This window comes from Lepidochelys kempii, chromosome 20, assembly GCF_965140265.1.
Source record: "Lepidochelys kempii isolate rLepKem1 chromosome 20, rLepKem1.hap2, whole genome shotgun sequence".
Lineage (NCBI taxonomy): Eukaryota > Metazoa > Chordata > Testudines > Cheloniidae > Lepidochelys > Lepidochelys kempii.
The window spans coordinates 4,183,081-4,252,977 of NC_133275.1; the positions used below are offsets into that span (position 1 = coordinate 4,183,081).

At 48.4% G+C, this 69,897-nt stretch overlaps 3 protein-coding genes across 12 annotated transcripts in view; 1 reads left to right on the forward strand and 2 right to left on the reverse strand.

The window, feature by feature from the left end:
- Positions 1-2,661: 2,661 nt before the first annotated feature.
- On the forward strand, positions 2,662-18,400 carry LETMD1 (LETM1 domain containing 1). Of its 2 annotated transcripts, XM_073319402.1 has the most exons (9): positions 2,664-2,869; positions 4,207-4,358; positions 6,365-6,480; positions 6,953-7,035; positions 8,453-8,639; positions 9,560-9,661; positions 10,038-10,190; positions 11,494-11,590; positions 13,673-18,400. In XM_073319402.1, exons 1-9 carry the CDS (start codon positions 2,730-2,732, stop codon positions 13,741-13,743), a joined length of 1,101 nt encoding a protein of 366 aa, XP_073175503.1. In that variant the 5' UTR covers positions 2,664-2,729; the 3' UTR covers positions 13,744-18,400. The 2 variants fall into 2 exon arrangements, with proteins under 2 accessions (XP_073175502.1, XP_073175503.1); XM_073319401.1 differs by lacking the exon at positions 9,560-9,661 and having other exon boundaries at positions 2,662-2,869.
- Positions 15,578-44,954, reverse strand: CSRNP2 (cysteine and serine rich nuclear protein 2). Of its 3 annotated transcripts, none has more exons than XR_012155773.1 (6): positions 44,769-44,954; positions 26,294-26,548; positions 24,588-24,847; positions 21,441-21,737; positions 17,385-20,086; positions 15,578-16,590 (listed from the first exon to the last, which is right to left on the reverse strand). XR_012155773.1 is itself a non-coding variant. In XM_073319400.1 (5 exons), exons 2-5 carry the CDS (start codon positions 26,442-26,444, stop codon positions 19,214-19,216), a joined length of 1,581 nt encoding a protein of 526 aa, XP_073175501.1. In that variant the 5' UTR covers positions 26,445-26,548; positions 44,769-44,954; the 3' UTR covers positions 15,578-19,213. The 3 variants fall into 3 exon arrangements, 1 of the variants encoding a protein (XP_073175501.1); XR_012155772.1 differs by having other exon boundaries at positions 17,029-20,086; XM_073319400.1 differs by having other exon boundaries at positions 15,578-20,086.
- A 2,402-nt stretch (positions 44,955-47,356) lies between these two features.
- Positions 47,357-69,897, reverse strand: part of TFCP2 (transcription factor CP2) — a 40,112-nt gene continuing 17,571 nt past the window's right edge. For 2 of the 7 annotated variants that reach the window (XM_073319392.1, XM_073319396.1), the window contains 14 exons: positions 66,220-66,371; positions 65,122-65,198; positions 64,309-64,414; positions 63,507-63,613; positions 62,703-62,855; positions 58,478-58,630; positions 57,714-57,802; positions 57,048-57,126; positions 56,072-56,165; positions 55,744-55,834; positions 53,224-53,327; positions 51,955-52,097; positions 50,223-50,274; positions 47,357-50,039 (listed from right to left, as the gene is read on the reverse strand). In XM_073319392.1, the coding sequence (XP_073175493.1) occupies positions 50,002-50,039; positions 50,223-50,274; positions 51,955-52,097; positions 53,224-53,327; positions 55,744-55,834; positions 56,072-56,165; positions 57,048-57,126; positions 57,714-57,802; positions 58,478-58,630; positions 62,703-62,855; positions 63,507-63,613; positions 64,309-64,414; positions 65,122-65,198; positions 66,220-66,371 (1,438 nt within the window). In that variant the 3' untranslated portion in view covers positions 47,357-50,001. Of the gene's footprint in view, positions 50,040-50,222; positions 50,275-51,954; positions 52,098-53,223; positions 53,328-55,743; positions 55,835-56,071; positions 56,166-57,047; positions 57,127-57,713; positions 57,803-58,477; positions 58,631-62,702; positions 62,856-63,506; positions 63,614-64,308; positions 64,415-65,121; positions 65,199-66,219; positions 66,372-68,249; positions 68,370-69,897 lie in introns of all 7 variants that reach the window. The other 5 variants (XM_073319397.1, XM_073319395.1, XM_073319399.1 and 2 more) reach the window with 4 other exon arrangements.

The following is a 69,897-nucleotide window of genomic DNA, read 5'->3' on the forward strand; positions in this document are numbered from 1 at the left end:
AAGAGCAGAAAAGAACGGACTTGCCGTTCTGAAATAAGACCTCTTTACAGCAAGCCACCTATAGGACCAGGAGTATTCAGTTGCAGTACTCACTGAGGGAGTGTTATGTTTTACGCAATCTGATCACTATGGGCGTCCTGTGGGAAACAGGTCCTGTGTTATTACACAGTGGGCTGAGGGGTATTGGATAAAGACCAAAAGGGGAGGCCAGCAGTGTGGGTGTAATGGTTCCTCCCCTTTTAGGGAAACTCTTACAAATAATCTTACCACAAAAGAAAGGTTTGGAAATATAACTTGCCGTCCAGTTAATATCTCCAACGTAGCAAGCCAATGGTGGGTTTGTAGTGGTCCCTATGGCGAGTGTAATTTGAACGGCACAATTAGAAATGCCCCCACTTGTACCCAATCAGGAGGATGGGATGCCCCCTTAGGGGCATATGAACTGTTTGGAAAAGCAGCCTTAAATATCCCAGGAATCCCCTTAAGAAACAGTCCTTACTGGGCCCTACAGGGTCACTATTTTGTATGTGGCTGAAAGGCTTACAAGGTGCTGCCAGCCAACTGGACAGGTAGCTGTTATATAGCTCATGGAGTTCCTCATCTGTCCATAACTGCCACATTGCCCAAAGGAAAGATTAGAAATGCCCAAGACACTTCTGTTGAGTCACAAGAAAAGACCCTGTGGCGACTGACTACGGCATTGGAGGGCAATATGAAAAATTCCCTCACAACCGAGAAGCTTGTAGGGTGCTCTGTACTGGGAATAGTGCCACTGTTTACCAGGCCAGCCATGGCATGCATAGGCCGCTATACTGTAAGGCTGCAAATGGTACTTGAGAAAGTGGCCTTAGAGTTAGAGGACTCGGTTAGTGATTTAGGATCAGCAGTAAAAACATTAAATAAAGAGGTACAGCAGCTCAGGACCTTTTCCCTCCAAAACAGGCTGGCTTTGGACTATCTCTTGGCATCCCAAGGAGGGGTTTGTGCCCTCGTCGGGCCCCGATGTTGTGTATATGTAAATGATAGCAGTTATGAGATCTATGAAAAGGTGGTACAGGCTGAGGCCCATGCCCGAGCCGGAGCACAGGTTGCCTATACTGCCCCAGAGAGCAATTGGTTGCAAACCTTGTTTTCAGGCTGGGGTTTGTCGTTTTGGCTTGGTGGTTTATTTAGCCTGTTATTGAAACTTCTCTTTCCTGTATTGCTTGTATTAATGGTATTATGCTGTGCAGTATCATATGTCAGGGCCCTTTTGCAAAAGTTAATAAGTCATTCTCTTCAGGGCTATCACAAAGTGCTTATGCAAAGTCCTACTGTAAAGAAATAAATAGCCCAAGTGAAAAAACTCAGAGCCAAGGCTGTTGAGTGTTCTCAAAGGAGGGAGTTGTTGAGGACACTGGGGCATGGCCACTAGGTAACTCGTGGGGATGGAAGACCACGAGTGTCGATGAAGCCCCCTCACACTAGGCCCAAGCGTCCTTGCCCCCCCGCCTGGAGGCACTTGCAGCAGCTCTGCGTACTAGCCCCCCCCCCCCACCTGGAGGCACTTGCAGCAGTTATGCTGAGGATCGGCAACAATATGTTGCAGAGTCAGACTGCCTAAAACTAAACAAGGCCAAACAGGGCAGATATGGAAGAACAATGCTGAATAAAGCAGCTTTATGTATAGTTTAACAAATGATACAGAGAATCAGGGAACTAGCTGGGAACTGGATTGGCTGGCTATATGGATACTTAGGGCAGCTTGCTATTGGATAAGTATGCTGAAGGATGTATAAAAGCCTGTGTAACTTCCTGCTCTGGGTGCAGGATTTGAGATTCTATTCTCCCTGGACCTTGTTTGCAGCTGCAAATAAACTTTTCTGCTTCTCCACCGCGTTGTGATTATTGGATGACGCACACCGGGTAACGAACCCCTGCTGTTGTTTTGCCTCTCGGCCCTGGGTGCCGGCAACAAGAGCATCCTGATCCATGCGCAGGCAGGAGGCTATCACTGCCCCTTTGGCAGCGACTGGTTCTTCCCAAATGCACCCCAGGGTCGTGTGAATGAAAGCGACTGGCACTTCACTCAGCAGGGGTAATATCTGCTGCAGCAGGTCCCACATATGCTGGAGGGAGCTCGGCTCGTGCTCCTCCTGTCTTGGGAGGGGACACGGGCCGGAATACCTCACCCATCCCCATGCCAAGGGCGGGGCTTGCCTTGCTCTCACCCTTCCTCCTGCTGTGTAGGATGAGAGGGCGCGGGGAGCAAGGCCTTGCCTGGCTATATCCCCCTACCCCTCTGCTCCACGTCTGGCTGACCCCTCCCCCTGCTGGGGGGCACATCCTGCCTCACTACTCCCACCCCCACCCCACAGCTGGGGAAGGGCCTGGATCACCTTTCCTGGCAGGGTGGCTCAGCCCCAGCTCCTGCTTCATGGCCGGGGAAGGGCCTGCCTCACCTTTCCTCCTAGTCCCTCCCTCTCGCGGGTAGTGGCTCATCCCCAGGCTCCGCTGCCGGCCCAGGCACAGACCTAGCCCCGCCCAATTCTCACTTCCGCCTATAGTCACATGCCCGACCTGCACGGGAGCACATCCGCCTATAGTCACGTGTGAATCGATGGGGAGAACCCGCCTGCTCGGGAGTTCCAGCCAATCAGCCCTCGGGCCTGTCCCTCGCCCCGCCACTCCAGCCGCGCGATAACCTTTGCCCTTTGGCCCTTAGTGATGACCTTAGCGCCGTTGCCAAGATGGCGCTGTCCAGGCTGGGCTGTTGCCGGGGAGGTCTGCACGGCGGGCTCCTGGGCGTCGGGCCCGTAACCGTCCCCGCCAGCTGCTTGCGCCGGGTCCTGCGCGCTCCCGAGCCGGCCCCCGCCTGGAGGGCGCTGAGGTGCGCGCGGCCCCCGGGTGTCGGGGGCAGGCGCGGGGGCCGCAACCCCCCCTTCAGGGACGGGAGCCGTGGCCGTTGGCCCCTCCCCCCGCCGCTTCCCCCGGTGACAGAAGATGTGTCCGTTGGCCCCTCCCCCCGCTACCCGTTGTGGCCGTTGACCCCCCCCCCCGCGCGGGTGCTCGCTGCATCCGTTGGCCTTTCCCCGCCTCCTGCTGGTCTCCATGGTGACCGCTCAGCCGTCCCCGCCGTGCGTCCTGGTGCCAGCCATGCCCATGGGCCCTTCCCCCTCTGTCCCCTGCCAGCCGGGCCCATGGGGACCTTCCCCCTCTGTGCCCCCTGCATGGCTCCTAGTGCCACCTGTGCCTACTGACCAGTCCTCCTCTGTGGCCCAGCCCCCCCCACGCCAGCTGCGCCCACTGACTCCTTCCTCCTCTGTGCGGACAGCCCCCCACTGTCAGCTCGGCTACACCTGTTGTAGAGGATCCTTGTTGCCAGCGCAGCTGTGCTCCTGCCTTTTCACACCAGCGGTGCCTGTTTACCCTGGGGTCCGGTTGTGGTGGTAGGGGAGGGTTGGGCCGCGGATATTGTCTGAATCTTTGGATGTCAGGTTTTTTTTTCCAGGTGATTCTGGAGGTGACTTGGCCTCGTGCTTGGCTGCATCTCCCTGCGGCTGCTGCTGGATGCTCATTAGCTAGCTCAGGGCTACTTTGTGGAGATGAGCACCTCAGCCAACACATTTAGGAGCTATTGAAGCTTCCTGAGACTCTTTTTTAACATGATCTCCTTAAGTTTCCATCTCAGACACAATGGATCCGACTCTTCTCTCACTCACATTAGTGTAAATCAGAAGTATCTGATTCTTTTTGTTGGCCCTGCAGTGGCCAAGACCGTATAAAAAAAGAGTTGGACTCCATTCTGGCTCTGGCATCAGTAACAGAATTGTTAACTAAGGTGTGATTATTGGGCTAAATTCTGCCCTCATTGCACAAATTTAACAAGACAGACTCTGAAGGCAGTGGTGGTACATAGGTTCATCTGAGAATGGAATTTGGCCTGCAGAACCTTTGTTACCAGCATACTTCAAAAATGAAATCCCTGTAGAGTTTTGTCCCATCTTCCTCATTGTGAGGGGTGGTTTTTTCCACCCCCCGCCCTCCCTCACAGCTACTCAGGCTTTGCATCCAATCAAATCACTTCAGCTCAAGCCCTACATCCCCACAAGGCTTTGCTGGTTGGCTGGAGTGCATGTACTTTCCTCTTTACAGCCTCACTGTGCAGGGTATGGAAAGATCACCTGCTTCCTATAAGATTTTTCTGTGAGTTACTTTTTGTTACAGGCACCCAGCATGCTGCCTCTCTACAAAGACAAACCCCAAAGCCCTCCTTGCTGCTGTCATATCACAATTCAAATATGCCAATGGGAAATATGAGAGCTTTTTGGAAAGGACATTCCCCCGCTTCTATCTATTGTATTCGACTTTTCTGAAAGGTAGGTTTTGAGTGGGAGAACTGGTTTCTTTGACTGATTATAGAAAAGGCAGGCTCAATAATTGTAGCCTATTTTTTGTTAGCTAAAGGGACACTGTAAGACTAAAAATTGCTTATTTTTTTCTGTGTTTTATGAATAGTCTCAGAATTTTGCACATGAAAGAATTTTTAGGGTGGGATTTTCAAAGCCAATTTTTCAAGTCCCTTAAGCAATTGACTGAAAGTCTCAGCCGTAACATAGCATTAACTTATCACTTACGATGGGTGTTGGCTTTTTTTTGCATTTCATTCAGTTTGGACAATGAAAATAGACTAGCTAGTTTCACTCTGTTGGGTCAGGCTGTTTGGGTAATTAACACTTTCCAGACAAATGTTTAAAAAAAACCCGAAAAACTTCTTAAAACCATGAAAACTTTTCTATTAAGCTCTGTAAAAATCTTTTCTCACAAAATCTAAATCTGAACTGCCAGACAACGTTGCTTTGAAAACTGCTCTATATCCAATAACATCCAATGTAGAGCCAGTGACTGGAAGTTGAAGCTAGACAAATTCAGACAGGTAATAAGGCACACTTTTTTAACAGTGAGGGTAATTAACCATTTGAACAATTTACAGAGGGTTGCAGTAGATACACCAGCTCAGGCAATTTTTAAATCAAGATTGGATATTTTTCTGAAAGATGTGCTCTAGTTTAAACAGGAGTTAATTCAAGGAAATTCTATGGCTTGTGTCATACAAGATGATCACAATAGTCACCTTCTGGGCTTCTCTATGATATGTTGTTTGTAAAGGCTGGACCAGCATACTGGGAATAGATATTAACTATGAGATTTAAAGACCTCTTGTATATCCAAGTCAGAGGTGATAAGGAGGCTCCCTCCCCTTGCAAAAGATCCAGTTTTAGTCACCCTATCACTAAAAGGATAAAGCAGAAATAGAAAGGTTCAGTGATGGGGAACAAAAGTGACAATTCCATATGGGGAAGAATAAAAAGGTTCAGACTACTTAGAGAGCAGACAGAAAAAAGCTGACATAATAGACAGATATTAGATAAGTTTTGTAAGCTTATTTATTCTCCATACAAGACGAAGGGGTCAGCCTCTTTACCTGAAAAGCAACGGATTTAAAATTAATACTTTTAATGGCCTTCACAAAACGCATAATTCACCCATGTAAGTCATTGCCATAATAGACTAAGGCCAAGAGCTTAGTAGGATTCCAAAAAAAACAATTCAACATTTATATGGATAATGAATGCCTACTGTTCTAGGATGAGTGTACAGGGTGGGCTTTTTAAAGGGACGAAGGGACATAGATCCTTAGGCACTTTTGAAAAATCTTGCCCGTAAGGGATATTAGCCCTCATGTTTTAGAGCAGAGGAAGAAACTTCTCGGATGCTTGAATCCTTAATGCAGAAGTGTCCATTCTGTGGGTTTTGTACCTTCCTCTGAAACATCTGTCCCCAGCTGACTCAGGAACAGGAGATCAGATTGGATAGACCACTGGTTTGATCTACTCTGGCACTTCCTGTTTTGATTTGAAGTCAGAATTTTATGTGTACCGAGGAAGCAGGTAATTGTGTCTAACTGCCCTCCCTCGTCATGCACATCCCTCCAAAAAATCCTGTAATACAGCTTGATGGGCTACTCCAGTCTGCAGCCTGTGCTACTAAAGGTTTTGGATCAGTCAGGTAAACTGCTCTCGCATTCTGCAGATGGCTGCAACAGTTGGAAGAGCTGTTGAAATTTTGATGGCTTGAGTTAGATTCTACATGTTCCAGCCTCTATTCTTGTTTCACTCTCAGCTTCTTCTGTTCTCTGAATAACTCTATGTGGAGAACAGCCTATATGAGACAATCTACAATGCATCAAGTTGTGTTGTACTGCACTCTGCTGCTCAGTAGCCAAACTAAATAAGGATGTAAGGGGTTGTGAAGGACATTGTCAAGGGATCTCTGGGGCAGAGCACAGCTCCAGGCCTGAAGATAACATCTGTATTCTGTACAGGATTTCGGACATTGTTTTCGGAAGCAAAAGAAATAAGAAGAATAAAGTTAAACATGTCCCTTCAAAAGATCGATTTTCATCAGCTTCCATACAGGGAGATGGAAAGATTAAGACAGGTGGGGGCCACCTTTCAGGTTCCTGTTTCTTACTCTGGTATCTGTAAGTTATGCTGAATTTCTCAAACGATCAAGCATTTTACTACACTGTCCCATGCAACTGGCAACCTTGTTTAGTGACTTACACCTCTTGTGATTCCATGACAGAGAGAGAGTGCCCTGCTTTTAGAGGGTGGGTCTGCTGCTGTCACTGGGTAGACTCTCTATCCTTTCTGTGAAGGGACGGTCAAGATACACACTTTAAAGAACCTGCCACCATAGCATGGTGGCTTTACAAAGTTGGGTATTTAACCCAAGGCAGCCTGGCAGTTTGCTCTGGCCTATAATGTTCCTGGCACTTACAGAGCATTTCTTATTGAGAGCAGGATTAGAATGCTGCTGGCTGATCTGAGACAGTCTATCAATCAGTTTTCAACTGCATTGCTGTAACTTGCTATCAAGTCATAACTGTGTTGTTTTAATTTTTGGTCAGTTTCGCAGGGACCTGATCAAGGCCATTCCTATTGGGCTTCTCTCCCTTCCACCTTTTGCCAACTACTTCGTCTTTTTGCTGATGTAAGTATGTCTTTTACCGAGCCTTTAAAACATTGTTGAACATCTTGTTGCCAAGTCCTTGCCCTGAATAGTCACCATGCAGAGGCTCAGATGGTAACTGAAGCGATTAGTCAGTGGAGCTGATCTTTCTCTTTGGGCTCCTTTCTTCTCTCGTCTCTCAGCTGACATTTGTACTATTCCTGGCTGTCTGATGAGAGGGTTTGCTACAGAACAGCTGTATTTGTTCCTCTGGAGACTATTTTTTGTAGCAGTTAAAGCTACACTCATATTCATGGAAAATGATGATTCTGGGCCTGATTCGTTTTTTCCGATGTAGTTTTCCAGTTGTCTAAATTGAGTAAGCGCAAGAGGGAAGAATCATTAACTTCTTGTTTGTCTGCAGACAACTCATCACCTAGACGTCATGAACTAGATGGAATCTGAATGTTTTCTATCCGAACTGATTTCTCCCTTCTGTTCAGATTAAAGTTCCCATTTCTGTACTAACCTCTGTAAAAATCCAGTGTCTTGGATCTCTTGGGACATTCTGCTCTCACTATATTAGTGCGTGTTCTGGGCCCCCTTATAGCAAAAAGGAAATCCAGATGAACAAACCAAACAGCATTGATTTTGTCTGAGGAGATTTCTGCTGCATTCTAGGTACCTCCCCATGCCATTAGATCCTTCTTTCTAACCCTAAGAACAGTGAAAACTTTATATTTATTGGCATTTATATGGTGCTTATCACTGTAGCATCTGAGTATGTCTTCAGTAAACAGTCCGGTGGACACTTGACTGTAAAAGTGGCCTCCTCACATGTGTCCATACTTCTTTCCCAGCTACCCCATCCAGATAAGTGATCCAGTTCCCTACCCTCCACCCCCAAGCACCTGGAATGCCCCTCCAAGCTCCTTGCACAGCCCTGACTAGACTATGTTGTGCTCTGTGGGTTAATTGATACAGCTAAATGACTGACAGATTATTTATCTAGTATCTTAATGGAAACTAAGGACTTATTATCAGTGAGGTTTCTGCATCATCGGCGCTCTGGAGATCTTTATACCTGCATACTGGTGGTCCTGGGTCACAGCCGAGGGCTAGATGGGACTAGTTGGAGCTCATCGATGCTGCCCCTTAACTGGCCAGAAGGGGAGGCTGTTCCCTGTGCAAGGGTCTGAGCGTCCCACTTCTGTGGAGCTCCCAGATCTGGACAGAAGGAACTGGGAATCAAGCCCTGGTTTGCCACATCACAGGCAGAGCAGTAACCATGGGGCCAGGTCCCAGAACACTCACAGCGTGTCTCCGGTTTGACAGGCAAGGCACTATTGCTAGGCCACGAGCCTGGCCTGTGACTGCGGAGTGTTGGATTTTGTGTAGCTGCAGTGTCCCTGCTTGTGAAGCTCAGTGTGTTACCTCTGGATGACCTTTTCTTTCCAAGGTACTTGTTCCCAAGGCAACTGTTGATACGCCACTTCTGGACCCCAAAGCAGCAGTCTGAGTTTCTGAACATTTATCATGGTATGCGGAGAGAGGTGTACCCAGAACTCATTGATGGCTTAGAGCAGGTGACTCGTTTTGTAGCGGATCAGCAGCTCCGAAGTCAGATGCAAGAGCTCTGCACCCAGGTAAGTAACACAGGGCCTCCTTGCCCCCATGGGGACAGCTCCTCGGGGACACCGTAGGGTCAGCAGCGTCTCATCATTAGGTTATAGCCTTACTGACTGCTGAGCTAACCTGGTTGGCACATGGGATCAAATTGTATGCTGAACTGCACTCTGTGTAACCCCACTGGGGTCAGAGGGGGATTTGGCCCGTAGTTTTGGAGGGATTGTTTACATCTGAAACGTTGAGTTTGTCTGCTAGAATAGGAATCCCATCCAGCGGGTCTAGGATTCTGTCTCTGATGGGGATTGAGCCTATGCTTGTGGGTCATCCTAAGTCTCAAATCCTTTTAAAGAAGGGCTGATCCCTCATTTCTTGCCCTCCAAGCTTCCTCAGCTTCATTGGCTGTCCATGGGCAGACAAATTCCCCTGAATTTTCATTGTTCTAACCTCATAAAAAGGAAACAGTCTCGATCTGTTCCACCCGAGGCAGTTACAGAGATGAATCCAAAGGTCTTTAAGAGGCAGAAAGGCTGTCCTTGTGCTAATAGGTAGGTAGGAACCAGTCTGGGAGGTGGAAGTAGTAAAACCCTCTTATGACAAGCAAAAAAGTGCCCAGGTTGCATCAGCTTGGCGAGAAAACCCTCGGTGATGGGAGAGGGGGTGTGGTTACCCAGAGTTGCTGGTCCAAAGGAATTCAATGGAGACCATCCAAGCAGAGAGGCATTTCTGCTTTGGTGTAGGCTGAGAGTAATATGGCACCACACAGCATGCTAATGCCACAACACCTGGCACTTAGAAATGCTGAGGGAACAAGGTTAGCGACTTACCTGTTGGGCACAGATGGATTTCCAGGGGTCCTGCTGAGTCCTCAGTAGCTGGGGTCAGACGAGTCATCTGTTTGTGGGAAGTATCATGAGCAAAAAAAATCTGGCTCTCCAAGGTGCAGAGCGGTTCCCATCCAGAGGTGGCAAAACTTTTGGCCGTGAGAAGCTTGTTTACGGGACATCCCCTGGGCCTGCAAAGGCTGCGCGTTTGGCAAGTGGTAAGTGCCTCTCCCTGCAGAGGCTGTCTGTGCTAGTGATTAAGGAGATAGCCGGGATTGTACGTACAGCTGAGTGCTGAGGATGGAGGCAGTTCATTGAACTCTGAATGGTCACGAAGCAGCCGGCGGCTGTTTCACGATGCCCTCTGCCCACTGCTTGCTGAAGGCCTTCTCAAGGGAGATGCTCTTACCCAAGGCTAACCTCACCTCCAAGTCTGAACCCATCAGGGACGATCATCGCCAATAGCTCAGCCTGGATTAGATCCCTGGGTTCTCTGGGCTCTGCCCACTATCCCATATACTCTCCTTGAATCTTAGCAGGTTTCCTTGAGACTTCACAGATTTTCCTTGCCCTGCTTTTCACTTCCTGCCACAGAAAGCCTTGAGCCGTATCCTGTTCCTGACTCCTCACTTGCCAATCTTCTTCCTGAGATACCGGCTGCGGAGCCATATGTTGGAGTTACAGCATCTGGACCGAGCCATGCTGAAGCTGGGAGTGAGCGAACTAACTGAAGAGGAAGTGAAAATGGTAAGACTGAGTCCTCCCCTTTCATGTTGTGCCGGCTAGCTTAGAAAAATACGAGACTCCCAGAATCCTGTTGGGGAGAACTAGATACACAGTTGGTTTTTTCTCTCACTCGTGAGCAAAAAGCCTTGTGTGACAGCGTCTCTGTGGTGGAATATGATTTGCTGTGTTATGAACCGGTCACGGTTTCTCCTGTTGTGTCTACATCAAAGAAATACTATTCAGGCTCAGATCCTGGCCGATAACTTGGGGCTTGATCCTGCACTCCTGACTCAGACAAAATGCCCGTTGAAGTCAAGGGAGGATTGCAGGCTTAGGCCCTGTTGTTTGTTCTGCTGCTTAGCTAGGGCTGGGGAAAAGAGGAAAGCGGGTCACTGAGTTTAAATTGCTCAGCTCCAGAGATGTACAATGAGCTAAGAAGAAATGCATGAATCAGTGACTTTCCCTGCTTGAAGTGTATGTATGGGGGAGGATAGCTAGGCCATGCCTGGGCCACACAAATAAGCCTTCCTCAGCAGAGGGAGTGGGCAGGGATTTGAGGTGAGAGGCAGGGTTATATATGTTTCCTGGGGGGAGGGGGAAACTTCTCCCATGCCATCTCATGTGTGAAGCAATTGCACTAGAGAAACTACATGGTGTTTTGGTCCATTTAAAGCTGTATTTATCCAAATGCCCCCCAAAAGTAACTGAGCCAGAGAATTAAGCCTGTTTCTTCCCATCAGAAATAAACGAGCTGCCTTGTGAATACACCTTCCAGCAGGGAGTCAGGATTCAAGAGATTTAGTGTACAGGGGACATAGGAGTAACACCTGTGTATTGCTCTGAAATTGACTAGTGCTCTGAATATACTTTAAAGGGGTCTAGAGTTGCAATCCTTCCTGCACAAGAGATTGCCTTAGTGTGAATGTTTGAGCTTCACTTCCAGCAGAATAGAGGGAGTATAAAGCAGCCACTGGGGGAACACTTCTAGTGGAGGTCCAGAGTAGGGCTGGATTACATGGCCCTGTGCTATTCCTGCACCTCACTTTCCAGTGTAGGGGCATGCTGGGGGTAAAAGGGAAGCAGATGGAGTACTCTGGTGATTCTAGGCTGTGGAGCAGCAATGGGGCTGCTCTAACTTACACAGGGGACCAAGGCAGCCCATGGTTTAAAGCTACTTTTGTCCCCTCTTTCCTGGGCTGCACTTCGTGGGAGTCTCAGTCCAGATTCCAGCCCCTTGTGTTCAGTGATCCCCACTGAAATGAAAGCTCATTAGTCTGCACGCACCTGCCCTGACACTTGCTTCTCTCTCTTCTGTGGTCGTTAGGCTTGTTATGTCCGGGGCCTGAACTCCACCCACCTCAGCCCATCGGAATGCCAAAAATGGCTGAAGCAGTGGGTGAAGCTCTCCTGTGAACTGAAAGGTAAGACTGGCAGAGCTCAGCCAGCTGGCCACCTCTTGGCTGCTTCTTCCTCTTGTGTGCGGTGCAGATCCCGTAGGGCTGACCTCAGGCAATGCACCCGAGGTTGTGAACATCAAAGCTGTAGTTACGTGTCACACAGGGTTATACATTTCAAAACAAATGGAGCTTCAGGGCTTTCTGAATGGCAGCCCTACAGATGCCCACAATAGGGAGGGGCGGGCATAATGGTCCAAACCTCAGGTCTGAAATGCCTAGGTTCCCTGCAGCCACAGGTTCACATTCCAGCCCTTCTGCATTTGGAGGTGGATAAGCTGATTTCTGAGCCATTTACTTTTAGGTGAGACCTTGAACCAAGTTCTGGCTGGTCTGTCTGAACCTTGAGCACGGAGTCCTTCCGTAAGGTTATGGTCTTGCTCTGGTGTCCTGGAAGTGGGACCTTACTGAAATCCTTGGGCTTGGGAGAGCCCAGGTTATGCGTGTGTTTTAACAGAGAAAAAAAGAGTTCACGCTGCAGGACCCTCAGAGGCAGATCATAGTATTGCCATCTCGTGTCCTCTTGGCACTGTTGATTGAGTGCAGGTACATGGGGAAAGAGGAACAGATATCCAAAGAAGAGTTTCTCAGTATACGAAGAGACATAAACATTCAAACAGCTCCAATTGGGCCAGGCCAGTGCATTAGCTGCAGCTTCTGGGCTTATTTGGCCGAGATGCGTGCTAGGGAGGCTGAGCGGCGATGGAGCACATGGCCAAAAGCACTGCAGTCTCTAACCTAAAAAACAGCTGTTTAAATGGAGTATGTTCCCAGGCTGGCTCCCTGGGGGAACCGCATCCCCCACAGTTAATGGGTTGGGATCAGCCCATTCGGTGGAGCTTCTAACCTCTCACTTTCTCTTCTCACAACTAGCTGGAGAGGAGCTGGCCTCTGCCCTGGCTTCCAAAAACGAGATTGACATTTCCCCTCCCCCGTGCCTGTCCTGAGTGTCACTGGTGGCTTTAGTTAAAATACTAAATTCTGACAGGACTGCTGGCTAGAGAGTATCTCAACCCATGAAATCTCTGCGAAGAAATGAACAGCTTTTCTTCTGGAATCATTTGATTCTTGTTGGCCCCTGATCAGCATCCTGGCAGCTGGAGTTTGCCAATCCCAGTTACCTGCTGCCAGCTCCCCCCTCACAACCTGTCAGGTCTCTGGGGAGCAGAGCTGGAATTATAAAACCTCGAGCAAAGGGTTTAGGACTCTGTATCATGGTGATACAGAGCTTCTCTTCAGGGCAAAACTGAGCTACTGTGTCCAAAAGGGCTGCCAGATGACAGACAGCTTGGCCAAGGATTGTCACTCAGAGAATGGCACAGAAAAGCTTAACATGAGTGCTGTCAGCTGGTCCCGCTGCAGATTTACAGGGCAAACCTGTGGAGTCCCTGGCATACATCTGTGGCCCAGATGCCGTGGTGGAGGTTGCAGTTCTCTCCTTGGGCTACTGCAGGTGTAGGCAACTCTTGCTTTTGTCAAACATGCTGCTTCTTCCTCCCAGCTAGTCCCCAGCCCTGTTCTAAATGGGTGGCGTGGGTGGGGAGGGGGATTGTCCTGGCTGCAGGTTTGTGATCACTGCACTGTGTAGGTGTTACCCTTCCCTCTTTCGAGGATTTGATGTGAGAACCAACTAGGGATTTGTCTCTGCCCAGACAGTGCTGGTGAAACAGGAGGCTGACCTTCCAGCCCCTGCATTGTTCATGGGTGTAGTAGGGGTCATTACAGAACAGGTGTACAGCCCAGAGCCGGATGTCAGGAGAACTTGTATTCAGACCTTCTTGATGGTGCTGTGGCCTGGGTGAAGTGTGAGCCTACACTGCTAGCTGCTGCTGCTGCGTCCCAGTCTGCCAGCCGTCCAGTGAGCCTTTGTGGTAAATGAAGGATAAAAGGGCTGGCTACTTTAGCTGGCGCCTGCCACTGTTTCCTCTCACCTCTGGAAATGCCTTCTGCTGGGGCCAGGGGGTGCCTGCCACCAGTAGCACGCTCAAGATGGGGACTCCCACTTGCTGGTTCTGGAGGTGTCAGGTAAACGTGACTTTGTGTTTTCAGATTCGGAGGTCTCGCTCTTGGCACACAGCATGGTCTTAATGTCCACCAACTACCTCGGGGCCAAGGAGTGACGGTACAGGCACCGACTTCAACTGTCGACCTATTTCTAGTGCTGGTGGTTGCAGCAGGGTAGAGTTTTTTGCTTGCATTGCAGGAGGGGGGCTGGACTTTAGCGAGAAACACCTTGCTTTTTGCCTGCCGATCCACCTCTAAACAGTACAGCATAGAAGAGTAAAACCCCTCCTCAGCCCTGCCAGCGATGAGAGCTGCAAGCTCATTTACCTAAGATACATCGTCAAGTCCCTGAGAGCAAGAACCTGCTGTGGCTCCCAGTCACTAGGTGGTAGATTCCATGTTTTTTGAATGTGTAAGAGTGGCCCTTGCTGGGGTTGGGAGTGATTCTGCAATTCTGAGCCATGCAGATGTCTATGCTCTTCCCTGTCATTTTCCAGAAGAGACCATGTTGGCACGCAGCCAGGAGCCCTGGCTTTGCTATTATAGCCTCAAACTGTGGCACTTTAAATGTAATCCTGTCCAGTGGAGAAAGCTAGTCTCCCCTGGATTTGTAAGCTTCCCCGGGAGGCTCCCACTGGTAACTTACAGCAGTGGGCATTAGCCAGCTAGGTTCCTTGTTCTCCAGGACCTGTGAAGAGACACCTGTCTGGAGCAGTGCTCTTTGCTGTTTTTCCTGTTAAGTTGTTAAGCTTTATTTACTATGTTGTTTTAGGAATAAGGTGAATTTTACTAGGAGGGGTTGTGAGTAGAGCACCCTAATTGCCTGGGGCTTAGTAAGTGACCTTGCCCCTTTGGCCAGTGATATGCCTTAATGTTGAGGATCCATGTATTTGTTCAGTTGTCTTTTTAGTTCACAGCAGTGCCCTGTTAGTGCTTGAACTGTGGCTGTTCCTCTCTGCCCTAGCTGACTGCTGGAAAGAGATACAGGTCAGATAGGAACAGTTCCCACTTTCAAACTTGGCTCCACTGTAAGTTAGCTTGATTTTCAGTTTCCGAGCATCTGCAGCTTCCTCTGAAATCAGTAGGAGCTGAGTTCAGGTCACTTTGTTTGGTACCCCAATCTGAAAATGCTGGCCTAGAGCCTATTGCCGTAGAAATAAATGCTAAACAGCACTTACCTGTTAAGGACGTAGTCTCAGCTTCATTTTGTCAATGAAGTGATTTAAGTTCTGCCTAATCAGTTTTTAGACCTGAACTTTTTGCTCAGTGTGAGGATTTGGGAGCCAGGAGTTTGGTCAACAGGAGCTCCATCCCTGTGCACCTGAATGTCTCATGGCAGAGGCTGCAAGTTGAGTTTAAGGGATTTTTTAAAAAAAGTTACTTATAACTAATGTCTTAAGTTATTTATGGCAGTAAAAATGCATGAAATGTCTGTCTTAAATCTGTGGTATCCTTACATAAATATTCCATTAAAGACAACAGCTAAGGAAAGGTCTCTGGTGTATTTTTAAAATTAGATCCTGTGTGAGGTGTCCAATTAGTCTCCCAGCACCTGGAACTCTGATTAAGATTGCTGAGACTGGAGCCCTGCTCTCAGATTTTAAAGCAGGACGACGGCATGTCTAGGAGGACTAACCCAGAGGATCAAGCGAGCTGTTAAAGCCCCACTATTCTATGTCCCATTAATAAACCAGAGGATATTAAGCTGCAGTCTGAGTAAACAGCCTTTGTTTGTTTATGCCTTCACCATAGACCCAGACCACACTGCAATCTCCAGAGGTGTGCAATGGTTACTTCACAAATAGACCTCCCTTCTCTAATCTGCTTGAATTAGGGTCTAACAGGCCACAACAGGAGTTCCTACCCCGTGGCACAGAGGTAACCTCACCCTAACTAGCTTAAACCATATGCTTTTATCCCCTTTGAGATGAGAACACAAGGCACAGGATGCAAGTTTGAGCATTTCTTTATTTTTACACTTAAATATTCTCTTTAAATACAGCATTATCACAATGAAAAGAACCTAAAAGGCCAAAAAAAAAAAAAAAAATGCAGAGGACCTGACAAGCTTTGGATTCACATTGAAAATTCCACCTGTATACAGTGTGTGAGAGGAGACCGGAGAAGTTAGAAGTAGCGAAGTCACTATTTAAATAGGAAGAGGAGCAGGGCTAGAACCAAAATGTCTCAGATCGGGAACAGGCAACAGCTCAATAGCACCAGAAGTGAGATGGGCTGTTGGGTTTACTACATGGCTCACAGAAGTGGTTTAGGAGGAGACAGTGCGGTACCAGCATTAGTGTCACAAAGTGTGTGTGGGGAAGGGGGGAGGGAAAAGGCCAAAATGCACTTTCATTGCACTATTAACAGCATAGTTATCTTTGTAAAAATAGAGTAAATCCTGTTAGTTCTTTGTTTAGTGTGAGAGCCCCCAGCCTAACTGCTGCCCTAGGATTCTTCTGTAATTTCATTTAAAGCAGTCCAGCCTCTGGTCAGCCTGTGTATTTCCACACATCACCAGAAGGCCCCAGCCTAGTTTCATTCGCTTCCATAGCATCGAAGGGCTGGGATACGAATCAAGAAGGGAAGATTTTACCTATTAAATGTCACCAGGCAGAACCACTCACTTGCTTTCCCTCGCAAAGGAGAGCTGCCCTGTTTCGCATAGGAGCAGACCGTGTGCCCAAAGCCCTTATGGATACACGGTGTCAGTCTGGCAAATGGCCAATCCAGTTACTCAACACCTGATCAACACACGCAGCCGGGTCAGCTAACTGTGCGAAGTGGAGGGAGTTATCATCCTACTGGCACAGGTGACCATTATTCCATGGGGGATGGGGGGGGGAGGAGGAGAAGAGCTTTAGACTTTACCTGTGGGTTCAACTAGCCTCTTCCTACTCACTGGCAGCACCATCTTGGAATGTTGGGGGGAGAATTCCCCCTGCTAAAGGCTTCAAAGGGATCTGCTAGGAAAAGGTGTGAATGGTTAATTCCAGTCTCAAGCACACATTCTGCTGGTTACAGTTCGGCCGAGGGGTGAAGCTTAAAGTGCTCAGTAGCACACGCTCTGTTGCTGTCCTACTGCAAGAATGACTTTTAAAGCCTTTATGCTTCTTGCTGTCCCAGAAGAAGGGGATTGGCTGTGGAATTAAGGCAACAAAAATGCAGGGAGCGTGTTTGGGCTGTTTACAGGAGATGCCCAGCTGTGGCTGCACCAAGTGCAAGATTCAGCATCCTGTGTAGGGACCCACTTTTGAAAAGACAGCTGCCCTGGGGGTGGGCCGGACATCTATCTATTCTACAGCACCCAGCTTTATAGCTCAGAGTGTGGAATTTGGAAATAGGGAATTTAGTGATTTCATTTGTGCCCCATAACAAATGGGGGAGAGAAGAAACATCACCTGCACCAGTGTGAGCTGTTGTCCATTTCTCACAGTCATGTTGATGGGGTTGTGGCCATAGCCCCAGCAGGCAGGTGATGGGCCTGGGTGTTCGATGTTTAAGGATACATGGCCACTGAGGCCAGAGGAGGTTCACAGTCTAAACCAAAGAGGAAAAGCTAGTTTGCTGAACACAACATTCACTTCTAACTGCTCACTGCGCCAGGAAGAAGTCAGGCAGCAAGGGGATTTTAAATACCAGTCACCAAAACACAGCTCTGTTCACCCTAGAAATCCAGCAAGGCGTTAACATGTAGCTGACCCACCACCAACTGCTTAGTATCCTTCCAGCACAAATAAGTGCTGTAGCTACTTACTATGGGAGAAATCTGTAATGGAAAAGTGAAATGGACGAGATTGTTTCGGCAGCCCGGCAGGTTCCATGAGTCTGAAAGAGAAGGGAAAGGTATTTCTGCTCTTCGCAGAAGTTTAGTACTGCAGTTGTGCTGGGTCCTGGTCTTTCAGAAAGTACAGTGCAGAGAAATACAACTGGGTCCTGGATGTGTTCTCCTTGGGCCAGGAGAATGAGGGGACTCAGGGGACGGGGTCTGTACCAGCTTTTTGCCACAGAAAGGAAGATGCCTGTGAGGCTAGGGAGAAAAGTGCTTTTGCTACCTGCCTGGAAGGCAGGGTTCATGGGCTGTTAGGACAGGAATTGTGGCAGTTTTGAGAAGATTTCGCCTTTCCCCTAGAGTCTTGGGAATATGCTGTGGCTTATTAGAATGATGACTATGTGCCTCCCTGCACCAGGCTGGGATGCAAGCCCAGAGCACAGCACCTTCTCTGCCACCAACGTATTGCACCTTTGCAATCTCTGCTGAATTCACAGACAGCCCTAGTAGGGAAAGGGCCGATTTCTTTCAGGAGTGGAAATATTTGCTGCTCACCCAGTCACCCAAAGCTGCAATTCCATTGCATGCAAACCTCTCGCCCTCCAGTTTAGACCGAGCCAGGACAGAGGATCACTATTAAGCGACGGGGTGGCAGGAAGCTTTTTTTTAGGTGAGCATGTGGATCATGTTGTTGGTCTTCCCCCTCCCCACTCCACTTCCTGTGCACTTAAAACAGAAAACATGGACTTGATTAGGAAACAGTCAGGTGGCATCCTCCCGTCTGTCTCCACCAGGTTACCAGTCTTTACCATCCAACCTTCATACTTCCACAAAGATCAATTCCATTGGAGTAGTCCAGGTCCAAAGAGGGAGCTCCCTTCTTTGCCATAGGGAAGGGAGCCTACAGCCCAGCACAGGGACTGTAGTATCAGTTACAGGCAATGGGTCACAGAATGGCTCAGTAAACATTCAGCACATTTAAAAAAAAAAAAAAAAAAGAATGGATTCCATCAAGCCCATAACGGGCAGGTGATGCAGGGCTGGGAGGCAGTAAGGGCGGGGCCAGGACAAAGCTACTGAGAAGCAGGAGACTCTAAGCTGGTGTTAGTTTATAAAATGGTTGCATGCCGAAAGAGTAAACGTAACTAGTCGTGGAGGATGATTGATCCATAGAAAGCCATCTTTTCGGGGCAAGGTAAGGGTGGCAGATACCAGGGGAGAGAGCGGAGAGCCCAGACTGTTCCGCTGCTGGAGAGGGGTCCAGACAGGAGGTTCCAAGGGCAAGTGCTGAAGCAGACGGTACTGTAGGAATGTTGTCAGTTTCACCTGGGATGAGAAGCAGGATGAGACTCTGCCACACAAACACGTTGGAGATCAGGGGGGGAAGCAACCATGGAAAGGCATCCCTGCTGCCCCACAGACCAAGTCCGGTGCTCGAAGGGGAGGAACAAGAGGCAGCTTCGCACTATTGCTTATAGGAGACGGACACAGATTCACATAGGATGGTCCCTGTGGGGGTGGGGGGAGGGGAGACACCCAGTTCCACAAATGGGAGGGAGCTCAGCTGAACCTCCTCCCTCATCTGGCACATGGAGCAGCACCTCCAGCGTTAGACGTGATGCCCCACCCTCTCAAGAGTCTGCCACAAGCGCTTGGTTTCATTGGTTTTCTTTTAAATCATATGTACAAAGCAGCCCGGCTCCCCCACCCCACCCCACCCCACTTAAATAATCCTCAGCGGCCACTGCCACTCGATAAAATATCTGTCAATAAATAGACATCAGAGAAAGCACGTGGAGGGGCCAGGGGCTGGGTCACACGGCCAGGGCGGGCCCTAGGGAGCGCTCCTCCGGGGAAGGCAGCTCACACGCTCTCTCTGGGGCCTGCTCTGGTCCAGATGACGGAGCGTTTGTACGGAACGGAGGAGACGCGGCTGCCCTGCAGCTCTCGTGGGGCAGGGAGGGCTCCAGAGACAAGGCGGCTACCTTCCCCGTCTCCGTCTTGCTCGGGGCCACGGCTCTGCTGCAAGGCACCAGCGAGGCTACGGGGACGGAGAAGACACTCAGATCTTTCTCATTTGTGTAAGGAGAGGGCACCTCCGACTCCTCCGTGCCACTCTCGCCCTTCACCCCCAGCACGGACCTTTGGTCCACCTGGTAGTACACCACCGGCCCATTGTTCAAGTAGGACTGGTTGGCCACAGCCGAGGCTGCCTGCTCGGTGCTGTCTGCGAAGCACAGGACAGACGAGCCCGGCGGGAGCTGGGCTTGAATGAGGATTGGCGTGGGTAGGCCTGGGCACAACCCCTCGGGCACGGCCAGAGGCTCCTCAAGGATGCACACTCCCAAGCTCTCTATGTTGGCACCACTGGAGTCTTCCTCAGCCTTCAGCCTCTCCAGCTCCTCCGCCGTCTGCAGATGCATGACGGCTGTCTCGTTCTCCGCCATGAACTCCTGGAAGTCTTGCGTCTCCGAGGGCTGTGTTCCCAGCCAGTCGTTGCTGGAGCCGTGCAGAGACTCCTCCTCCAGGGCCTGGGGCCGGCTCACCTGCCGCTTGTTCTCCAGCTCCAGCTTCATGATGGTGTGGAGATAGTGAGTCCGCACCCGGATGGGATTAAATTCTATTCGCCCGGCCATGTTCCCACAGCCGTCCCTGGAGCAGCCACATGGGAAGGACATGCGATCCACCTGGGAGTAAAGGGAAGAGCAGTGAGACCGCAGCTGACAACAACAGGGTGACATGGCATGAGCACCTCTCCAGGGAAAGCACTCGGGCTCAGACCTCAGCTGAAGGAAACATGCACAGGGTTGTGTCTGCCACCACACTACAACAAACCATTAACTAGCCCATAAGTGCAGCCCCCATTAACCTTGCCAGAGCCTGGTCCTTCTCGGAGCTCCACATCCCCAGCCAAACCTGGGGAGTGTGAGGTGACCCTGCAGCATCTGCCTGCCTCTTCCCACCTGAGCACGTGGCTAAGAGGGGCTGGCAGGTGACGGGGGTGGGGAGAGGAGGGCACATTGCTGTGGCTCTCATCAGACGGGAGGGATCAGTGGACAATGGCCAGCACCGCTCCCCATGCACCCAGCCAAGGACAGTGTGGCTAACCAGGAACAACCCCCCTGTGTCTCACCATCATGGGAACAACCAGAGATTCAAATGCCCAGTGAGCAGGAGGGGCCAGGCCACCCTAACAGCAGGTCTGGCTCCTTACCCCTGGATTCTCATGAGTATATTCAGGGGATCCCTGCTTTGATGCAAGGACCCCAATTGTTTGGTGGTGATGGGGAGAGCGGGAGGTCACTCCACTCTTACTCCCTTGTCCCCATTTCTGACCCTTAAATGCCAAACTGCCCACCCCACCCCCACTGCTTTGGTTTCCCCTCTATCCAGAAGGCGCCATCGGTGTGCTACATGAGTCAGCCAGCAGGGGGAGCCAGTGCAGTCCACAGTTCCTGCCACATACCTGGGCAGTCTCTGGTCCCAAACCCAGATCTCAACCCGGCAGACACCATCAGGATCTGATTACTGGCTCTTTGCTGCAGCCATCATCTCTGTCAGACTGAACAGGGGGTTCATCTCCATGGGCGGGGGCGGCAGGGAAGGGAAGGGACGGCACCCCAGCTAATGGGGAATCTTCTTCCCACCTAACCAGAGTAGGTATTTGACGTGTTATTCCTCTAAGGTCCCCAGAGCTCTTTCCAGGGCAGGGAGGCGCTCAGTGCAGGCCAATGCTGCAGACCTAAGAGCTCCCCCACACCCTGGGATGCCTCTGATTTGCAAGAAGGGGCGGTTACCACCTTCAGTTTGGGAGCTGCCCTGCACAGCAGCCCCCAGAACCACGCAGATGCAGGTCTTCTCTGAAGGGTAGCTGCCATCCTGCCCTGCAAGCTCAGCACTGGGGATAAGCCAGAGACCTGGCACAGAAACTGAACCCACAGCCTTTGAGCCTAGAGACAAACCAAGCCAGAGAGATGCACCAACGCAATCCAGCACAGATCAGCCCAGACCCAGGTGCTACCTAGAGCTGCCCCAACAGACCTGGCATTTAATTCCAGCTTGGCTGCAAGCGCAGGCTTCAGGATCGCAGTACAGGCGGCAGTCACAGCCGCATTCCTCTCGTGACAGGCGGATGGCACGCAGTTCCTGCTTCTCCTCAGCATCGATGCGGTGAACCCCGGAGGCCCGGAGCAGGGCTCGGCGCCGCTTGGTGGGCAGCGGCTGCAGAAAGAAATAGTCGTCCACTTCCACATTCTCCACGTCAATGTCGTCGTCTGACACATCCTCCAGGGTCAGGCCGTCCGCCTCCTCCGACTCCACTGTGCCATTCTTCGTCAGCTGGGGAGACACGGGCAGAGTTAGTCCTTGGCTTGGGCCCTGGGCACAAGGCCTGGCGCTCTACCCCAGCATATGCCTGGTGAGACACCCGCTAGCATTACCTCTTGGAGAAGCGATCTGCCAGGAAAGGGGAGACTCAGTTGGAACCACGCACCTAGGGACCTTCAACAGCAGCAGCAGATGCTGAGAAAGATTTTTCCTCCCAATTTCCCCCTGCATAGCATCATCTGACCCAGTCACCTACTGCCTCATCCCCACCCACGCAGAGGCCTCTTGTACCGCTGGGCCTGCACCCCCCCTCCCCTTCGCCCCAAGGTCATTACAGCCAAAATGCCATTTCACTCAGCTGTCCAACACAACTGGAGCAGGAGGCAGGAGACTCAGCCCTCCACATGACATCAGCTTCACAGGGGGATCTGAGCGACCAGTCAGCATGAACAAACAAGCTGCCGCGCGCAAGTGGATTCTCCACCAGGCCCCAGGTTTTCCCCTCCTCAGCTCCTTGCTAGGCCAGGCCAGCTTTCAACCCTTCAGCTTATGATAGCCTGCAGGGCACCATCTGTGCTGACCCACTGGAGATGTGCTGGGGAAGGAATTTGTACTCAGGTCAGAGGAGACGGGCTGCCCTTCCCCACCCTCTGCAAGTGGGGAGATAAAAGGAGGCTGCCGTGTCTTAAAATATCTGGCCCCTCAGGAGAGGAACAGAGTGGAGCAGCAGCAGCACCCCCATGGGCAAGATGCAGCATACATGGCATCGTCTGTTGGAGAGCAGGCAAGTGAAGTCTCTCCCAGCTTGCTGTGGTTGAAAAGCAGCTAAGGTGCCACGACCTGGCACTCGGGATCCTAAAGGAATATCAACGTGAGTGGCTTCAGCAGGGCAACTGACTTACAGATAAGGCTCCTGGACTGCCGCGGGCCCCACCCACACACCAGGCCTGTCCCCCAGAGCAGCTGAAGAAAACCTGAACCCTCTGCCCCCAATCCTCTTCCATTACAGAAATGAAGGACGCTCCCTGATCGGGCCGACAGGAATACAGAGCCGAGCAGCAGCTTCTCTTTCATTCCTTCTGCTCCCCAAACCCTTGGAAACCGACAATACAGTGTGTTCTTACAGCCGGGGCTTTTTTCCTCCCCATTTATATTTTAAATGCAAAGAATCAGAGTTCCTAATGTAGGCATGATGGAGAAGCTGCTGCTGGAATACATGACAATACACTAGAGGCTGCTGCTTTCATCAGACAAGCCACAGGTTTGCGGAGGCAGAAGGAAAATTCCTGAGAGAGACATGATGCAATAACTCCAGCTTAATAATGCTCATTTCAGGAGCCATGGAAGTCAGAGCAACTCCACCTTCATTCTCCACAATCCAGGAGGTTCCCTGCAACAGACGGCAATTCTATAGCCCTGCTTGCCACTGGGGAAGTGCTGACATTGCCCCTTGCCCACTGATGGCTCATGCCAGGCCCCCAGGATCACAGTCCTTTTTCCTGGGACAGCAGCTGCATTGGGGCAAGGGACAGGGGTCTGGTTCAAGTCCCGTGGCAGTAAGTCCACTTGCTTCTTGCTCGTGACTGCATTGGCTGCAGGTGCTTTGCAGACCCCAACTCACCATTTGCCCTGTCTCTCTGCACCTGTTTATCTGCCCCACATAAGCCACCCTGCAGCCACATGCCCCAGTAAGGGAAAGCCCTAGTTTGAGGCGTGCACTTTAAAGGCTGGATGGATATGTGACCGTTTGCCAAGCAGGTTGCCATGGCAGCAAGAGGCTGATTTGAAAGGCTAGCTTTGCAGACAGACACGTCCATTCAGTAAGGGAAGTCCAGTCTCTAGGCAAATCCTCCTTCCCCCAGGGCACAGGCCAGGTACCCATCCATTGGGGATAGCATGCCCCACTGATCAAGTCTCCTTTGTGCCTCATCTCTAGAAGCTGGATGGAAATTGGGCAAATTTTCAGAAAACCTAGTGCCAGGCTGAGTGAGGACATTTAGCTCCAGCCAGGATCTTGTCTCTTAGCATGCCAGGCTGCAGCCGCACCACTGGTAGAACTCTGCCAGGCCGCAGGCCATGCCCCATCACAGATTTGTTCACTCTGGTCAATACCCACAACAGAGAAAAGTAGATGACTTGAGACAAAAAATTACCTCTGGCTGCTCCTTAAGAAGCTCAGTCATCATCCCCGTCCCCGCATCTCGCTCTTCCCAACTTGGGTCCCAATCCCTCCAGAACTGGCTGTCACAGATCCACCCCCCACCGGGCAGTTGCATTCCAAGAAGGGGTGAATAGCAACGTCCGATCTGCCTTCTCTATGCCAATAGCAACGGAACAACGCAGGATCAAGCATGGTCTGGAGAAGGGCAACCAGGCGCCTCTATCCGCCCGCTCTCAGAACGTGAGGACAAGAGACAAGTGATGGCGGAAGACAGCATACTTTAAAATGAGGTCGAAATAAATCCTGTTCACACCACACGCAGCTGGTGGATCTCCCTTCCAATCAGATGCCATTGACACCATGAGCTCAAATTGGATTAAAAAAGGAGTGCACATTTACAGTGACAGGAATATCCGGAGTTATAAGAGTAAGTACTAAAAGATCTCTGGCAGGAATCTAAGCCCTCCTACTTCAGGATTTAAGTCAAGCCCTCATGCTACCGGGGTGGGGGGCGGGTTAGGAAGACACTTCCTCTGGGGGCTACTTATCACATGCCTGCCCAGCTGCTGGGTTTCAGGCACCATCCGTCAAAGCAGCTGCTATTGGCCAGACAGAGGATCCTGGACTGAGGATTCTCACAGCAGTCACTGAGTTCTTAGGCGCCTTTACCCCTCCCACTCCCCCCCCTTTGTCAGTGATACCTTCATTTTCTTGGCATGGAGTTTCTCCTCCTTGAGGTGCTCCCGGAGGATCTCCCGATGATTCACCTCCTGCTCCTGGGCGAACTCGCACAGCGTGTACCTGCGGACGGAGTTGTGGCGCTGGGCCATGCCCAGGGAGCTGCCCCCTTGGCTGGGCACACTGGTGAAGCCCTGGCGCCTGGCGAAATAGTACACGGTCACCTGGTCGAAACGCACATTCTTCCTGCGCAGCTGCTTCTGCCTCTTCAAGATGGATGTGGCTGAGAGCAGAGAGAAGGAAGCGTCAGACACAGGGCGAGCGCATGGGATTCTGGATGGACCCTACTCATGCCACGACCACCCCCAGCTCTTCCATGACACAGCAGACGCATGAACCCTTGCGGGTTTGCTCTGAGTTGCTGATGCACAGGCCCCTGAAAAGGCTGATTAGAGGTACAAGGACGGGAGGGAGAGGGATAAGTGGGATGTCTGCGTCCATCAGGACTGGCTGCCAACTTCCAGAGCAGGCCATACCCTGGACCTCACGGAGGAGGAATTCATGCGTGGAAATGCCTTACCCTCCCCTAGGGCTTTGCAAGAGGACCCTATTTGGGGAGTGGGGGAAGGGAGGCCAGTCCCAGGGATACTGACCCTCTCTCTGGCTGTAAATGTCTGATAGGGTTAGAGGGAGCGTGTCAAGGGGAAAAATCACATTTCCATTTGAAGATTTCTGGCAAGTAAGCCCTAAAATTCCTTTTACTGGAAACACTCATTCACTCTTGCTCATATTTATCAGTTTATTTACTTCATCCATAGTCAGAACCACCAGGCTTTTTTTTTTTGACAGCACGCCCCTCTTCTCTGACACTGCAAGGGGTTTACCACTGGGAACAGCGAGGCTGAAACTGAAGAGAGGGGAGAGCCAAGGCCAAACAGGCTTGATGGCTTGGCTTTTGGGCCCCTCCAGGAGATCTTTCCAAATGGGGGGAAACAGAAAAATCCCTTCCAAATTTCTTTAAAAATCAATTTTTTTAAATAATAATTCAGGGCAAGCGAATTTCTAATCCAAACTATTTTTTTTTAAAGTTAGTGTTAAAATAAGCTAAATTGATAGTGATTTCTTTAAAGGGATGGTAAATTTGGGGTTAATGGGGAATTATGAATGTCTACTTCCTCCGATCCTTCCCGACCACCAGTGGGTAATTGACAATACTCCTAGCATTATCACTTTCCTCTGGAGCACTAAGCAGGGATCATCTTTTAGGGTCAGGTTGGTAAGCTTTCTCAGCTTCCATGCTGAATGTTAAAGCATCCCTAGAGAGTCTCAGGGAAGAGAGTTAGCTGCACAAGGAAATTAAAAAAAGCATCTCAACTGTGCTCTTGGTTGGAGACAGTTGGTCACGCAATCCATGCTTCCCCCCACACCATTTGTTAGCATCCATGCAGTCCAATTTCAGGCAAGGTCATCTATCTGAGCCAAGTGTGAGAAGATGAAAGGGCAGAGACCAGATCCGTCCAGACAGAACCCATTTGACTATTTTTCAGCCCACAAAGCATGGACACCAGCATTCCCCTGGGTGTGATTTGCACTTGTCTCACGCTGGTGAGACCAAACTGTGTGACGTGAAACGAGCCATATGCTGGGTCCACCCGTGAGGTCAGACAAACAAAACGCCACAGAGCGGCTCTGCAGAAACACCCCCCAGACTACCAGCTCAGCCACTCACGTATGAAACCCATGGTGCTTGGCGGGTTGAGGCTATCGCAGCTGTCGGCGCTGTCGCTGTTGGAGATCTCATCGTCCGAGTTGGAGATGGGCGAACCCACATCCACATCTTCGAACTTCCTCTTGAGGCTGCTGCTGGCGATTGCATCCATTTGTCTCTGGCTCGCATGGAGAGCCAAAGAGCATAAAAAAGGAGAGGTCAGCTGCAAGAACTCCAACACCAGCCCCAGGGCTATCGCAGAGGCTCAGCGGGTACCTGGGGATAAACAGGGAGCATAGGGGAGAGAAAGTCAGCAATCCACCAGCACCAAGCCAAGCTTCTGTCTGCATTACTACAGCCCTGAGCTTACACTGATGCATCTATAGGCTGTTGTACAGCAGGCCCCATATCTCCACAGCATGCACGGCTGCCAAACGCCTTCTTGGAAAGGGGGTACTGGGCTGAGTTCCTAGCAGTTGCTCTTCCAAGTTGGGGCATCGAGACCCCCAAAACTTGCTGTTACAAGCCCCAGTAACAGCACACTGTTTGAGAAGCAGCAGTAGCAAACCCTTAGTGCTACAGTGATGTTTATGCATTAAATTATTAGCCTTTTCTATTGCCTTGGGTGTTGGCTTAAGAGAACTCTCTGTGCCAGGACTCCAGCAAACTCTGCTGCCCACAGGGACCATTTGGGCCATCGACACACCACTTGTTCTTGGCCTGAGAGGGAGGACTACACTAAAGCTCATACAGAGTTGTCATAACAGAACCGTGGGAGGGTTGAATGCCTCCTTTGCTACAGACTTGCCAAGACAGAAGTCCTGCATGGAGTTTAAGTTATTTACACTTTTAGATGCCAGCTGGGTTTTCTATTCCTCAACATGTTACATGTCAGACACGTGGTCCCATACACTCAGCTGAGTGGGAGAAAAGTCTGTTCCTGCTTTATGTGTAGCATATGAAGATATGATGAGGAAAAACGCATGCCCACAAACCACCAAAGGAAGCTGGACCGGAAGCCTAAATCAAACAGGTTCCATACTTAGAATCAGCTGGACCTAAGCCACTGGGGTGATGGAATGTAACTGGTGGCCAAATTAGCACAGAGGAACCATATCAAGAAGGGTTCAGAAGAGACTTCGACATATTGTAGCACTAACCCACCCATCACTGGATCACTTGATGATTACCAGTTCTGTTCATTCCCTCTGAAGCACCTGGCATTGGCCACTGTCGGAAGACAGGATACTGAGCTAGATGGACCATTGGTCCGATCCAATATGGCCATTCTTATGTTCTTAACTTTAGGACTACTCAGTTTCTGCATTGACTGTCACAGAGAGAAGGGACCTGTCACCTAGCTTTTACATAATAGTGACTAATATGTTAGACTGTGAACAATGTTTACCACATATGGAGGAATACAAGCTATAAAGACTTCAAAGTATTCCACAAAAGAGGTAACCGGATCAACAAACCCTGCCCAGGTATTCTTCCTATTCTTATCTAACCATCTCTGTCTATTCTGCTCTGTAACTATGGGAGAATCTCACTCTTAAAACAAGGCCTAGGGGAAGACTGTAAGCATGAAGCTAACACAAAAATGGAGCGTTACATGAGTCCCACAGTAGAAAGAAAGACATATGGCAAAGGCTTAGAACTAGATAAGTTCACGGAGGATAGGTTCATCAATGGCCATTAGCTAGGATGAATAGGAATGGTGTCCTTAGCCTCTGTTTGCCAGAAATTGGGAATGGGCAACCGGGAATGGATCACTTGATGATTATCTGTTCTGTTCATTCCCTCTGGGGCACTTGGCATTGGTCACTGTCGAAAAACAGGATACTGGGCTAGATGGACCTTTGGTCTGACCCAGTATGGCGGTTCTTATGTTCATATGGCACATGTTTAGCTGAATATCAAGCCCATAGATAAGAGCCCGTAGCCTCCACAAATACAACAGAGCCCCTATTTTACTAAATAATTGGGGATTGAGGAGTTCATGGAATTGGACATCTCAAAATTACAATAGGTTTAGTGCATAAGTTGCCATCTGGTGCACTGCATTGTTTTCTTCTTGTCCTTCAAACCACTGCACAGCAATTTCCAATGCACTGAAGGCACTGGGATGTGAAGGGATGTCAACTTGTTCTTCACTGACGTCCCTTTCATTATGTGATTTTTCCCCCCATTGGGAAAAATGGTTCATATAACTGGTTGTATATAAGATTGGCGTTCAAAAAAAAAAAAAAATAGATAAACCGTGATTCTACTATACCCAAGAACACAATTCCCAGCACACATCATGAGCTATGTAATAACTTACTGCAATTTGAGTGACTCTTCTCATGATGTACATGTAAGAAAGTCACACCTATATATAAGTTTAGATCAGTTGTCAAACCTATTTAAACTGGTACAAATCCCTGCATAGACCCTCTTATTTCAGTTTAAGAGTGAGTGACTTATATTGGTTTAGTTTAAGCCAATTCCTAATTGACATAACCTAATGAAAATAAGTCTGGCTGAAATCAAAATACAAGAGTCCGCACAGCCATTTGTGCCAGTTTAACTACACTGGTTTAAAATCACCCCCTTTAAGGTAAAACACATTCAATTCTCTCATGTAGACAAGGCCTTAGTTTAGAAGTGGCATCACAGGAAGCCGGGGGCTCCTATACACAAAAGCAGCCATGATTATATCAAGTTCTCGTTTTAGGATCCAGTGCTCTCATGAGAAGACTAGTGTAACAGGTCACAGGTTTATACTGTATTTGCTATTAACACTAGGACTAGAGTTGAACACAGAAAAAATTAGAACCAGCTGCTATCAGCAGCATTGTTCTCAGCTTCAGCGCGGTCTTCCTAGCTGATTTCCACACTAAAAGCAGAGCTGGGGACTGTTCTAGGAACAAATCACTAACTAGTCCTGCCTATAATAGAGTGCGGCCTAAACTAATTCCAGTCAGATCAGCTGCTCTGTCCAAATCCTAGGAGTTGAAAGATGTTGAGCCTACAGGAGGCTGTATTTCTTCTGCTCCAAAAAAAGGTTCATGCATGTTTCCCCCCTCATCTTCCCACCAGCATGCCCTAACAGGAGGGCACAGGACCCAGGCTATGCGAAGCCTGGAAAGGCCACACACCCAGCCTCGTTAACAAACCGGGCACTTCAGAAACTCAGTGGGGAGAAGAGACTGACTCAAAGTGGGTAGTTCTCTCCTCATCCCCACTTCAAGCAGAGAGACATTCATTATAAAGCAGTGCTCACTTGCCAAGTCAAGATACAGCAGAGCAGTGTGAAACAGGCATCCTTTCTCTTGTGCCTGATGTTTAGAGGCATGGGTCACCAAGATACAGATGATTTGGACCAGAATGACTTTGATCTGTGCCCTTCTTCAGAGGCAGATGAATACAGAATACCCCGGGGAAACCTGGGGCAGCTGACAGTCTCCTCAGAGCTAGATAGGAGAGACAGTCTTTATGCTTTTTAAAAAGGCATCTTTGCCAGGGCCAAGAGAGAGAGACCCAGACATACAGACCTTTGTCTTCAGAGGTGCGGTCTGATGGGAAAGTGGTCTGACGGGCAGGAGAATGTGATAAGGCCAGCCAAATGCTGAGATCTCCTCCTCAGAGAGTCAGGCTGGAGTTTATAGGAAGTGCCATTCAAACCATAACACAACTGTATCAGAACAAGCCAAGGAGAGTGATCTTACCCTTTATACCTTGCCCAGACCATTGCACATGTTCAGGATAGTTTTTAAACTAATTTCTCCGAGATCAGGGTTGGGATCCTGAGCCCAACACCCACCCACCCAGCCTTCCCCTCCCCTCAGTCTTCTCTGCACTTGTCTATTCCCTTCAACAAGCTAGCAACTGTTCCCATGACAACAAGTCGAACAAATGGGTTTGAAAAACATGTCAGCTGACTGCAGGAGAGGCAAGAGGCTTCTGACTGCAGGATGGAGCTTCCTGGGGGAATCAAACGAGTCCACGCTCAATTCCTTCAAACAAAATGGGGAGCAGCCCCACCCCTTAGCCTCCAGCTTTGGACTCTTCCCTGCACTGAACGGTTAAAAGCGCATGGATTTGCTCCAGGGTTCTGGGGGCCTCCAACCTCTTCAAAAATCAAGAGGAAATGAGACTGCTCCCCCGCCCCAAAAACAAGCGGAGTAAAAACCTGCGATTCTCATACAGCTGACACAGCAGAAAAGGAGAAGCTATGAAGTCAATGAGCACTTTGCAAATATCAAATTACTCCCAGGAGGCTGAGCAGTAGCATCCTCAGGTTTGCCTATAAGCAGAGTTACACCAGTTGAAGAGGTGGGATGTTAAACTGATTTAGTTAACCCAGTGCCGAAGGCTGCTGGGATGCTCTTATTTGATTTAAACCAGCTTATTTCATTTTAGCTGAAACTGATTAGGAACTGGTTTAAGCTAAACTGAAATAAGCCCTTCTTCAACCAAAACTCAGTGTCTACACAAGGGTTTGCACTGATTTAACTGGACTGAGGTCCAGATGCTTCCAAGGGACTACTGAACCCCTCCAAATTGCTGCTGCTGCCAAAGGCATCCTGCTCACCTGTTTGACCAGAATATCACCTCTCCCCTTGGAGATGCTCCACCCATTCCCCTTTGCACTGCGCATCCCCTTCACATGGTCAGCCTTTGCCTCCAAAGCTCTGCATCTCAAAGCTCCTGCCTACATCTGACCTGATCTTCTTTCACATTCCCACCTCCCTTTGCAATGCTAACGATGCCTGCCTCAGTACCCCCCTCGTCATCTTCTCACCAACACAGGAAATTTCTTCCATCCCCTTCAAGCCACCTCCATCTCAGTCAGGTCCCTCCCAAAAATCTTACTCCTGCCATATTGCCTATTGAGATACAATTTATATGGATTACGAGAATTTCCAGTGTTATCTTACTTAATGACAACAAAAATGTTGGAAGGGATATTAAGTATCATGCTTCAGGGCTTGAGCCAATCTCTATTAGAGGTCATGTGGAGTGTGTGAGGGGGAGCAAATTATCCCACATCTGGCGGTATTTATGCCTGCCTCTGAAAATTACGGCACTGGCCACTGCTGGCAGACAGAACACCAAGCTAGATGGACCTTGGGTGTGATCAAATTTGGTAAATTATTTTTCATCTTCTTTATTACAGTAGTGCTTAAGAAGCAACTAAGAACAGGGGCCCCACCGTGCTAGGCACTGCACAGAGTAGTAGACAGTCCCTGCCAAGGATCTCACAGTCTAAATAGACAAGACAGAAATGAGGTGGGGGAAGGGGTAGAACAACACAGCAGACTGAACAATGGGATGGCACCAAACAGCATGTTAGTGCCACAGTTTTTTTTTTTTTGGGGGGGGTGGTAAATGGAAAGGAAAGTGAATGAAGAAGGGACATTGAAAGGAAGGGAAATGAGAGGAACAGGGCAAGGAGAAGATAGTAAGAGGCAATGACACTGATGCGTGGAGGACAGAGACAGCTGGAGCAAAGAGACACATTGGCAAAGGGCAGAGGAAGTCAAGTCAAAACCATAAGGTGGAGTTTGAAGAAGGGGGACACCACCACCCCCAAGAAACAAGCTCCCTTCAACAGTAAAATCCATCACCAACCTCATTGCGATACTGAGGTGTTTCCAGAAGAAATCTCTGGCTAATGGGGCTCTGGCAATCATATTCCCACCCGAAGTTGCAGAAGAGGGTTCAGAAACACGATGCTACTGCATACAGGGAAACTGACCCATCCCCTTTTACAGTTTCTAGCAGAGCTGTCAACAGATAGGCATCTGCCCCCTAGGACATCATGCATGTGTATGTAATGGGCATCCAGAACCATACTGGGGAAGTTGAAGCTCTTCAGATTTGACACCTTGGATCGAGATCTTACAAAGGGGCCGTAAGAACTGCCAACTTCATTCTCAAACTTCGTGCCCCGGTATCATCATCATGGGACAAGACAAGACAACAGCGGAAGCAGATCAAGCTCCCTTCCTCACCATCAACTAGCAGAAACTGTACTCAGGGCCCAATGGCATCTCTCCTCCTTTTCCACTCTGGCTTTGACTCATCACCCACAGAAGGCGAGAGACACTGAAAAATATTTCATGGGTGGCAGGGAGGAAAAGAAAGAAAAGAAGCTTCTGGTAACAAGTGCTAAAAGAGACAGAGTCTTTTTTTTGCAGCACATGGCCCTGTTCACGTCTGGCGCTAGCATGTTACCTCGGCTGAGTATTAAGTGACCTGATTTCTCCTTAGGGGAGAAAGGAAAGCAAACGGCCAAGAATTTAACTAACAAACTCCACTGAATCTCCGGATTCCAGTGCACCTCTGAATTAGCCTCCCTCAGCAACACATTAGTGTAGGTGGAGCTTGCCTCCTCCGGCATACAGCCTGACAGAAGTCAGTCACTTGGGTTCTCATCCTAATGAGTTTCTCCACTGAGGGGTTAAGAGGTCAACAGCAGCATCCTGTCTGCTACTCCCTGGTACGCCATTGTTTGCAGTCCTGCTGGTTTACTCAGAAGCCCATGCACAGTGGAGAGGATTAACCTACAACTCATTCTCCAAGACTCGCCTTACAGGGCCTTTAAAAAATAATAATAATAAAAAAAAGGAATAATATAGCAAACCACATGTGATATGCCCTGGACCCTTCTGCAGCACCAGACCCTGGCAGAAACAGAAGGGGGCTCTAAGGCTGTCCCCTAAAAAGGAGACCCACGGTTCAATGGTGGGTTAGATCACCTGCTTCTCATTACAGGAAGGAATTTCAAGTATTTTCTGAATAGCCCCGTGGTGCTGGGAACAAAGTGTTGATGGGAAAGGCAGAAGAGAGCAGCAGGCGCTGAACAGTGAAAGACTCCTTACAAAGGGGCCAGCAGAACCAAAGTAGATTCTTTGTGTGTGTGGGGGGTGGTGGTGGTGGTGGTAAATGTCTTTGGAGGGGGAGCAAAGATGAATTTGAGGAGGGTGCCAGGGAGGATGAGAGAGCAGTGAGAGAATTCCAGCTAATCCTGGAACACTAGCCAATCATCCTACCCAGATAAGCTTGTTCTTCATCAGCTCAATTCCTTTCCCCGGTATGCAGGGGAGGGCAGCTGTCCCTGCCCAGCATGCACATCCTTTCTGCAGGACAGAGGAAAAAGCCAGTTTCATTCATTCACTGCATCAAACTACGTTAATTTACAGAAAATGCACTTGTAAAAAACATTTGAGACACACCGCGGCAGGTCGCACAGAGACCTCTGGAGCCTTTGAGCCCAAGAGACACGCACCTGCTAATCTCTCTACAGGGAATGGGCACACAGGCAGGGCTGGCAGGTACCGTATGCCAAAACCTGGCACCAGGGAAACATTTAAGAAACTTTCCCATAGCATCTTTCTATTAGGAGACACTCCAGTTCCACATTCACTAGGGCTATTCAGTGGGATTAGGATTTTGGTATGTTATCAGAGCAGGACAAGTGCTACTTCCAGCAGAAGCAAGAAGGGACAATTCATACCCCAAAAGTGACTGCTTTTAAAATATAAAATGTCATCTCAGGTAACAACTTTCAAGACAAACGGCTTTAAGAGTTGGATACAGTTAAAGCTGCAATGGTGAAGGCCCTTATGACAAGAGTGGTGAGCTTGCGTGAAAGCGCAGAGCAGTCGGGAAAGCACAGGAAGACCAAGACCTACAAGGTCAGCTGGAGCAAATCCATGCAGAGTTTTCAGAGGGAGAAAATAAAGAGTGCCAGTGGAAGGCAAGATCGGAGGCGGGGGTGAGAATGGTCCCGTTTCGCACTGGAGAGAAGGTAGATGCAGAATGCTGCAGAGCAGGGACTTTGTGGGACCAAAGACAATGCCCTTGATGTAGTTAAGACATTCAGGACAAGATGGTGAGCACAGATAGATAGATTAAAAGGCATGGGGTCCATAAACTTTGGGGTGGAGGGGAGGATAGGAGGTATGCGCAGAGAGATAGGAGAAGGAAAGCTTAGTGCCAGCACACCAAGATTTTTGAGCATGGCCTGCTCTTTGGGTGGTGAATTCAACATGAGAGAAGAATTCTATCACTGAAGGTGGCAACTGGCAAGGGAACTCCACTACGAAAAGCCAGCCAAGGACAAACGTTTCCATACTGTGTTCCATGGCTGGTCACACCATATCAACTCTTCTTGTTTCCATTTAATAAATGGCATACAAAGAAGCCGAAAACATTAAGTCTTCGATGTCAGCAATTGCTGTGGTTGCCTCAGGGTAGTTAGCATGAACAGAAGGGGAGATGGAGGTCCGCGTGATAAGGAATGCAAGGACAGGGATGCCTCCAAGGTAGCCTCTGCATTAACATGTGGTCCATACCAGGAAGAAGTTTGAGGCTAACATGCCCAAAGGCTGCACACAACTTCTCATGGCATCTCTTTTGTCCCAGGTCTTCAAGAAAGCTAATGGCTACCAGTTCAAAGCTAGTTAGTACTGGGCTGATTAATAAGCAGAAGATCCATGAGGCCCTATCAGTAACACATTGTAGCTGGAGACCCTAGTTACTTGTTCATAATCCATTATAAATTTAGCACCCATTACCAGACTCCAGCTTTCAGTCACAATTAGAAATCCTTCCGTCAACGGATCACCATTGGAGGCAGAAAGCTGTCAAAGAATGCTTAGATCATTCACAAGGACTTCCTGTGGGCAAAAGCAGTACAGAAAATACCGAATGCACTCCCACCAAGCAATGTCTGAGGAGGAATATATGACAGCAAGTCCCAATCCATCCATTCTCACTGATCTCAGGTCCACATGCCAGAAAAATCCCCAGGAAAGCGGGTGAGTGAATTCTTTTAGATGCAACACTAGCCACATAAAAAGGCATCACTATTGTTCCTTAAGGCCATTGGCTGGGACCAAATACCAGAATGAACTTGGGAGCGCTTTCTCCTTTAATGAGGAAAAGCAGCTTCATGTCCATAGTCCTCCCTGCTTCCTTCATCTCCCATGTTCACATGAGAAACTATTCTTCCTGTAACCAAAATGGAGTAGTTCTGTAGGGACCTGGGTATAGCTGACACCCAGGACCATAACAAAGGCACATCCATAACAAAGGGTTGAGAGCTTCTAATCTACTTGAGATACAATTACAGACTGGTTTCCTACTTGCTTAGGGGTCTGTCTCCATGGGGAAATTGACCAAAATAGCTCCTGCAGAAGAAGCTACTCTGGAATAGTGCCCCTTGTGGGAACAATATACCAGAATAAAAATGACTATTTCAGGACAATGCTTCATCTTTGGAAGCACAGTGATTACTTCAGAATAAAGTTTTCTGTTCTGGAATAAAAATGTGTGTCCACATGGGGAGCAATAGCTTATTCTGCAATGGCTATTCTGGTGAATTTCCCTATGTAGGCAAGCTGTAAGACTCTCTAAACCTTCATTATAAGGCAGACACTGAACCTCGTTTTGCCTGAGTCAAGACTTCCACAGAGTAATCTCATTCATACCACATGTAGTGGAAATGAAGGCTCCAAACCTTCAAGCCCCTGGGGTGACTCAAGGGAAACTCTTTACAACCCCAAGCCTTTTGGGTACCTCTGCTCGCTATTTCCTCATCAGATAGATTTCCAATCTTTTATTTGGTCCTCTCCCCCACACACTGGCTGTAGGAATAGCCTTAGCCAGATCCCTCAAGTCTGCTACTCATTGGTATCTGGCTACTCACTATAGTGCCACTTCCTAATTCAGAAAAAAAGTTTACTATTTCTTCCCTTCCCTCAGTCCAGAGTTTCAGCTGAGGGACTGTTTAAGCTTCAGATTCTGGGGGTTGCCCCATGCTCAACTGCCTGGAAAGCTTATACTGTATCAGCATCTCTTTCTTTCTTAAAAAAAACAAACAAACAAACAAACAAAAAAACAAAACCAAAAACACAGCAGCTTAATTTTTGAAAACCTTTTTGCTTAGGGCAGATTTTCACCCTGCAGAATGCAGTGGCTGGCCTGGTCATGTTTACACGTAGAGCAGCTGTGGGAATACAAAAAGAAAAGGAGTACTTGTGGCACCTTAGAGACTAACCAATTTATTTGAGCATGAGCTTTCGTGAGCTACAGTTCACTTCATCGGATGCATACCATGGAAACTGCAGCCGACTTTATATATACACAGAGAATATGAACCAATACCTCCTCCCACCCCACTGTCCTGCTGGTAATAGCTTATCTAAAGTGATCATCAGGTGGGCCATTTCCAGCACAAATCCAGGTTTTCTCACCCTCCACCCCCCCACACAAATTCACTCTCCTGCTGGTGATAGCCCATCCAAAGTGACAACTCTTTACACAATGTGCATGATAATCAAGTTGGGCCATTTCCTGCACAAATCCAGGTTCTCTCACCCCCCTCCCAAAAACCACACACACAAACTCACTATCCTGCTGGTAATAGCTCATCCAAAGTGACCATTCTCCCTACAATGTGCATGATAATCAAGGTGGGCCATTTCCAGCACAAATCCAGGTTTTCTCACATCCCCCCCCACCCCCATACACACACAAACTCACTCTCCTGCTGGTAATAGCTCATCCAAACTGACCACTTTTTGCGAATACAGACTAACACGGCTGTTACTCTGAAACCTGTGGGAATACAAGACACTGATCACACCAACATGGCAACTTTGGGTCTTTTTAATTTTTTGTCTTTAAATAAGCAGCTTGTAAAGGATAAAAGGCAAAAGTCAAATCTGTTCTCGCATGACTCCTAGAATAGATCTTTGCTGTAGGCCACGCCACCCAGTCCACCTGCTGCATTTATGTCAGCTGCATGAGGTAGTCAGGATCTTTAGCTTTAAAACTAAAAAAAGGCAGTTTCTAGCCCACGTCTAAGAAGAAAACCTTTGAAACAAGATCCGAGTGTACCCAAATCTTGCATTGCCTTTCAGAGTCTACGGGCATCCGAAAGAGAGGTTACTTACAGGTAAGTGGAGGTTCTTCAAGATGTGTGGTCCCTAGTATTCCAAACGCGGGTGCACATTCACACCATGTGCCAGAAGGTTTTCTGAGCAATGCCCGTTGACCTGCACACACATTGTGCATCCCTTCGTGCTCGCAGCAGAGAGTAGAATTAGCCTTGTGGGTCGGCGCCTCTCCAGTGACTCTCTTACTGCTGAGTAGTCCAGTCCGCAGTAGAGGGGATGCAGGGCGAGTATTGGAATACAAATAGGACCACACATCTCGCAGAACCTCCAGTTACAGGTAAGCAACCTCCTCTTCTTCGACCGAGGGTCCCTATATGCATTCCAAATGTGGGTGAGTAGTGAGCAGTGATCATTGTGGAGGTGGGTGTGAGGATACAAGAGGAAGTGCAGTCTGTACTATGGCATGGCCCACTGCAGCATCCACAGCTGCCCCTGGGGCGGTGGCATTGTGGGATGTGAATGTGTGTATGGAGTGCCATGTTGCTGCACAACAGATGCCTTGCCACGAGATGTCCGCTAAGCAGGGCGAAGTGTGCCTTGCCACGAGATGTCCGCTAAGCAGGGCGAAGTGTCTGCTTGTGCTCGCATAGAGCGTGCTGTAACTCTATCAGGTTGCAGTATGTTGAATAGCATGTGGCATTCACGGATGCACCTAGAGACCTATTTGGAGATTTTGTTGGGAAGAGAGAGCCTGGCCCTTGGACTGGTCAGCGATGGCTACAAACAGATTCACTGATGCACGAAAGGCACGGGTTCTATGGAGGTAGAATGCCAATGCACAGCGGACGTTGTGGGAGTGCAGGGAGTTGTGTAGTTTAGGACAGAAGACAGGGAGGTGGACGCACTGACTGAGGTGAAATTCTGACACCACCTTTGGGAAGAACTTAGGGAGGAGCCATAAGCCCACCAGGTAAGGGAGGCCAGAACCGTGTGGGGGACAACAACCCCAGCTTCCAAATGGTCCTTCTGGGGTCTGTAGAGGAGCCACAGTTGGAGGCAACGCATACGTAGAAGTGTGTGTGGTGTCACGGAGGTATAGGCTGCCACATGTCCAAGGAGGGAGAGAACGGTGGACCATGGTGTGCGGGCTGTGGCAGAGGCCCGCAATCATAGCTGTCCGCGTTGCAAAGAGGTCCTCCAGAGTGAAGACTCGTGCTGCGACGGAGTCGATCTGACTTCTCCTCGTTAATGCAAATACCCAGAGATGTGAGGAGAGCACAAAGGGCAAGGATGGCAGAGTTGAGTTCTTGTCAGGACAGCATGACAAAGGAGCTAGTCGTTTAGGTAGGGATACACCGAATAGCCAAGGCAGCGCATTTGTGCTGCTACTACGGCAAAGACTTTGGTGATGACTCATGGAGCAGTCTCTATGATGAGGAAGAGGACTCAGAATTGGTAATGGTGGTGGCCCACGCAGAAGCAGAGAAATTTCCGGTGGGTCAGGTGACTGCCAACATGGAAGTAGGCATCTTTCACATTGATAACCGCAAACCAGGCCCCAGACATTGGGATAATCAATGTCAGCATCACCATATGGAATTTGGATTTCCTGATAAAGGCATTGAGTGCTCAAAGATCTATAATGGGGTGCTACCCTCCACCCTTCTTCGGGATGAGGAAGTACAGTGAGAAGCAGAGTGTCTGCTTCTTGTGGGAGGATGCGCTGAAGGGATGGGTTCCCAGGGGAAGTCCTGGGTGGAGAATGATGAGGGGGAAATAATAAGAATTCTATGGAGTATCCACGATGGATGATCTCCAGTACCCAACTGTCCATGTGAGCTTGCCCCAATTGTGGGCAAATAGGGGAAGATGGCCCGCAATGACAATAGGGGGTACCACAGGAGATATTGGGGGAGCTTTGCAGTTCTCGACCTGCATGTCAAAACTGCTGTTTCAACTGCTGCTGGGTTGGGTCAAGCAGGTGGTTGTGGTGGACTGTTGGTATCAGAGGGCTGTGATATAGCAACGGGACATGCTTCTCCAGTGGCAGCAAAGGTTCATCTGCCGGAGAGGGAAGTACCGTGGCAAGTGGGGGTCCAGAGAGGAGCGGAGAAAGTAGGTATAGAGGAGCAGCTCCTCCATCAAGAGCAGAGGCTCCAACTGCCCAGGAGAGCATGGTGTCCCCCTGGACATGGCAGAGGGCCCAGACAGCATCAGTGGTGCTGCTTGATCCGATAAGCCTAGAAGCACTGGCATGATGGACAGTGTGCATGCTGGTGAGGGTGCCGGCGGGGGTATCGAGACAGTTGTCGGTACGACCAGATCCCACTTGCGCTTTGCCTTGCTCTCAATGTGGTGCAGCTTGGAAGCTGGTCCAGCCAGATCCACATGCAACCTCTCACCTGACCTGGCGGGGTTCGGGGAGGAACCGCTGGGCAATCCAGGACGGGGATCTGCTCTTATGCCCGTGTCCATGCTTTTTACCCTCATGGCAGGCTTGCCCATCACTTTCAGTACCAATGGATCCAGAGCTTGGAAGGTGCTCAGAAGGTACTCACCAGCTGTGATGGTCTCTGTACCGGTGGTTCTGCGGGTCCCAGATCTGAGTGCGCCCTGGGATGCATGGGTTCTTCCATTAATTTCCAGAGGCTAAGCTCTCGAGCCTCCCATATTCAAGGTGCAAAGGACTTACAAACAGCACAGCGGGCTGTGATATAAGCCTTGCCAAGGCAATAGAGGCAACTCTGGTGCTTGTCGCTCACAGAAAATGAGCATGGGCAAGAGGCACGGTTCTTAAAGCCCGTTTCCCCAAACGGGGAGAAAACCTACACTATCTAAGAAGAACTCTAAACCACTAAAACAGCTATGTACAACTATATACAGGAAACAGAAAGCAGATCACTCTCTTAGCAAGCTAAGACTCCGGCCATACGGTGGTAAGAGGGAACTGAAGAGGCGTCGACCAGTACGGCCTATTATACCCTCGGCTGTGAGCATGAGGGGACACTGGGGGGTGGGAGGGGGTGTGTCAATGGACACTGCTAAGAAAACCACCTGATTCCGGTGCATTGTGCACATGGGCACCCATGTTTGGAATACATATAGGGACCAATCACTTGAAGAAGAAATAATGATTCAGAGAAGTGTGAACTCCCTGCCCTGCAGTGGTCTCACAGGAGTGTTAACTAGGCCAGTGCTGACAGCACTTTATTTCATTACTGGTCATTTTAGCAGATGGATGGGGAAGGGGGAAGAAATGATGAGTTCCCTGAAGAGGATGAGAAGAAGAGAAAGGAAGAGGAAGAAAAGAGAAATTGCAGGGATCTTAAGGGGAGCACAGTCTCCCACAGGGTGATGCTCTCTATGATAATAAGGTACTGAACAATAAAATGACAACTAAACTTTTAGTTCCATATTGTTGTGCATACTGCCATTGACATCAGTGGCAGCCCCATTGTGGCTCAAGGACAACACACAGGCCTCAATGTTTAGTCTGGTATACAGACCATAATTAGATGTGGGATTCATCCCTATCCACAGAATGAACTCCACACTCCTGCTCTAGGTGGTACAGGGCACCTTTAAGAATGGATCATGCTCAATCAGGTCAGTCCAGAAATTCAGAAAGGCCCCATTTTATGCTGTGAAGTGTTAAACTCCAATTTTCTTCAGTCAAGGCAGCTTTAAGACATGAGGAATAGTCAATAAGAACAGGAACTAGCCTGCGCTTTCACATTTACTTGAGAGAAGCAAGGCTGCTCCCAGCAGCTATTTTAAGGGGGAGGATTTTTTTTTTTTTTTAAAACAAATGGGTGAGGGAGGCTCACATTCCTCCAAGTTGAAGCCTCCAGAGAAAGGGGTTCACACCCCTCTGCTGTGGGCTAATCTCACCCAAGATCTCAGACTACGATCTCACTTGTTACCAATTATGCAGCAGGAATAACATTGCCCAGAATGACACGGCACCATCACTGCAGAGCAACACACCCCACTGATGTAAGGTGATGTCAGAGAGAGAACAGTGAAACATGCTGAGGGTCTGGGAAAGAGCCGTAAATACCTACTACTCGACATCTAGAGACCTCCACAAACACCAGGGAAAGCCACAAAGCAACACCTACACTAGAGCAGCCCTTACTACAGCTGCTCTCACTGGCCAGGTGTCAGTAGATGCATTAGATATAAAACGAACAATTCTATACCTGTGCCAGCATGCAGAGTAGTCGATATTCTAAACTGTTTCAGAATAAATGTAAAGTAGCTTGCTTCGGCGAATGCCAGACAAGTGTGTGTGGTCTACACATCTCCAGCACACCAGGGAGTCTAGATTATACAACACTCCAAGGCACAATACCGAACACAACAAACACCATGAAATGATTATAATGCCAGAGAAGAAATAGCAACCACAAAGAATCTAACCCGATGTCGACCATTCCTCCTAAAGGCAAGTGAAGCACCCCACCCCTTTTACAAGGGCATGCATCCTAATAAGAAGCCTGTGGAATGTATTTGATATACACATGGTAAAGGGATTTGCATTGGGTTTGATTGAGGGAACTGCTTCATGAAGTACAATCATCAACTTCTATTTCACTAGCTAGGGCTAGAACAGTGTGTTTGGTAACCATTTCAACTGGGGGAGGCGAGGAGGAATAAAGCATGAAAAGCTCTGCGCAGGTTCCAGAAGTTGAGAGTATCAAACTAGAGGCTGGCAACAAGAATGTGAATAACCAGTAAGGTTCCCATCACCATCTGATTGGATGCATATCCATGAGTTTCACCTCTAAAGTGTAGTGAGAGCAGAGAGAACCCAGTCAAGACCTCAAATAGCTTCTATATAGCTGACTAGGGCAGTGTCATCAAAAACCCATGTCAGCAAGCCACAGAATATAGGTTAATTACACACCAGATTAGAGACTTGCCACTGTGATGGGACAACCCCTAAGAAAATGCACAAAGTGACAGCTTCCTGGTAAATGTCAAGAGTTCAGCAGTTATTGCCCAGGCTGTTTCCACGGTAAACATCTGATGAAGTGAGCTGTAGCTCACGAAAGCTCATGCTCAAATAAATTGGTTAGTCTCTAAGGTGCCACAAGCACTCCTTTTCTTTTTGCGAATACAGACTAACACGGCTGTTCCTCTGAAACCAGTAAGGATTTCCCACTGGGTTCAGCTATCATCCTTTGTCAGCCATTCAGATTTGTGGCTATTTTATTTCACACACAATGCTCTAACTCTAGTAGGGCTGACATGCCAGAGATCAGGGCTCAGTCTGTCTGTTCATTAAAACAACAGGTGAGCCACAAGATTCACATCAGATCATGGAAGATACAGACCCTCCATTCTCCACCAGTGGTAGCAATGGTGAAAGTTATAGCATACTCAAGAGACATGTTTATTTATATTCACCACTGTATCAAAATGACAGTGGTAGAAATACCTGTCCCACATCTACACTACAGCTTATATGGTTGCTACCACCAGAGGTAAACATAGCCTGAATTTTCCTAGTGTAGATGCACCCTAAAATACTATCTTTCACAAACGCTACAGCTAGACAAACCTTTTAAAGCTCTTACCGAACCTCCTCTGCACAGCTAAGCTCATCTGCAAAAAGTGCAACCCCAATACATGCTGATGCTCATAGAGGCCCGTTTAATATCAGAATCAGGCCTTTAAGGCTTGATCAGCCCCAAGTCACCAATGGTGACTTGATGGGCATCAAGGTCATGTTCCAAAGACTTTGATGATATTAGGGTTACTGCTGGATAACATGATAGGGAAATCCATACTCATCCATGACCTTCTTTCCAGCCAAGCTTCAAACAGGACAGGCGTAAGGTCACAGAGTCAGAAACTGCGCTAGCTCTGCTTGGCTTTACTGATGTTTTCCTCACCTGGTTTAAAAGGGAAAGATTTCACACTCAGACAGAGGTGGAAAGAGTAGCGTGAAGCTGAGGGGGCAGCTCGCCCCTGATAATGTCAGTAAGAAGGAAAGAGGGGGCACATGGAGGTTACCATGGCTCTGCAAGACTCCAGCAGGGCCAGCTCTATCCCCTCTGTGACCTTAACTCCTACTATAAATGGGGGTGGGGGAGGGGAGCATGCTATGCCACACTGACCCCTTGGCCTGGATGCCTGTGAGGAAACATGCTTTCCAGCACCTCCTACAAGAGAATGGGTCCATCACATCACCAAGAGCCCGTTGTGGGATGCTTTAATACCTCCAACCTCCTTCCCTGAGGGGGGAAAGTCACAACCTTCCATCCATCCTGCCCCTCCCCCCTATATCCCCCCCCCACAATGTCTCTAGTAAGGCTGGGCCAGGGAATGCTCCACAATAACCCCTACAGCTCATCGCTCCCAGCTCCCAACTCAAGCAGCATAACCCAAATGTCCTCCCCCCCCCAAAAGCCCCCCACTGCAACCCTCAGCACAACACCCCATCCAAGGAGAGGCGCTGCCTCACCTGCCCCTCCAGATACGTTCCCCACAGCCCCACATTTCCCCTCCAGTGGTAATCCCATAAGACAGCCCCCCCCCATGAACATTCAGCGGTGAAGGGGATGGTCTACCTGCCCCCCTCCCATCCCAGGCAGAGGGGACGCCCCCCATTATGCAGCCCCCATACCAACACCCAAGGGAGCAGGGTTACCCCACCTATCCTCCAACACTATTTGACCACCCCACCCGAGGGGGAGCGGATGCCCTTTCTGCCCCCCCCAATACGCCTCCCCACCCACGTGGAAAATGCCCCAATCCCGCCCAGGAGATGTGAGGAGACCCCCCCAGGAGACTGAGGGGAGGAGACCCCCCATATTCGCCCCCCCCGGAGACGTGAGGGAAAGAACCCCCCCAATGAGACTGAGGGAAAGAGCCCCCCAATATTCACCCCCCAATGAGACTGAGGGAAAGAGCCCCGCAATATTCGCCCCTCCCCCCCCACCGGAGACGTGAGGGAAAGAGCCCCCCCCAGAGATGTGAGAAACCCCCCCCAGAGACTGAGGGAAAGAGCCCCCCAATATTCGCCCCCCTAATGAGACTGAGGGAAAGAGCCCCCCAATATTCGCCCCTCCCCCCCGCCGGAGACGTGAGGGCAAGAGCCCCCCTATATTCGCCCCCCTAATGAGACTGAGGGAAAGAGCCCCCCAATATTCGCCCCCCTAATGAGACTGAGGGAAAGAGCCCCCCAATATTCGCCCCCCTAATGAGACTGAGGGAAAGAGCCCCCCAATATTCGCCCCTCCCCCCCGCCGGAGACGTGAGGGAAAGAGCCCCCCCGGAGATGTGAGAACCCCCCCATGAGACTGAGGGAAAGAGCCCCCCTATATTCGCCCCCTAATGAGACTGAGGGAAAGAGCCCCCCAATATTTGCCCCTCCCCCCGCCGGAGACGTGAGGGCAAGAGCCCCCCTATATTCGCCCCCCTAATGAGACTGAGGGAAAGAGCCCCCCAATATTCGCCCCTCCCCCCCGCCGGAGACGTGAGGGCAAGAGCCTCCATGCTCCACCCGCCCCCAGTAGGAGTCAAGGGGGCCCCCAGTCGCCTCCCCCCCCCCCCCCCGGGCGGGAAGCGGCGACTGCCCCCGCGTCACTCACCGGCTGCGGGTCCCTCCCCGCCGCTCCCTCCTCCCCGCCGCGCGGGCCGGGGCTGCAGGGCGAGGCCCGGGCTCCCGGGCGGTTCCGCGCCACGGGGAGCGGGGGGGAGGGTCCGGCCGGGCGGAGCGGGGCGGAGGCGGCTCGGCGCTCTCGGGCTCTAACCGGACACACCCGCCCCGGCTCGGCTCGGCGATAACAATGGGGCTGCCGGCGCAGCGCCTCCCCTTATATAGCCCGGAGCACGTGACCTTCTCCCCCGCCCGCGCAGCCTGGGAAACGGAGTCCTGAGAGCCCTGCTCGCGCAATGGCCGCTGGGAAATGGAGTCCGGAAGGAGGAGCTTGCGAGGAGGTGTAGGCCAATGCTTAGCCCTCAAGCAAGGGGGATAAGCCTGGGAGACAGAAGGCTTCCCAGCTGTAAGGGAAAATCAGGTTTCCCAGCTGCCTTGGGAAGAACACACTATTGCACCTGCTGGGTAAAAAACCAAGCTGGCCAGTGAGGAGCTTGGGGGAAGAGATGCCTTTTGTAAAAGAGCCACCGCTGCTTTTTGCCTTCTGCTAGTGGAGCCCTGAGAGGAACAGGGTCAGGCTTTTCTCCAGTTGCTCCACGGCTAGGAGCTTTGGGTTGTTTTGTTTGTTTAAAAAGCAAAAGCGAGACGCATAAGCTTTTCTAAAAGTAAACGGTCACATTCATAACACACACACAGCTGCAGTTTTAACATCACATAGTGTGAAAGTTTGCAACACAGAGCAGGTCCTAGGGAGGACTAAGGTGAAGCTTTTGCTATTCCACACATTTAAAGTATCAAAAGGGCAGGCAACAAGGGAGGAATTTGGGCAAAAACTAACCCACCAAATATACACTACCTCTGCTGCCCCTCCCCCCCCCACTACCTGCTTTGTGTCCTTGAGTACTCATCTTCTGCATCACACAGCTCTTTGTTTGCCTGCAGAAAGAGCTTGCACGGACAGCTGCTAGGAATAAGGCTGGTGTGGTCTCCAGCACTGCAAAATGAATTCCCTTTATTGCAAAGGTTTTTAGCTTTGCTTTAATATTATTACTCACCCTTCAATTACAAAGAGTACAAATGTTGAGTAATGTAATATCCTGGATCACCACTGGATGGAGTATGTGCAATAAAGATGCATTTAGCAGAAGGGTCCTTGGAGCCTCTGTGCATTTTCAGTCATTGAGGTCTCCAGGATGGAAACGATTTTCTCATGTACAGCAATCGCCAAGCCTTACAGATCATTAAACATAATCTTTACAGTTTAAACCCCAAGGCAATTATGAACCAGTTACAAAAAGAAAGAAGAATTGAGAAACAACAGCTGGATTAGCCAGATCTAAGGAAGAGAAAGTTTGAAATTTCAAACAGTAACTCCACAAAACTTTTAAGCGTAAACCTCATAGTGATGATGGAATCAGTCCACCCATTGAAGAGTTCTAACAAGACCAGCAAAAATCAACTTAGAAAGATAGATAAGAGGACTCCCAGTTAACAAATCCCCAGATCGGCACTTACACTAAGATAAGCCACCACCATATGTTATCAACAGAACTCCAGGTTGGATTGTTAGTAAGGGTAGTAATGGGATAAGTGCAATGTCCGCAGTGAAGAAGCCCAACTGCTGAGCTCTGGGTGTAAACAGCTCCAGATGGAAGAAATAAGGTGGCCAGAAGTGGAATTACAGAGGAGTCTAGACAAGAGATTAGAAAGGCCAGAACCAGCAGGAACAGGCAAAACCACCTTATTTTAGAAATAGTGAGCAGCTGCAGCCTGATGTAGGGGGTCAAAGGGCAACTGAGTCAAAAAGCAGTTGGAAAATCCAAGCCCCAGACTAGCTAAAAATCAAGCAAGAAGCAGTTTATAGAGTACAGAAAGCTTTCCAACAGATTTCAATTCTCATGTTAAATTCAGTTTCTTTTCAATCCACAGCTTTATATGGGGCAAGTTTCAATTACTGGCCGTTCACTTAACATCTACTGTATTCTGTCCCCAGGGATCCTGTTTCCAGCTCTGCTTGTTAAGTACACTACTAATGCTTGCTCTGAAAAGGGCAGGCAGAAAGACAACATGCAGCACTGTTTTCCATCCAGTAGGAATCGGTCTGAAAGGTGCTGTATGAAAACTTTTCACAATATAAATGTGAAGTGCAATTAGACAGGACCCAGGAGGCAAGCAAGAGCCCAGTTTCAATTAAGGCATTTTCTACACAGCCTGCCATCAGCTTTTTCCACATATTCAATAACTTTGTCACTTACCTCGACCAGCTGATGATGGGAATGGAACTACCAAACAATTGTTGTTCTAAAAATCCAAATTTGGGCATCAATTCAAAGGGAGAGTCTTCGTCTCCATTACATTAGATAATAAGGAAGTCAAGTGATTTCTTTAGTGAAGCTGTTTAGGCAAAGCAGCAGTTGATCAAAAGGATTTCTGTTTCCCCTTTATTTTATCTTTTATTTCCAGTACTGGCCATTAAGTTTCAGGGGGAGGAGAGGTGAACCTCTGGCTGTTCTGCCCTCTAACCCTTCTCTGAGGGACTGTTTAATGAGCAGTTGTAGATCAACAACACAGACGCACAAGTAAGTTTATGTTTCCAAACAATGGATTCATTAAGAATCTGTACGCACCCAGAAACATGGATACAAAAAATTCAACAAGTCTGTCACTATTGTACATTTTCTATTACGCCTCTTGCATACTGAGAACCCGGCCCCCCCAGATTAAAATACAGGTATCTTCCCAATCTATTGCTGATGTAGTAAAACAGATACAAAAGGCCAGCTGCCAAAAGAATAGCACCTCTGTATGCAGAGTTCATAGTCCTGTCAATTCACCAATAGCGCACATGGTTCTTCAGCAGGGAAAGCAGGTGAAATCGCTCCAGCTTTTTCTAAGGCTTTTCTTGGCATCTTTAGCCCCATCAATTTAAGCGGCCGAGGCCTCCACGTTTATTAGGCGAAGATCCACGAAAGAACATAGAGCCACAGCAATTTCAGAGTGTTTATATCTCAGTTCAAGATTCAAATGTGACAACTTATGACACAAGCCATCAAAAAGCCAGGTAGAGGGACAAGGCAGGTTGCTGCCCACAAATCAGGCTGTGATACAAAGGGGCTTTCAGAGTCTTTTTAAGCAAAACCCAGGAAAAAACAACTGCTTTGGCACTGAAGCAAATTCAGCCCTGGGTAACAAAACTGGATAGAAGAGGCTGTCCTGAAGTCCTCTATTTATGCCCAGAACAGGTACAAAGCAGCACAGCACATTCCCACATTGTCCAGCAAAACATTACTCACCATCAACCCAGAGGGGCTATTTCTAGCTCTGGCTCACTCAGTTCTCCACCCACAATGATGCCAATGATATGGCATTGACAGGCCTTTGCTAGGGAACTGGGGGGCAAGGATTTCCATCACCTTTCACGCAGGGGCTACCAAGCGGCCATCAAATGGCCAACAACTCTTGCGCCGTCACGGAGTTATTTCATCATTTCAAATCCAATCTAGAGGTGAAAGGCTCTCAGACGCATCACTAAATAGCATCTACAGAAGCCCTCATCTTTGGGGGGCGGGGGGAGAGAGATTGGAATAGATACATAATGGTTGCCATCTTCAGGGCTTTCCAATGAATTGGAGGCAGAGGGGAGTTCATACACGTCCTCTTAGGGTTAGAAGAGGAGCATTCAGTATCTTACCAGCTGTTTAGAACTATGGAGATATGATTGTCAGACTGTCACATACACAGCCTTACTCCCCACCCCAGCTAGGCCTTTCCTGCTCCAACTCAGAACCTGGCATTTCCTGCCTTGTGTTGGTTACTGTCACAACCTAATCATTTGAACACAGCTGCTTTGTATTATGTTTCTTGTAAAAGTATTTCATGTATGTTTATAAAAACCATCTGTTTACCCAAGAACCTCACGTTCTGGGCAAATATAAATCCAGGCCTCGTTTTATTATAAGATGCTTTTTATTTAGGACATCTTCTTTCAGGCTATAATACCTGCTCTCGCAAAGAGGGGACGTGCTCAGGCATCTGGTTTAGAAAGCCGATTTTTTTTTTTTTTTTTTACACCCCCAAGAGACCCAACAGCTGCAGTCCTGGAAATCTGTATGGAGGCCCTTTTGTCGCCATGGCGTTTTCAGTAGCTTTAAGCACGGCCTGCAGGCTCTTGCTATGTAAATCTCTCTCCGTGCTGGTCCCATACCGTTCCAGCTCCAAAAGTGAGTTTCAGGCCAATGAGACATAAAAGTCAACATGCCAATAAAATGCCACCCATGTTTACACTGAAGGTACAGCCGAAGCTTTTCACTTCCCCTCCACCCCAAAGAATTTTAGTTCTTTAAAAAAAAAGAAATCATACAGGAAACAGACCATATCATCAGTTAGCTAGTTCATCAAATTTCATTTTTTGTCAAAGTCACGTGAGTTTTGAGAGTAAAGCCACATTTGTCCATATAGACGGTGACCTTATAAATCCATGAGACTGGAGTTAGTTCCTGACAGTCTTGACACTGACCTGGAGGACAGAACTACGATCAATCAGTCACTCTCTCTCTCTCTCTCTCTCTCACACACACACACACACAGGAACTAAACCAACAAGGATTGTGAGAATGAGAATAACACCTTTACAATGCAGCTGTCCGACAACATCAAGGAGAAGCTTAAAAAATAATGCTTTCCCCCAGTTCCATCAGTGCAGTTGGAAGGTGTATTTTGGGGGGGCGGGGGGGTGTGGCGTGTTTGAGAGGTTGCCGTGTATGCCAGAGAGGTTGCTGGGTTGAGTTATTAGAACAGATGTTCACTTGCAAGTCTCCAGCACAACACAGGAGCCAACACACTTATCATTAAACCATACGCAGCTCCCAAGACACAAAGGCAAGTTTCTATCAATAGCGAAGGACAACACAGCCTGGCAAGTTTAGCCTCACATCTGCAACTACTTCCATTTTAAACTCCAGAGGTTAAGCAGTGCGCTAGCATCATCAGCAGGCTGCATGCCAGAAGAGCTACCGGGGCAGGGGTGGGGGGGAGGGAGGAAGGAAGGAGGGAAGGGGGGGGGGGGTCACCTGCCAGAAGGTACAGCGCAGTAACAACAAAGATCAGGATCTTTACAGAAGCCTCCCATGAATTTCTGATCTCTGCTTGCATCCTTGTGCAACAGGCGATGGGTCTTTGTGTGAGACGAGAAGTGGCTACGGGCTCTCTCCTAGTCCGGTTCCCTCTTATTTTAAGATGATGTGGTAGCTATCGTTGGTTTCAGCTGCAAAGAAAGCAGAGCAGCGTCAGACATCCCCAACCGCAAGGAGAGCAGCTGAAATTCAACATGCCTCTTTCTATACAAGAGTTCTCAAGACTGCCAAACAAGTGGTTGGGGGGGAAGGAAGACAAAGAGGAGAGGGGAGCACACACTGTTTATAAAGGCCCATTGAATGAATGCAGTTACCTTTCATTGTGTCCAGAACAAAACACGATTCGTCTTGGAAGTTCTGTATCATCTGAAAGAAGCCATAAGATCAGTTGAATCCATTAGTGAGTGTTTAAGTTTTGGACCGAGGCTCAATTTCATATAGGAATTAGTCAATCAATGGTGGAGTTAGTCATGGCCCACTGAAAGCGCTGGAAGCTATTCAGCCACACTACAGTGCTTTGGGATGTATAGAATGCACCACCTGGAATAATTATTCCTCCCTCCCACCCAATCAAACAAAAGAACAGATTTTAGGACTCCTGCCTCAGATATTGAAGCCCCTTCCCAAATCCTCAAATGTGAGAGAGCGAGCGAGAGCGCACAGTTCAGAGGGTGGCTGGCCCCTTAAGAAAAGATAGGCCCCCATCTTAACTTGCCTCCCTAGCTGTGGAAAAAGCCTACGGCAGAAGCCTAAGAAACTGCAGCCAGCACTCCCATTCGAGCGCCCTTCCCGCCCCAGTGACCAGCAGTGCCTCATTGTGTCCCACGTCCCTCTGTCCACACCTGGAGAGGCGAGACAAGCTGGTCGCAGATGGACTGAGGCTCATCTCCCCATTAGGGGCCAGACACCCTGTGACAGTCTGGTTATAATTAAGCGTTAGTAGCAATATTGTTACATCCCGTACGGGCAGTGTTTGATCAGGACGTTTGCATTTATTTTTAGATTCAAGGCAGAGGCTCTGTTTCCTGTGGCACGTTCCTGAAGTCAAGTCCCAGTAGCCAGCATAGAGGCTATTACTAAAAGCTTTGTTTGCCTTTCTAGAGGCCTCTCTGCAACCTTTCGGCAGGAGTCGCAGCACCTACCCCACCAGTTTGTGCCAGTACTAGATGAGTGGGCTGAGCAGGCGACAAGCCCCTCTGGGAGGCTGGACATCTCACTTCCCTTCTTCTCAAGCGGACTTGCAGCTGGACACACACATGCTGCAGCTAACTGCCTCTCCTAGCAGTTCAGTTGCACTGGGAAGTGAGGGTTATATGGATCCCACAGGAGTTAGAGAGACCTAGGCGATCATCCAGGACTTTGCCCATAGACAGAATGGCCAGATATTAGGTGAATTAGTGGGCCTGATTCTCATTTACACCACGGCTCCTTCCCAGCTCTCTAGCAATATAAAGGTGCCCAACTTTAAGGCTCCTTTACATTGCGTGAGTGGTACAAAAGGGGTCTTATTTACAGTAAGACTTGGGCCCCCTGCACACAAAGCAATCTGGGAAGCCCACTCTAAATGAGTAATTCCAACTTTCCCTTTAAAACAGACAACATTGGGTGGCTCAGATCTTAAGTGCCATGGCCTAAGCACAGAACTGGGAGCCCGGATTCCCTTGAGGGCCTTATTTGGGCCCTGATGCCAATTCTGTGGCCTTGGGCACAGTTTTGGCAACTGTAAAATGGGGATAATACCTGCCTCATGGGGCTGGGTGGTTCATGATTAACGTTTTGAAGCTGAGGAACACAACAAGTAGTACAGGTGAGAGCATAAACAACTGTAAAATCAAGCCCCTTGGGCTCCACAGACAGGCACGTAGGGCCCCTAAGCCGTTTACCTGGAAAGGGCTAATATTCAAACCACCCCTGTCCATTTGGAATCCTTAGCACGTTTCCCCATGTCAGAGATCACAGAACCAGACCAGGTTTGCAACAGACTTAAAGTAGTTGAGCCACCATGACTTGAAGATCCCTCCAGGCTAAGTGCCAAGAGGCACTTACCTCATCGCTGATCAGCACGTGTATTCCTGTAGGGCCTTGTTTGTAGATATGGCTGATCTGTCGGGCGGAGATACTGAAGAGCTGGGCTATTTTTTCTGTCAGTTCCACTGCAGTCAGCTCTTCCAGATAGATAGCATGATATACTGCAACAGGGACAAGAGCAATTACAGTTAGCTTCCAAATCATCTGTTGTGACGGAGTCTGAGCTGCCTGAATACTGTAAATATTATGGTAGTGCTTAAGCACCCCAGTCATGGAACAGGGCCCCACTGTGCTAGGTGCTGTATAAACAGAACGGAATGACACTTCTTACCCCAAAGAGCTTCCAGTCTCAGTACTAGTGGCCAAATGTGACCCCGCACCATTCCCAGCTATTTCCACTCCGCCAAAAGAAATCAAAGTGCAACTGACGAGCCCCCTTGGAATACCAATGCCATCGCCTAGGAGGGGACTAGGGGAAGCATACGGGTTATGGAGTCGTAACAAGAAGGGAGGACAGAGCCCACTGGCTTTGCAGTCTCCTCCCAGAACGCAGAAAGTGGACGTACTGGCATCAAGCCGCTCCAGAAAGTAGGTCAGTCAGTGTGTCTAGGCCACACTGGATTCTCACACGAGCTATAATTTATCAGCCCAGCACAGGCACTGTGCCAACAATGAGATGCCGCAGCCACAGTTTTAGTTGGGGAGGAAAAAACCAGCAGACTGGAACAATGGCAGGTCAGCACAGAGCCCTCCTTCCAACCCCACTCAACCTTCCCCCAAGTGCTGGCTGTGTGAGCCCTGTTGCCTTCAGGCTGATGCTGGGTTATCTTCCATGGAAGCCTTCCACCTTCTGGCAGCAAAAGAAAAGCAAGAATGATGAAGGCTAGCATAAGCAAGGGCAGCCGAAAATGGAGGCAAGCTTGCATAAGATTCTTGTATGCCTCTATGTGAGATTATGTGCATTATGGTAACGGCTGGAGGCACCAGCTGAGCCTGAAGTCCCATTTTACTAGGCACTGTACGCATATTGAGAGAATATCAAGCCCTAAAAAGCTTAAAATAGACAAACAGAGCATCAGCAGGGAAGGGACTTGCCCAAAGGGGAAGAACCAGGATTAGAACTCAGATCATCGGAGTCCCTGTCCCATTCTCTATCCACTGGACCATGTTGCTTCTCCTCTGAGATAACTGGTACCCTGTTTACTGCTTTTGTAGAGACCCCACAGCACTAAGCCATGAACGCAGCCTGTTAAGGGAGGAAGCACATCACCCCTTCTGGAAACTTACCAAAGAAAGTACTGTTTGCCAGCTCCCCATCCTCATGCTTCTGCTGGTCCCTCAGCTGCTGAGGCTCCTGGCACACGTAGATGGTCAGCCTGGGCCGTACCATCCTGTGGGAGGGAGGGTGGGACAGGTGAATACCACTGAGAGTTTACCATGAGCATGTTTCCAGTTTCCCTGATGCTCAGGTCCCATGCTCCTTGATGCAGAAGACCAGACACACAGGCCTGTCTTCAGGCAGAAATAAGAGGGAGATCACAGCAAGTTTTGTTTCATGGAGACAACACACACAAAAGGAGGCGGGGGTGGGGGCGGGGGGGAGGAATCAGGCAGCATTCAGACTGGGGGGGGGGGGGTGACAACTGGCTGCTAAGTATCCCATTCAGCCCTCCTAAGTGGGATTAATAGCAACTGAGAGTAGATGGGCTGGGGTTTAAACCAGGGGGACGCTAGGCTGCGGCAAGAACAGCGGAGAACACTGGCATAAGAAACAGATGAAGCTTGTCACAGCATTTTCTGAATTGAGTGACCTATGAGATGACTAATGTCTGGTCCCCCACCCCCATGCAAAGCTGCGACAACGTTTTAGTGCTATCTCACCAGTCATCAGAATTGGTACATTAATTCCCTGGAATGCTCACACTACCACCGACTCTTGCCGTCCCTTATCAGAAATCCAAGCTCTCCCAAAACACACACCGATATTAATACACTCCTGGTGGCTCTATGCTTATCTGCCTGGTTGCAATTCCTGCAACAGTTTCTCCCCTAGCTGATCCTCCATCTCAGGCACAGGGTGATTGGAACTGCAAGCTAATACCAGAGGCTTCACATGGAGATGCAAGGAAAGCTCCCTAACGGAGGAACTTGCCCACAAGAGAAGTTTCTTTTTACCCGTCACCTGAGGCCAGATTTTGCGACTGTCCAGCACTAATGATCCGGTCCAGATTTTCTAGAGAGCTCGGCTCTTATTCAGGCACCTCAACAAAGGTCTGGAGTCTCAGAATTGCTCAGCGCCCAATATGCAGAGCTCTTGAAAATCTGGACCCTTATTGGTTGGCCTTATGCTCTAAAAATATGACAAAGTATTTCTTAGGGCTGGTCTACACTACCACTTGAGCCAACGTAACTTACGTCGCTCAGGGCAGTGAAAAATGACACCCCCGAGCCTTTACATCGACCTAAGTGCTGTCCACACCAGCACTATGTCGGCGGGAGATGCTGTCCCGCTGATGTAGCTTCCGCCTTTTGCGGAGATACAGTAATTATGCCGACGGGAGAACGCTCTCCTGTCGGCCCACCGCCTCTTCTCCAGATGTGCTACAGAGGCACAGCTTCGTCAGTGCAGCTGCACCAATGTAGCGCAGTAGTGTAGACATGCCCTTAGAAGCATCTAATCCTCTTCTGAGCCCTGCTATGCTCTTGCCCTCGATGGTATTTTGTGGCAGAGAGTTCCAGGAGTTAATTTTCCAAAATGTATAACTATTTTCCATCAGCTATTATGCACTGGTTGCTTTGCAATGTCACCGAATGCCCTCAAGTTTTTATGTTACAAGGAGTGATAAGCATCCAGTTTAGCTTCTCTACTCCATAGGTTTTACTCACCTTGCATCCCCTTGTTGTCCTCTCTTAACAAAACCCAACCTTTCCTCACCTGGAAGCGACCCGTCTAATCATTTTCACTGCCTGTCTTTGGACCCCTTCTGTTTTTGTTCTATCCAGGGCAGACTGCTCAATGATACCCCAAAACTGATGCAAAGAACTCATCGAGTTCCTCTGGAACACTGTCATCATTCCTAATCCTTTCCTCCCCACTCATCCAGATGACCTACCAATTTTCTTGCAGGTTTCCTCTTTCTGTCACAAGCAATTCACAAGTGCCTAGATCTGAATTCTGGACCTTCTAGCTCCCAAGCATCAGCAGTAACTTAACTTTGGCTTTCAAGCTGCATTGTCTTTGCTTTTGCTGAACTGGATGATTATCACTCTAAGGCCAGATCCTGAAGGAGGATTTTGCTTTTAACTGTGCTAGGCTTTTCAACAAATCCATGGAATCCCTGGCTTTTTCCTGCAAGTTTTTGGAATAAGGTCAGCCCTGACATTTCTAACCTGCCACAACATTTTCCTGTCATGCCACAGAAGTCCTCCTTTGTCTTGGGTTTACGGAGGCACTAGGCATCATGACAGCAATGCACTGATGAGCCAGAGGCCCAGTCTACACTTAAGTTTTGCTGGATTAGTCTATCAGTCAGGGTTGCGATGAGGTGGGATTTGTGACCATCATAGCTAGGCTGGCAAGAGCCCTAATACAGATGTAGTTATATTGGTAAAAGAGTCCGTTTGCTGGGAGAAACTGCATCTCCATTATCATTGGGTTCCACTAAGACTACAGCTATACTGACAACCTTTTCTAGGGTCGATAAGGCCCAGAACTACAAGAGTGATAGAGAAGCAGACATCCCATGGCCATTGCTCTGTGGGGTATAAAAATCATCACTCATTCTCAGCTTTTACAAGTATACGCACCGTCCCTTTAATGCATTAAAGAGCCTGATGCCATCTGCAGGGCCACAGATCTGGATAACATCTTCCCTGGTTAGCTTCAGTAAGTCTGCACCTGGAATTTAAAACAAGGAGCCAACAGATCACCATGGGGGGGGGAAAAAAAAAAAAAAAAAAAAAAGAAGAGTAGGAATGGTTTATTTAAAGAAGATGGAGGTAAATTTCATACAACGCATCACAGCGGAGTTTGCACAGACTATAATACTGCCAGCAATTGATACCTCCTCAGGAGGGAATGCAGCAGGAGCCTATTGAGGCGAGGAATGAGCAGAGATGGGCTTTCATCACCAACCTGAGAAATTCGTGAAGAGCCGGGAGAACGTGGAAAAGCGGTTTCGATGCAGCCATTGCTGGGCTTCCTGAGGCGTTGTCGTTGGCAGAAGGTTCTGTGGCACGGGAACAAAATGGTTACTTTCCTTAGACTAGGTAACACACAAGCCACTTGCATTCAAAGTATAGCACAGGTCAGCTAGATTACTACTGTAATATGGTAACATCTAGGACCCCAAGGCATGGATCAGGGCTCTCTACAAACATAGAATGAAGATAGTCCTTATCCCAAAGAGCTTACAATTTCAGTATAAAACTAGAGACAGCAGGTAAAATACACAGACAGACTTGGGGGGCGGGGGGGCAGGTAAGAGGGCAGAAGCACCACAATGAGATAATGCTGGTCAGCAAAACAGAGCAGAGGTCACAGCATGCCAGCTGCTCAACCACTGTCAAAGTTTTTGTATGGCTTCAGAGAGTTTTCACTCTAGAGCCTCTCTCACCAAGTAGGAGCCATTGAGGAAGAAGTTATGGGCTTAATGTAGAAGTTACTTAGTGAGCTTCTTTGGCCGGTGTTTTTGAGGTCAGACTAGACGATAACAGCCCCTTCTGGCTTTAAAATGGTCTATGAAATTTATTCTCAAGGGAAGTCTGGACAGCCCAGAGACAGATGACTTGTCTACATGGGGAATTATTCTGGAATAACTATTCCTGATTAACATCTGGATGCTCTTATTCTGGAATCAGAGCGTTTTATTCCAAATTATCTGAAAGTGGATTAAATTAATTTGGAGTAAGAGTGTCCACAGATGGAGCTAACCAGGAATAGTTAAACCACTTTAAAGTTAAACCCTACCTTATTCCGGATTAACTTTCTTGTGTAGACAAGCCCAGAGACCCCATACTGCAGCATACCAGCAAGCTCCTGAACATAGACACCTAGAAACCCACAAACTTCCAACAGTAAATTTAGAAAATAGGATTAACACCATCCTTACCACAAGCATAAGATTTGAGGTGGGACTTACATCTGTGATTGGAGGAGGTGGCTCGGGTTGGTGATTTGGAGAGCCATTTCTAGATTTTGAGAAAGAACAACAAAAAAAAACACAACATGGTTGGAATCTGCTCTTCCCCACCTCCCAGTCTGATGCCTTTAAAATACACTGACAAAAGGTGTCACGTATTCTATTGCGAATCACGATTCACAATGACTGGCACCCAGTGTGTTTTAGAAAGTGGGCTCAGAAACCTGTAGGCATGGCTGGTTGCAAGTAGCAACGTGACCACGTCAATATCATTGCCAGGGAAATGAAATATCCCGCAGAACAACGAACGGCACTATGTGAGCAAATGGATATGCCAGGGGAAGGCTGATGGCGGAACGCAGACAGAACAGCTACACAAATGCACATTCAGTTCTCATTTCAGGGGCAAAGATGGCTGTACTTGTTAGTGATCAAAATGAGCAACAGTCTAGATCTCCAGGAGCTGCCATTTTTGCTGCCATTGGCGCTTTTTAAATAGGATGCTCTAGCTGCTGGTTCTCAAATGCTAGGAAATCATTTAGGATAAGGTCAACAGACAATTCAAATGTTTCCATCCCTCAGGGAAGTCAGAAGAGGATGACAGCCAGCCAAGCAGTTCTCACTGCCCACACTTACCCCTCACCAATGGAAAAGCTGCTGTGGGAGCTGTTAAAGCCAGGAGATGGTGCATTGTTGACGTAAGTGATCTCTGGCCACGGAGAACACTAGAAATGAAAAGCCAACTGTGAGATCCCCAGGAAAGTCACAGTATTGTTTTTAACTTTTACAAACAAACAGTTTCCTCTAGATTTAGCTTTAAGCTGGCTTCTATGAACTAGGGCAAAATTGTTATCTGCTCTGTTTAATGCAGACTATAGCAGTTGTCTGCAAAAGCAGCTTTACTCTGAAGAGCTAGTTTACTGCTGCATTACAATTTATAGGGGTAGTACAGACCCTGTGAAACACTGGACAGTCTTCAAATTACAATATTCAAAACAGTGAGCTCTTGGATTGGAGTCAGATCTCCTGGGCATTTTATATGTTTGCTTAATATTCTCCCACTGTGCCAGCTGCAGAGCGTGCACACACATCAAGCAGCCTGTTACTGAATTTAGAAATTGAGGAATACCCCAGAATTTACTCTAACCAGATCAAATACTCAAACTGTTCTACTGAAGCACTTCCCAAGGGATATAGAATCAGTTTAGCATGGGGGTCCAAAGAATGAGAGAGCTGCCTCTTATTGATAGGGTTAGCTATTTATCACACACACCATCTGGGCTCAAGAGCCGAACAATTTAATGACCCTTCAAGAGATGGAATGATATGGTCACCCGCAGCCAAGCTGATTTGCTAAGACACAGATTTCAGCAGCCAAATGCACCTCCAGGATGTTTTACCTCTGTGAGTATTGTGGTCTCATAGGAAGGCTGGTATTTCTCCTTCTCATGAGGAGTTCGTTTCTCCATTTTCTCTCGGTCCGTCTTCTGTTTTCGATCTGCTCCTTTGGGCTGGAAGTCCAACATTTTTATTAGATCACAAATGCCTGGCATCTTGGAAGGGAGTTAGCCAAATGCAGGAAGGAGAGTTAGATTCACACTGGCTGCACAAAGAGACAGATGGAAACTGGAACAGAATAGAAAAGCTGACAGAGAGCTTGGGAACCTTTCAAGTTACTGAGCTGGGGGACAGATTCCAAACTGCTGCCTTAGGGGAAGGTAGCCCGGCTGGTATGGACAGAGAATTAGAGAATAATGCTCTCTCTGTGACAGATCTTCGTATTACTAGTTGTTATCCCTACTAACCCGATCTGCCCTCCCCCAGGAAAAGATTTCAAAAGATCCTAACTAGAAAGTGAAAAATCTTTCAGAAAGTAATTAGGCACAGACCAGGATGCTATGCCACGCCAATGAGCTCTAACAGGGCAAAGACATGGGGGGGGTGTGGTGGCAGATTTGTTCTGGGTTAAGTCTGCTGCAGCATAAGGGAAAGAACCCTGGGTGGTGAATCAGACCACCTGGATTCTATTCCAAGCTCTGCCACTGGCCTGCTGGGCGACATTGGGCAAGTCACTTCACCATCCTATACCTCAGTTTCCCCATCTGTAAAATGGAATAATGGAACTGACCTGCTTTGTAAAGTGCTCTAAGACCTGATGAAAAGCACTAAAGAGTTAGGGATTATGATTTAGGGCTTCAGGGAGACTATTCCTTTAGGAGACTAGTAAGATTCCCCATTCCCCTTCTACCTCACCTCTGGAGAGATTTAAAGCTAGATTTGCAATTACTGTAGGGAATAATTCTGTGTTGGCTCCTTGGCATAGACTAGCTGACAATGATCAAGGAAGGGAGATGATGGAGAATTGTTTCAGAGTAGCAGCCGTGTTAGTCTGTATCTGCAAAAAGAAAAGGAGGACTTGTGGCACTTTAGAGACTAACAGATTTATTTGAGCATAAGCTTTCGTGAGCTACAGCTCACTTCATCAGATGCATGCAGTGAATTGGGTTCTGCATGCTAACACCCAGAGTACTTTTTCCAACACTTCGGTATTTCGCAAGGGTGCTGGTATAAGCTCAGTATCAGCAGTGAACTGAAAGGGTCACCAAGTTCTTTTGGCTACAAAGCTCTTCCCTGCAACATTTCACAGACTATTTCAGTTCATCTCTTTTTCCATGCTTGCTTTTAAGCCTTCAAATAACTTGTTTTATCGCACCTCTTGCACTTTGTGAAAGTCCTTGCTAGATTTTCATCTATGTAATCTGGTTAGCGGCGCACACACCCTTTCACAGCTCAGTGTAAGTTGTTAGACAACATAACTCAAGCTGTCTGTAAATGAAGGCTGGAATTCCCGTTCAGGATTCTGAAGAAACTGCCTTCGCATTCGGAGGTTCTTTAATGTGCTTCCCAGGACTATGGCCCTCAGGCCATTTCTGCATTAATGAAATTTGTTCTGGCCCAACTACACCAATATAGTTGCATTGATGCAAACCCCGAATGTAGACGTGCTGCAACAGTGCAAAGCGAGGCCTATACAAGAGTAAGCTGCACAGGTGTAAACCCTGCTACATGTCTACACAAAGGGCAGGTCTACACTTAAAAGCACTTAAGTGAAGACGCTCCTATGCCAGCGGGAGAGCTTCTCTCGTTGGCAGAGTTAATCCACCTCCATGAGAGGCTCTCTAGACAGGGGGTTATGTTGGTATAAATATTTTGCTACCCCTGAACAATGTAGTTAAACTGACATAAGTCTGTAGTGTAGACCTGGCCGGACGGTTTGCAATGACGTAGTTACAATGGTACCAGATTCCTTAACGCAGACATATGGAGCGCCATGCTTTCCCCCAGACTCCTCAAAACCAAGGATCTGAAATGCGAAGCTGGAGTTTCTTTCCTGCCCAAGTGTTAAGCCTGCAGAGCAGATTCCCCTCCCTGGCTTAGAAACAGTGACTAGAGCAACAAGGCCCTTTAAAGAGGACATCAGCTGGTTCAAAACAGAACCTGCGTCCCTGCTCTGCCCCATATTTCAGTTTGGGTCTGTGTCAAGTGTCTCTGCAAAGGTTTGGGAAGACGACCCAAACTCCACACGGGGAAAGACCTGATAAAAGCCCTCACAAGCCACTTTCAAAAACACAGCCACACTGGACTTCTACTCCCACAGTCGATACTACGCCTGTGGGTAAGAATGTCCTGAGAATCTCCTGCAGTGAAAGGATTGCACACAGATTTACCCCAGGCACTGATGTTATCTGCAGCCCAAACAGGGCTTGTGCTACAGCTGCAGTGGCTGTATCTAGTGACAGGTTTCAGATTAACCTGGTTCCATGTAGTCAGGAATCCCTGCCAAGCTCTCAGCCACTCGGAGTTCAAAAGAGTTTCCTGTGATCTCTGTCACCCATCAGCTCTTGAGAGGGAAGGGTTATTTACACTTCAAAATGGGAGCAGCTACTTCCACCAGGAACCCAAACAGAGCATATAAAGATTGCCTGTAGGATAAACAGCTAGAAGTCCTGTTGCAAGGTAACAGCTTTTCACACAGTCAGTAAGAGTGGATGCAACAAGTGCACAAAGATCATGAATCATTCTGACACTAGATGGAGATGCCCCCAGATCTACCTACCAGCCAACCCTTCTGAAAGGGTTTATGCCTCTGTCCTTACATGTACCAGCTTGAAGCCTGGCAAGCAGGACTTTACTTCTGAATAGCTGAGTGGTTCTTCCTCTGTTTTCAAAGGGAATTTGAACTTCTGCACAGCTTCTGTTTCTAACACCAGGAAACATGGCAACAGATGCAAAAAATACCAGAGAGTGGCAATCCTGCTCTTGAGAGTGAGCTGGCCAATAGGCCATCATATCACAGCTCAGGATGCTAGAGGTTACATTTACCTTATATATTTGTACTAAAGTAGCACCCAGAAGACCCAACTGAGATCAGGGTCCCATTGTGCTGGGCACTGTACCAAAGCATAGGCCATGTCTATACGTACAGTGTATGGTGTGGTAAAGACGCTCTGTGCTGATGGGAGAGAGCTCTCCTGTCGGCACTTAAAAAACCCACCTTCGTGCATGGCAAAAGCGATAAGCTTATGAGCTTCCCCTGCTGACACAGAGTTGTGCACGCAAACGATTAGGTTGCTGTAACCTAGGTTGCTCAGGGGGGTGGAATATTCACCCCCCGAGTGACATACGTTTTGCTGACACAGGCTGTAGTGTACACGTAGCCTAGGAAACAGTCCCTGCCCTAAAGCGCTCACAATCTAAACAGGTAAGACAGATCAGAGGTAGGGGGAGAAACAAGCACAGAGAGGTGAAGTGACTCACCCAAAGGCACACAGCAAGTCAGTGGCAGGGTTGGGCCCAGAACCTCTGTTCTCCTCTCCTAGTGCAGCACCCAGGCCACTAGACCAAGCCATTCTGACAGCTCTCTGTGCTGAGCTCCCCTTTGGAGCTGGAAAGGAGCCAGGGAAGTTGCCCAGGGTTTTGCATTATTATGAGGGAGCAAAAATTGTCTAAGACGGTATCACTTGTCACAAACATCCTGGGGGTGCCATCGGTCATCTATTCCAGACCCAAGCAGTTCTGCTGGCAAGCAGCCTTTCCTCTAGGGCTATCCCTAGGCTTTGATCTTTTACCTACCCCCCCACAAAAGTTAAGAACAGATCAGATAGTCACACCCCAGGCTTATGTTGACATTAAACCTCTGATCCGATCCTTACCTCGTATTACATTCACACACTTCACTCATGCCTGCACTAACCCAGGGGCTAGAGAGGGACTAGATTTATAACAAATTTTTTAGCACCTATCCCACAATAACTAGAAGCTAAAACAGAGAAAGCTACCCGAGGGCTCCATATCTTGGCCTAGGAGGGCACAGGCAAAGTCCACTTGGGTGACATTACGTTACTCCCAGCCTACGAGTTTTGCTGCCTATATACTGGTATTTATAGGGAGCCAATCACGACAGGCAAGGAGATACTTCTGTGGCATACAAAGGCAAGGCCCTGTCCCTGCAGTTCATTGAGGCAGCCGAGTCAGCTGGGGGCTGCTCCCCGATTGTTTCACCTGTGGGACGTGTGTGTCTGGTTCTAGCTCTTTAGCAGGATGTGCCCACAGCGCACATGGTACCTTGAAGACTTTAATCTGGCAGCTGGCAGAATGCAGGTGCTCCGTGTACTCCCCATTCTCATTCTCTTTAAAGGTGTCGATCTGGACTCGGAAGGGCACTCCCTTTTCGCCGCCATGTTTTCTCATGGTGAACTCTGTGCTGATACAGTGCACCTGAGGAGAGTCACCCAGGAGGGGCATCATTAGTAACGAGAACATGCCTGGTAAACATTCAAAGCCAAATGTTCCCCCTAAAGTCTCACACTCAGCTGGACACATCCCAGTGAGATGCGTGCAGTGCAGGGCTGAGATGGAAATGCTTCGGATAGCACGAGCATTAAGGCATTAAAGTCATAAACCCCACCCACACTTTTTCCAGTTTATTCCTTCTAGGCCCAAAGGACCAGATTTTCAAATATATTTAGGCACCCACTGGGATTTTCAAAGTGGCTAAGCAAGTTAAGCACTCAAGTCCTACTGATTTCAATAGGAAATTAGCAACTAGCTTACGTGCTTTCAAAAATCCCACTCGGTGCCTAAATACCCTTGACAATTTGGCCCAAATGCACAGGTAATTTCACTGTTTTATAGCTAGTTAGAGGCACTTCCTATTTCATACTGTAACAAGACAATGCCACCCTCATGCATTGCTCTAGGGGGAGCTCTTGTGCAGATCCTCCCCCAGCTCCTGTAAAACCCAGCTGGCTGCTGTTTCTGAGTATTGACCCAGGAAAGAGCCCCTTTTCCTAGGACAACTTCTCCCCTTCCCTGGGTTGCTGCAAAGGAGCAGCAGGAGCTGGGTGTTCCCCGCAACTCCTGTCTTACCTGGATGAACACTGAAGTCCTCTTTGAAGGATCCCAGAGAAACTCCACTGTATTTAGTTGTGTTGGATTTGCCCTGGGGTCAATTATACCCACAGACATCGGGATATCTGTGGAAGCACAACACACACTTGGAGGGCAAGCACAAGGCAGAAAGAGTCCCTGACTCTCTGGATGTATTAGCACTAGGACAGTGACAGAGGCAACGTCTCCATTTCACTTGCCCTGCAGGAACCAGAGCGGAGTGAATTTCTTGAGGAAGTTCAGTGTGCAAGAAATCAAGGGATCGAGGAGTTTGGCTAGAGCTCCACATAGTTCAGGCAGATGCTGTGCAAGCTTCCCCACTCCCAGCCTCGATAATGCACCTCAATCCTAGCCTGCCACGTAGCGGTGGCAAGGGAGACAGAGCACTATGGCAGCCACAGCTTGGTGAAGACGTGTATTACAGTGGTGTGAAGGCTCCTGTTGTGCAGGGGACATGGAACAAGGGATACTGAATGTTTTTAAACCCTTTAATACCTACAATGATGAGTTAGTCACTTTTTTTCCTGAAGGGCTAAGGGCGAGGGAGGTCATATTCAAAACAGAACTGCCAGCTAAAGCCATGAGTCAGTACTAAATGTAATAATTTACCCTCTATTTTAGGAGCAGTAAAGCATTCTTATTCCCTCTTCTTGCCTATAAAATAATTCTTGGGTTACTTAGAGCACAGAAGAGGTTTGGATCAGTGGGAATTGCATCAGTTAAGACAAACTACGTGCAAATCTGTTCTTCATGCCCTATCCGGGCTGCTGCAGGCACTCACCTATATCCAATATCCTGTCCCCGGGCCTGTTCCATCTCCAGCCCTCAAGCTGCTGATGCTCCGTGTATTGCAGCCGCCGGTCATGAAACACCACTCGAAATATACTCTAGAGGGAACAGAGAATCACCGTGTGTCCCGCCCCGCAACCGTCACTAAGCGGCTCAGGCGGTAGGGTTCCCCAGCTCAGTGAAAGAGCAGGGAGGGAGAATACGGGAGATCTAGAGCCATACACAGAAGCTGGAGGGGCAAAAGGAGGAGTTAAACTAGGCCCTGTGAGGTGAGTGACAAGCCACCAAGTCAGCATTTCCTCTCATCCCAGCTCTTCCCTATCAGGGTGCTTGTGGGGAATGGTTCAAAGATCCATCCAAAGATGGAATGAGGTGAAGCATTAGCTGTGGGGGAAAGGGGGTCCTTTTGCACAATACAAAGTTCTTCCTCACCTCTATACCCCACAGGAGATGTGTGTAACCACCACATTCTCTTTTCTTGGCACTGAACTGTCGTACCTTAGTCTGGACCTGAGATCCTCAAGCGTTAACAGCAGATTCTCTGCCAAGGAGGTGGAGGAGTCTAGCTGGCTCAATTTTCCGTAGGGCCTTTGGTTCTGGTGGAGCCTTGGGGAGACCAGTTAAGCCCACACCTGCTGGGGAGCACCTTGTGCAGGTTGGTGGCATTGAGTGCCTGAAAGCACCTATCAATCCCTATGCCCAGAGGACCTTTCCGTGCAGACTGCCTGGTGTTTTGCTGCATTGGCAGGGTGCCCTGTGTGAGGATGTCTGTATAAAAAGGACACTCTCATTCTCGTTCACTTACCTTTACCAGTTTCCCATTTATCTCAGGCAGCTCCCCGATTTTCCTGTTATCTAGCATCCGGATCTCATACGATTGACCTAGGGAAGAGGCCTAACAACCGTTAGCCGCACATGCGTTCTGCTCTTCTGTCACTCTTGTATTAGATGGCAAATTAAATGCCAAAGAAGTGGCAAGAAGTGTAAGTGACATGTTGATCAGGGACTGGATGAACACTGTCCAAGGGAGAGGGCCCTGTCGGGATGTTAGCTCCTGTCCTTCCTTGTGAACCAAGATGTAGCTTTCTAGGAATTGCCCACACTAACAAAGCTCATCTACTTGCAAACTAAGAATATGAGAAGAAACCCATTACGTTGACTTAATTGGGTTACCAGCAGCTATCCTGATCTTTCCAAAATCCCACCTATGGAGGTGATTGGAATTTATAGACTCGGACTGTAAGGTCAGAAGGGACCATCATGATCATCTAGTCTGACCTCCTGCGCATTACAGGCCACAAAACCTCACCCACTCCTCCAAGAGAATACACATGTTGAAGAATTTCCTATCCCCAATAATATGCTTGCTCTAACTTACTTCCTCTTATAGCCAGTCACAAGAACATGTGCTGGCAGCCAGGTGAGCAAAGTCCTAGTAAGGAGAAAGGGGCATGCTTCTGATGCATCAAGTAGGATCAGGAGATGCATCTGTAGCACAGTCTACTTTAGGTTATGAAGATTGTCTATAATGCCTGTAAGATGTAGTGTATTTGTTGCTATAGACACTAACCAGTCCTATGCTAGCCTTGGTCTAAGAACCACAAAGGTTAGCAGTAGATTCTCTGCCAATCAGGCTGGGGAGGGTTGGATGGCTCAGTTTTCCTTAGGACTTTTGGTTCTGGTGGAACCTTGGGGAAACCAGCTAATCCCACACCTGCTGGGGTAGAGAGAAATGAGGTGAAAAGGCCGGAAGCCTCGAAGCAGCTTGGGTTTTAGTACAAAGATGGTTCACATGTGAAGAGTGAAAGTTTTTAAGAGTATGTTATGAAAGTCAGACCCTTAATAAATAAATATATGTGAGCCAATGAGCCGATTTCCACCTGCCCCCACAGAATAGCCTCACCTTGATTGAGATAGGTGAGTGTTTCGTCATGGAGTTTCACTGCAGGGGATGTGGCTGCACACAGAACGTATTGAAAAGGCAGGATCTTGTTTTCGTTGTCGGGAGGCAAACTTGATTCTTCCTGTTTGAATATGGGCAGGGCTAGAACATCACTGCAACAGAGATTTGTCAGTCAGGTTGGTTTTGGCTCCAACTGCACAGAGATGTCAATTTCACACCTCACGCCTCCCTCCATCTAACACCCATCTTCAGCCTGTACAAAAAGGGCATGAAGCAAACTATTCTGAACAGCACCCAAAGACTGATTCTTGCAAGTTTTTTTATTATTATTATCCTCCCTGCCCTTCTAAATACGATCAATTCCCTGCTTCAATCATCATCAGCATGTGGCTTAAATGCAGAGATATCCCCTTTAACAGCAGACCTATTTTACTACCTTTATACCCCATGGCACACAACCAACATTGCAGCGCACATTCTCCAAGATGGGAGGTTGGGTAAGTGAACAGAGACATTAATGTCATACTGCAAAAAATGGCCAGTCACCCTCTTGACCCTCAGGAGCCATAGGTAACCACCTCCACAGCTGCAACATCCACCCGTGCAGCTATCCACAACCCAAACTGGGTCTCCAATTGCACCAGCTTCCAGTGACTGGTTTGTTTTATAAGCTGTGGTGCAAGAGCTCATACCACCAAACTAATTTGTTAACGCTGAGCTTTCATGAGCTTCGAGGGAGCAATCACTGGTAATGCCTCAGCATGCTGCTCCTGGAAAGGTCACTTTGTGCTGATCCCTGTTTAAAACAAGAACTATGTACAGACATATACGTGTATCTCAGGTTGGGCTGATTTAAATCCGATTCCAATCACAGATTAAAAAATCAGCAACCAGGAAACCTCGATTTCAACCCATTTTAATCTTGTTTTGCAGTTGTACTTTTTAATAACTTTCCTAAAGACAAAACTGATTCTCATTGGTTGGTAACCACTACACTGTATTGATTTGTAACTAAATAAAGCCTTCAAACTATATTTGGTAGTTTTTGCTAACCAGGAGAACACCACAAGCTATACACATTTATTAAGCACCTGTGTAGCTTAACATACATTTAAATTTTGAAGTTTTTACATTTTTATAGCATTAGAAAATAAGAAATGCACCATTCACAGTTTACCAACTGATTAGTGTCTAACTTCATTTAGATGGAAATTATATTTTTGGGAGCATTTTTATTTGAATTCTAAACTTGTTTTTATTAATTAAATAAGACTACTTTAAATGTGTTAGATAGGCAAGAAAAAGTTTTATCCAAATATGTTTTGCACTTAAAACAAACTGATTTATTAAACAGAATAAGTATCTGTAGTTAGTGAACTGAATTGTTTCTGATCACCATGTTTTTTAAGATCTTAAAACTAGTAGATCTCATCCTTTCACACCTTGTTTCTAGTCATAGATTGGAAGAGGAAAACAAGCTTCCCTGCTTTTTCAACTCCCAGTTGGTTTCTCAACCAAGAACAAACTAGTCATTGAACTGAACTAGCTGAATAATCCGAAGGGGAGAAAATACTCTCTCTGCACCTGCAGAAGAGGCCACTGCTGCCTACAGCTAGTTTAGCACTCAAACTACCACCAGTTCAGTGAAACTTCAGCACCAAACACATACTGCTTGAATATCATTCGAATAATTAATAGTTTACAGCAAATTTAAAGCTTGAATACAGATTGGCAATTTCAATTTTAAACAGGTTTTCTTTTAAAAAGAAAAGTGTATTTAAATTTATTTTTTTTAAAAAAATAACCGATTTTTATCTATTCTGATTTTTTATTTTAAAACGTATAGCGTACATGCAAAAGGCACGTCCTATAGCAAACCATTAACCTTCACAGAAGTGAGGTATGTCATAGCTCCAGTATCAACTTTGCTCCTTCCATTAGCTCAAAAAGTTAGATAAATTCTTGCTTCTGTGTTCAGTCTGTGCATACAGACAGCTGTCTCCATCGGACAGGCTGAGGACTGAACTCACTTGTCACGCGCCATCACATTTTTCAAGGAAGAATGTGCAGACAGGTCGTAAAGGAGTCGCGCTTGGTCACAAACCACTCCCCAACACGGACATCTGCTGCAGGCAGCATTTTTTCAAAAGCTAGACAGTTTGCTAGGTTACCTTGGGGGTGGGAGGGATGGGAAGGGCAGGGATGATTCACCTGAAGGAAATTCACCTGAAGGGTTTCTTCAGGTATGTTGGCAACAAGAAGAAAGCCAAGGAATGTGTGGGCCCCTTACTGAATGAGGGAGGCAACCTAGTGACAGAGGATGTGGAAAAAGCTAATGTACTCAATGCTTTTTTTGCCTCTGTTTTCACTAACAAGGTCAGCTCCCAGACTGCTGCGCTGGGCATCACAAAATGCGGAAGAGATGGCCAGCCCTCTGTGGAGATAGAGGCGGTTAGGGACTATTTAGAAAAGCTGGACGTGCACAAGTCCATGGGGCCGGACGAGTTGCATCCGAGAGTGCTGAAGGAATTGGCGGCTGTGATTGCAGAGCCACTGGCCATTATCTTTGAAAACTCGTGGCGAACCGGGGAAGTCCCGGATGACTGGAAAAAGGCTAATGTAGTGCCAATCTTTAAAAAAGGGAAGAAGGAAGATCCTGGGAACTACAGGCCAGTCAGCCTCACCTCAGTCCCTGGAAAAATCATGGAGCAGGTCCTCAAAGAATCAATCCTGAAGCACTTGCATGAGAGGAAAGTGATCAGGAACAGCCAGCATGGATTCACCAAGGGAAGGTCATGCCTGACTAATCTAATCGCCTTTTATGATGAGATTACTGGTTCTGTGGATGAAGGGAAAGCAGTGGATGTATTGTTTCTTGACTTTAGCAAAGCTTTTGACACGGTCTCCCATAGTATTCTTGTCAGCAAGTTAAGGAAGTATGGGCTGGATGAATGCACTATAAGGTGGGTAGAAAGCTGGCTAAATTGTCGGGCTCAACGGGTAGTGATCAATGGCTCCATGTCTAGTTGGCAGCCGGTATCAAGTGGAGTGCCCCAAGGGTCGGTCCTGGGGCCGGTTTTATTCAATATCTTCATAAATGATCTGGAAGATGGTGTGGATTGCACTCTCAGCAAATTTGCGGATGATACTAAACTGGGAGGAGTGGTAGATACGCTGGAGGGGAGGGATAGGATACAGAAGGACCTAGACCAATTGGAAGATTGGGCCAAAAGGAATCTGATGAGGTTCAATAAGGATAAGTGCAGGGTCCTGCACTTAGGACGGAAGAACCCAATGCACAGCTACAGACTAGGGACCGAATGGCTAGGCAGCAGTTCTGCAGAAAAGGACCTAGGGGTGACAGTGGACGAGAAGCTGGATATGAGTCAGCAGTGTGCCCTTGTTGCCAAGAAGGCCAATGGCATTTTGGGATGTATAAGTAGGGGCATAGCGAGCAGATCGAGGGACGTGATCGTTCCCCTCTATTCGACATTGGTGAGGCCTCATCTGGAGTACTGTGTCCAGTTTTGGGCCCCACACTTCAAGAAGGATGTGGATAAATTGGAGAGAGTCCAGCGAAGGGCAACAAAAATGATTAGGGGACTGGAACACATGAGTTATGAGGAGAGGCTGAGGGAGCTGGGATTGTTTAGCCTGCAGAAGAGAAGAATGAGGGGG

Excerpts from the sequence above, each read along its gene's own strand:
- LETMD1 (XM_073319402.1), top strand. The coding sequence starts at position 2,730 with ATGGCGCTGTCCAGGCTGGGCTGTTGCCGGGGAGGTCTGCACGGCGGG. Across the intron at positions 6,481-6,952 it reads AGATGGAAAGATTAAGACAG|TTTCGCAGGGACCTGATCAA; the intron begins GTGGGGGCCACC and ends ATTTTTGGTCAG. Across the intron at positions 10,191-11,493 it reads CTGAAGAGGAAGTGAAAATG|GCTTGTTATGTCCGGGGCCT; the intron begins GTAAGACTGAGT and ends TGTGGTCGTTAG.
- CSRNP2 (XM_073319400.1), bottom strand. The coding sequence starts at position 26,444 with ATGGATGCAATCGCCAGCAGCAGCCTCAAGAGGAAGTTCGAAGATGTG. Across the intron at positions 24,848-26,293 it reads AAGCACCATGGGTTTCATAC|CCACATCCATCTTGAAGAGG; the intron begins GTGAGTGGCTGA and ends CTCTGCTCTCAG. Across the intron at positions 21,738-24,587 it reads TCCATGCCAAGAAAATGAAG|CTGACGAAGAATGGCACAGT; the intron begins GTATCACTGACA and ends GTGTCTCCCCAG.